A 52,508-nucleotide genomic window follows, 5' to 3' on the forward strand; every position below is an offset into this window, starting at 1 on the left:
AGAAACAACTAATGAACTTTATTAATTTTTTTTGCATTGCCATCGAGAATCAGCAGCTCCCTAAATTGTTTATACAAAAATAACAAAATATGAAAGCACATAAAATATATGTATTTTATATCTCTCCTTTAGATTGAGACATTAAGACATAACTTATAATACACAAAATTTTTTAATTTTGTTCTTTTTTTTTAATTTTCACTTTGTTCATTATCCCCTCTTTTTCAATTTTTGAAGGACTAATTTGATTGATAAAATATTTTAAAGACAAATTTAAAAAATAAGCCATTTTTTAAGGACTAATTTGACTATAATAGAAATTCTAAAAGTAAATGGTCAAACTTTAAGAGTAAATGGTCAAGTTTATTTTTGAGAGATTATTTATTTTTTAAATTGATCATCAAATGATTTTTTTTAATTAACTTCGTCCTTCAAATATTTTAAGTTGTTCATATTAGCCATTCTGTCACTTTCGTTGTTGATGGCATCAGAATTTGTTAATATGGCACGTTAAGTGATATCACAATACACACCTAATAATCTTAATTGGTTGCTAATATGATAAATTTATGAAATTAGATTAAATTAACCCCAAATTAAGGGATTTCAATGCCTCAAGGTCCCTCTCAATTTGGGATTGATTTGATCTAATTTCATAAACTTATCATATTAGCAGTCAATTACGACTGACAGTCAGATGTATGTTGTAGTTAGTGTGGTGTCCACTACAAGAAAAACACTAAATATTGTTAGATTTATTGGCGGAATAACGAAAATAATCTGTTGGTAAACATATTACTATTGGAAACAATCCGACGGTATAACTCTCGCTAGTAACCAATTACTGGCGGATTTCTCAATTAGACGGTAATTACCGGTGAATTCTGCGGCTAATTCTTTGACCAAAAACCATTTGGTTATCGGCAGAATTTGGCGCCACACTATTTTGTTTCGCGCCTAATCATTGTCGGATTTTTTTCCGATAAATTCGATGGTATAATTCATTTTTTTGTTTTTATAACACAATTAGTATTTAAATTTAATTTTTTTAATTCTTTTAATTTGTTTTTTACACTATTAGTAGTCAAATTCTAAATAATAGAAACGAAATAATGATTTTATTAAATATCAAGTGTAAAAACAGAATAAAAAGTCAAATAAATAAAATACAATCAAATAGTCTAAAACAAAACCCTAATCACTACGGATCCTAAAAGTCATCATCGTCGTCATCCTCCTAGTCCTACTAAGGCAGCGAACTAGGCAGTAATGATGGTGCCCCTCCAATAGCGCTACTATCACTACCATTATCGCTGCCACCAACACATATCTTCTTGTGGTACATCGTCATTTGTTGCTATATCCGCTGAATTCGCTCCAGCTCCTGCCTAAGCTCTAGTCTGAGAGAATTTGTGTTTAACACGCGTGGGAGGATCTCATTATACCTTTCTTTAGATTGATGGTGGTAGATGCGGATGAAGCCCTCAATATGGAGATGCAGAGGTTGTTGGTGAAGAATGATCCCAACCCGTAGACGCGATTCTTGTACGGCTCAAATGCTATGTCACGCCAAACCATATAAGGATTGACGACTGAATTAGCAGACTTGTTGCCGTCCTCTCCAGTATGCTGGGATTGCTGGGTTGCGGCCTCCAGTCTCTGCGTGTAGGACTCCTATGTAATATATATTATGATTAGGATGATAGTTAATTGAAAACTTTATATCACATGATGTTTACTCACATAATGATCCGCAGACCGTTAATCAATAAATCTCTCCTTGTTGTCCTTCAAGGTGTGAATATATTTGAAGGTCTCCACCATCGTCGCATCACGATCCAAATGACTTAAACTACACATATTGAAACAATATATTAAATCAAGTAATAATGACATTAAACGTCAAAGACAAAACGAACTTAATAATAAAACAAAACAAGTTACATACTAGTCTGGCTTTTATCTTCATGAAAGTTGCTAACCTGCCGGTATACTTCAACGAGCTGGCCGATTCCCTGTTAGCTATGCTTGTGAGACGGCGATACCTGAACCCCTCATCAGTCTCCCAATGGACGTACAATGTCTTCTTAATGTTTGTGTGGAGCCAAATAATGAGATGGTTGCGTCTCTCATGTACATCCTACATCATCCGCTGAAGTCGTCTAGCCATCCAATGGTCGAAGATCTTCCTGATCATGGCATCGTAAGTCTTGTCCCATATAAATTTCTCTTACAAAAAGAAATATTTAACACTAGTTAATTGAAATTAAATAATAATTAAAAAAAATAGAAAATATAAACTAGCTGAGATTTGAATATATTGAATTTTTACCGCCCACTTCTGGCACTGCGGTGTCTGCCGCTAGAGATGACGTCATCGTCGAAGTAGCGGGCTGTTGAGCAGATGGATATGGTGGAGGAGTCCACTCTGGTGAAGCAGCCGGACGACTTCCTAGTGGCGGGGTGGCATAGCAGAAGAAACTCCGTAGTTAGGATTAGCGATCATGATGAACGACTGATCCTGTGCACCCATTGCTTGTTACGTTACAAGGGTAGTTGGAGTAGAGGGCGATGACTGAAAAGTCCTAGGAATACCAGTAGAAACCCTCCCTTTTACCACAAGGATTTGGATCTTCTAAAGTTTGAATTTCACTTTAGAGAGTAAAGTGTGATCTCTCACCATTGATTTCATAGGTGGGACCAAGAATAAATATGAAAAAGAAAATATTCAAAGGTAGAATATCGCACTTTACTCTCTAAAGTAAAATTCAAATTTTAGAGGATCCAAATCCTTACCACAACCACAAGGCCGATTTGTGATACCTCTGCCTATCATCATGTCTGCAAAGAGCATCCCAATTAACAAAGTTAGTTGGAATTAGTTCAGATTCAAAAATCATTTAAGATGCAAGAAGCCAAGTAAGAAGAGCTACATTGTGGAGTATATCAAAATTAAATTCAAATTTGACTTCTTATTTTTATTAGTTTAAATCAAATGTGAACTTATCTATGAACTTTTATTATATTTAGATTTTTCAAAAATTTCGGTAAAGTTTCATCTATAATTAGAAGGCGTCTAAAACACTATCTATCAACATTTCACAAACAAACTAATATGACATTATATCACTACATACATACCAAAAACTCAATCATCACAAATATTAGCATCTCAAGCAGTCCACCATCACAACTTATACTCAATGAATTATGTCAATCAAACTCAAATATTCTAAATCACATGGTAGCTACAACATGCAATTTAAAATCCAAAATAGTCATAAAGACACATCATCGAACACTTGGTGTGCAAAGGCATAAAAAACAAGAGATAGTAAAAACAAGCATTATTTTTTCATCAATTCACACAAATCAGCATATACAAACAAAATCAGCAGCAATATCCATTAACAATCAGGAATTTTCAAACACTTTCAGTAGTTCAAACCTATTAACATAAATTGAACCTATTTTAACAACCTAAATATACAAAAACCAGAAAATTAAATCTTACTCAACTATAATCAACCTAATAACTAATACTAACCAAAACAGAATTTGAAAAAAAAAATAGTTTGATCAAAACCTGGAGTGCTAAACAAATATAGATGAAACAGAGAAGAGAAGAGGGAGTGTTGGGGCACTATGATGTTGCCGGAACTAGAGGTGGCGAAGGGTGGTTGTCAAAGTGTCGAGACCTCTGGAAATAAAGAAACAGAATAATTTTGGTGCTGTGTTTGAGGGAGAAAGAGAGAGAGAGAGAGAGAGAGAGAGAGAGAGAGAGAGAGAGAGAGAGAGGGGGAAGAAAAAGGAGAAGGTGAAAAGAGAAGGAAAAGACGGGACTGCAGCGCCACTGGGTGGCCGGAAAAAAGGTCAGAACAGAGAGATGAAGAGAGGCAGAGAAGGAGCGATGGCTTCGGTTAGAGGGAGAAGAATAATAAAAGGAGAAAAGAAGAGGGAGAAGAAAGGGAGGAAGGGTGGTGTCTCGAACGGCAACGGAGATGGCAGAGGATGGCGCTGCGGTGGTGGTTCGATTAGGTCGCAGAAAGACTGAAGGTGTTGGTTACGGCGCAGTGGAGCAAGGGATGTAGGAGAGAGTTTGCAGAAGTGAGGGGAAAGGGTTTCGCGTTTGAATTTTACCCCAAATTTATCGTCAAATTTACTAGCAGAAAAATCCGACGGTAAGGTGGTCGATGTTGCCTAAACGCTGCATTTCACTAAAATCCTGTTACCGTCGGAAAATTTTGACGAAAAATCCGACGCTAAATTTGGCGTTAATAAAATTAATTTTTGTGCCTCTATTTACCGTCAGATTTAGGTACGGAATTTTAAATCTGACAGTAACTTATTCGAGGGACGAATTTTTACTCGTAACCGTCGAAAAATCGACTGCTAAATCGCCGATAAATTTCCTTGCTAAATTCGACAGTAAATCTGATGATATTTAATATTTTTTTGTAGTGGTCACTTAATGTGTTACATTGACAAAATTTGATGCAATCGATAACGGAAATGATAAAAAGATTAATGTGACTAACTTAAAATGTTTGAAAGACAAAATTAATTAAAAAAATCTTTTAAGGACCAATTTACAAAACAAATTTTTCTTAGAGACAGAATTAATCATTTATTCGAAATCTCAGCATAACAACATTGACTAGTGTTAGTTTCTTTTACAATGTTAGAGAAATTAGTTTATAAAAGTTTTAAAAAGTGATCAATCTTTTACTTTTATAAAATATAGTATGATAGAAATATATATTGATTGAAATTTTAAAAGATAAGAATAAATAAATTATTTTATATTAAAATTTAATTTATTTAATATTATAAAAGTTATTAATATATTATTATTATTTAAATTACATTAAAATATTTAAATATAATATGAAAAGAAGAATAAAAGGTAAATATAATGTACAAGAAAAAAATAAAAAATTATATTTTTATACAACCACATTTTAAAAAGTACGAATATATTTTTAAATTATTGTATCCGCTGACATATTTTAAATATAACACTCGTCTTCGCTTAAGACTTAGGCCATTTGTGTCTTAGCAAAAAATTAAATTTTATCAGATAAAGATTTTTTTAGAAATAAATTATTTTGATTTATTTAAAAAAAATCAAACATAGATTATACCAGCTCAAGCATAGCAGTAGCAGAAGTTAGAAAGAGAGCTGGTTGAGAAAAAAAAAATCTCTCATTATTGAAGAAAAGAAAAAAAATTGGGAAATTAATGCTGTAAAGAAAATATTAACAATTTTTTTTTTGTGTGTCTATAAATAATAAATAAAGCTGAGGTTAAAATGCCACCAATTTAAAATTGTAGAATCCTGAATCCATATTCCCGTCCCGTCTATTTGTACACCAATATATATTATATATATTATTTTATTATATAAATATAAATATAAATATAAAGGAAAAACTCATCTACAGTTATTTTTATCTTGATAGTTGATTTCAAATCTCAACTTCCGGAAAGAACTTCACCTATAAATAAATGTTGGTGCAAAGCCAACGAATATTTTCACCAAACTAATAATAGCGTTGCAAGATTCGAGTCAGCAACTTTTGCTGTGGCAAAAAACGTGCTTTCACCGGAAAACACTACAACTGAGATGGCTAAAGAGGAGGAGTTCCTGAGAGAAAACGGAGGAAATGAGAACGGCGCCGTCAAAGGACGCCAAGTCTCCCGCAGCGACTTCCCTCCTGACTTTGTTTTCGGTGTTGCTACTTCCGCCTATCAGGTTCAATGCACCACGCTAACTAACCTGATCACGTTTTTGTTTCCATAATGTACATGTTTTTCTTGCCTTAGTTTCTTGCCCTTGTTTCTTTTACTGTTTCCTCACTTTGATTTTCCTTCAAATCTATATTGATCTGGGAACTTTTCTGATTTTTTTTTTACTGCGAATGATCGGAGTCTTGTACTAGTTGTCAAGTTATTATTATTGTTGTTTGTTTGTTTGTTTACTTTGTTTTTTTATTCAAGAAAAATTAATCGATCTACAAGGATGTGAAATTAGTACAAAAGTTCGAATGATGAGAAGAGATTGAATCCGGCACTTAAATGCTCCGTTTGCTCATAATTGTGAGAAGAACATCTCCTTGAATGCTCCATAGCCTCCATTTCTTACTTTAGACCCTCACTTTTCATTATTATTTTGCAAATATACCCCTTGTTTGAGAAGAAAATTGTGACGTTATATATACTTATTAACGCATTCATGAAGGGAGTATGAAGTTTTATTTCCAATCTGAATTATTTTTTATTGTTTATGATTTAGGGTCATATATTGTTTTGGAACTGTAGAGAATTAGAGATCCACTTACAAATTTTGTAGACTTTGTTTCCCTCAAAAGATTTATATGAATCAATTTAGTTACTGATTTGTGATATTAATTTAATCTCTAGAACGTAGTTACTTAACTCTATATATTGATAAAAAATAATACGTGTTGATTTCAATTTTGCTTGAACTAACTATGCTCATTGTCTGATATTGTATCTCTCTAGACATTTGAAATTGTTCATGTTCTTCTCTAAACTGTGGATCTTTATGAGTTCTTCCTTCTTTTTGTACTAAAGACCTACAAGGCTGAACTGGTAAACCATTAAAAAAGAGAAAACACTGTTAAATTTTAATCAAGAAATCTTGGACCAGGAATTCGTTCAAATATCCCATTATTTATTTAATTATATGATATGAACAGCCTGGACCAGAGTGTTTTGGCAAATTGTTATGATAAGTATAATCATATAAATAGTGTTGTATTTAAAGAAAGATGACATAATCTATTTATCTCTCAGTTATACATTTATTACTTGTTTTTAGATTGAAGGTGCTTGCAATGAGGGTGGTAGAGGGCCTAGTATATGGGATGCCTTTTCACACACTGAAGGTAGGGAAAATGGAAAAATCTTTAATTATAAGTTTTCTTAAATGGTGCTACTTGATGCTTTATTCGGGGTTTGTCTTTGTTGTTTTGCCAGGAAAAATTCTTGACAAGAGCAATGGTGATGTAGCAGTTGATCATTACCATCGGTATATGGTCAGTGATATAATTTGTATAGATTTGGATCTTCTAAATTTTGGATTTCACTTGAGAAGGTAAAGTGTGATCTCTCACTATTTATTTTATAGGTGAGACCAAAAGAAAATATGAGAGAGAAAACATTTAAGGGTGAAAGATCATACTTTATCCTCTCAAGTGAAAGTCCAAATTTTAGAGGATCCAAAATCAATTTGTATTCATTTTTGAAAAAAAAAAAAATCCTGAACTTTACTTACTGAAGAGTAAATTAATTTTTGTAAAATAAATAAATTAAAAAGGGACTACATGGGAACTTGTGACATTTTTAGGGACCAAAATCATAGTTAGCTGATTTCTCTTCATTTGTATGCTTCTGCTTTTCTTTCCACAACAATAATGTTTATTGAAGCAGTTTCCTCTTGAATTTAAGTACTTCCTTGTGGGATGTCATATTGAGTCATAATGGAACATGGGTTATAAAAAAATCTGTAATTTTGTTTGTGATTTGTTGTTAGTTGTCCTCCTCCTAATTTTCTTACAGATTTTCTAACATTTTGAATGTAATTATGATAATAGGAAGATATTGATCTTATAGCGAAGTTGGGATTTGGTGCTTATAGATTTTCAATTTCCTGGTCTCGTATTTTCCCTGGTATGTCTTTTTACTTAAGTTTTCCTTGCAAATAATCTTTAAATAAATAATTTTCCATTTCATTTACTACAAATGATAGGTGACATGGGGGGAGGATTACCAAAATGTTTTAAAGGCTGCCTAAATCATATGGCTGGTTGATTTAGGAACACACACCCTAATTCTTAGGATTTAACATCTAAAGCATGAAGTTTGAAAATAACACGTTTATAGGTGGTCCAATATAGTGCATGCCATAAACTGAGAGTGAAACCATTTTGAATTTGAAGGAAAATAAATGAGAGTGGTAGAATATTTTCTGACGTTAATCTTCATTCACTTTTCTCTCCTCTTTTTAGTGATACTGAACAATTCCTAATAGTCTGTGACCTCCATGCTTAAAGAGCTCAAAGCCTTCTTGAGTTATTCCACAAGGTGCTCATTCTTTACCTTTTTATTTTTTTCCCCCAAAAAAACATATCTCTTCTAATGAACCCACAGCCTCTCTTTTCTCCCATTGCTACATCAGCTTTTAGTTTTGCTTGCACATAATTCCCGTTCTATCATTACATCCATGGGCCTATCAGAATACTAGTGATATTAAGCTCATGAGGCATGCTATGAAATTTTCGGAGAAGGTGATAGAACAGAGCTTGAGCAAGAGAATTGGGTTTTGGTAAATCAATTTGGTTTTATGTGGATAGATCTACTATAGAGCTCTATACTTGTTAAGAAGACTACTTGAGAGGTACTAGAGCAAAAAGAGGGATTTAAATATGGTCTTCAAAGTTCATTGACTCGGAAAAGCCTAAGTAAGGTCTTATGGAAGTTCTCGGAGAAGAAAAGTGTAAGGAGTCAAATGGTTTAACAGAGGAATTTTATATTGTTGCAGAATTACATTAAGGGTCATTTCTCACAATAGTCTTAGAGATGCTTATGGAGTATATCTAAGAACCCCGTATGATACCTTCTTTTTCTTACCCAATAATGTAGTTCCTATGGTGAATTGAGGAAATATTTAAATGAGAAGTTAGATTTGTGGAAATGAGGTTTGGAGGTATGTGGACTTATACATAAATCAAAATAAGACGAGGATATTGAGTTTAAGTTCAACAAGCAATGAGAGAACCCAATCGAAGAAGTGAATGTTGGAATAAACATCACCACAAGTCGAGATATAAGTATCTAACTGGGTTGTAAACCATAAGATTCAAGCGGTTTGATCAAAGTGAAAGAGTAATTTGGGCTTCATATGTGATAAAAATGTTCCCTAAAAGCTTAAGGATAAATTTTATTCCACTGACATTAGACTAGTTATTGGGTGACAAAGGGTGGTCAAGAAAAGGATGTTTCGGTGAATGAATTGCTATACTCAAATGGACATAATAAGAAATGAGGTTATTAGAGAAAAAGTTGGAGTAGTATTTATTTTAAGCTTTTAATGGTAAAATTTTTGCCTAAGTAGTTTGGACAGACATGTTGGGAGAAGACGAGACCACCTAGTCAGGAGGGTAGATCAGATGGGTGATACCCTAATAATTTGGGGCAAAGACCTAAGAAGACTTTGAATGTGTTGATAAGAAGAGACCTCAGCTTAAATTGGCCAAGTTTTGACATGATTCACGACAAAGTGTAATGGTTCCATTTGATCCATGTAGCCAAAAGACAAGGTTTTGTTGATGTTGTTTTTGCATTTAAATTCAAGAGTAATAGGACAATTAAATCCCTGATAATTTTGTGATAGACTTATAAGTCGCTAAAGAAAAAGGTACCAAGTAAGTCTTTGAGGAAATTTAAGTGATGGACTTATAGTTCCTTGAGGGGAAAAAAGAACTAAGTTATGATAGAATTGCAATGTAGGATGCATTTCGTCCTTCTATCAATCTTCCATTTCATTTTGTCATGGACTTATAAGTAAAACACTGCAATTCTTCATGGACTTGGTTTTTTTTTTTATTTATTTTTTACCCTCATAGAATTATAAGTCTATCTTAAAGTTTTTTCGAGGACATATTTGGTACTTTTTCAGTTTTTCTCTTAGATACCTACAAGTCTATCCTAAAATTCTTTAGGGATTTACATGCCTTATTACTTCAAATATAATCTACTTCTACTTCTACTATAATGGTAATATGTAAGAAGTTTGGTACAGAACTTTCTTTTCAGAAAATACCCTTCATCATATATAATTCATAAAATATATATTTTGTTATCCTAAAACTTGAATCCCAAAGTTTATTTTTTAGAGTTTAACATACCTATCATCTTAACTAATTTCACATTTGTTATTATTACACACAATAAATAAAAAAGTTGGATTGATAGTCATGTTTCATGCCTATTAAGACACTAGCTATAGGTAAAGCCACTAAGAATGCATATTTTATTTTATTTTTTGTATTTTTTATGTTTATGATTAATGAAGAGTATCAAGGTAATATATCACTCATATTGAGTGTCATAAGTTGCAATCTGAGTGTCATATGGATGACTATGGGAATTGGTTTACATAAGTTGAAATCCATGTTTATATTGCATCACAGCAATACATCGTATGATTTAATTAAATGATCACATTTTACTTTTTGGCTGTAGATGGCTTAGGAACCAAAGTCAATGATGAAGGGATAACTTTTTATAACAACGTTATTAATGCTCTTCTTGAAAAAGGTATGGCGTATATAGAGCAACCTTAGCATTTTGAGTCTTACCTCAATAATATTATATTAAGTTACTCTTTCCAACAGGTATTAAGCCATTTGTAACTTTGTACCATTGGGATCTTCCACTGCATCTTGATGAGTCAATGGGAGGATGGTTAAATAAAAAAATAATGTAAGTATTATACGATGTTGATTTGTTTTCTCATTTTTACATTTTGTTTCTTTCCCAATAGCCTGAGGAAGCACTTATTGGACATGCTTGAGAGTAATAAAGGTTGAGGTAGTACCGTAAGCTATTGAATTAAAAATGTTGAGCTGAAGAGGTTAATTATGGTAATCATATTTGTTTGGTGGCTATTTGAGAAGTAAGAACATAAACAGTGGATGTCAGATGCCCATAATGAGCATATTGTGAGAGAATTATGTTTATGAAACATATCTGATCTTATTTGTGCCAGAACTGGAAATTTAGTTTGTCCATGATACTAATATATGCAAGAACAACCACACGAAGTCTTAGTTAAATGGATGCTGCAGACCCTTATTTGTTCTGCATGTTTCTAGAATTTCCATCGAGAAAGTATGATATTTTAAATATTTTGTTAAATTATCAAATATTAAACTAGATAGTATAGAAATACTTTGTGGTATACCTGAAGTCCTTTTTTGCAGACAGTGTTCTTGCTGTATAGAAACATTAAAATTACTATTGCCAAATAGCCATCAAATTTAGGCTCCTGGGCTGATGCAAAAGATAATACTCTGAGGAGACGTTAAACTAGATGTCATTGTCTAAACAGATTCTATTTATCCTCCATTTTAAAATTTTATATATCATGTGTTTATAAATGTAGTGTTTCGGGTTTTATATGTGTGAAAATGTACCTTTGAAATTTAAGAGTAAATTTTATCAGTGTCATTAAACTAGTTATGTTGTATGGGACAAAATGTTGGGCAACAAAAGGTGAATATGAACATAAGTTTAGGTGACTGAAATGAGGACGCTTAGATGGATAAATGGTCATATGCAGATAGATAAAATAAGGAATGACGATTGAAAAAATGGTATAATCTCATCTAAGGTGGTTTGGACATATCTGGAGAAAGCTGGTAAAACATCCAAAGAGAAGGGTGGATTAGATAGAAGATAAACCAGTGGTTAGAGGTAGAGAAAGACCTAAAGAGATTGTGCACAAAGTGATCAAACAAGGTCTCTGTGTGAATGATCTCACTACAGACATGATACGTATAGGGAGCAATGGTGTTGTTTGATCAATGTTGTTAGCTCTACCTAGTGGGATAAGGCTTTGGTAGTGGTATTGTTGTTATCTATTTTTCTAAATGCTTGCTTCAATTATGTCTCGAGATTTTTTGTAGCTTTATTTTGGTGGCCTTGGCTAGTGATAAAAATGCTGTCTATGTTACATGGTTGGTCCAAGTTCGGATAAAGGAGGAGGGACGTGTTAGGCTCACGACAGCCAACAAAAACTTTGTCGAATCTTTATGACATGAACCAAATACAATATTGCGCTAAAGTTAGGTTGTTGCTAGAAGTAACGCATTGTATGACTCGAGTATAATGTCAAATAAGCAGGGGCTATTGCACTGGTGCTCAGGTGTAGTGCAAAATGAGCCAAGTTTCCCACGTTTTCATGAACAAACAAGAGTAAATAAGCTAGATCACAAAGGTAAAGGTAAATGAGATAAGGTTAAAGATGCAACAAGTTGCGGTTTGGGATATGGAATATAGCACACTTACTTACAGGAAAATCTATGGAGTTGGTAGATACCATCATAAGGCACAAAGTGTTTGGTTTGTGTTGTCAGTTTTAATTTTCATTTTCAGTGTTTTCTATTTTCGTGAGTTTGTGAAGAGAAAGTTGGAAAGATGAAAACAATAAAATCTTATTTTTTTTGTTTTTAGTTCCAGTTTTTTTTTTTTTTTCCTTCACAATTTTGAAAACAGAAAACACTGAAAATAAAAACAAAAAATGAAAACGCATACAAAATGCTGCCTTACATTATGTCTCTATAAGAAACGAATTGGGTGGGGGTGAAGGCAAATTAGTTGGATACTTCCTCTGATTTAAGCTTTGGTATACAAATAAGGTGAAGGATGTGATAAATGTTAAAAGGGTGGGTGATAGATTCATCTCAATAAAACTTGGGATGGAAAGAGAGGCCTTTTATGTGATTGGCGTCTATGCACCCCAAGTAGGTATGGAAGAACATTATAAGACAATTTTGGGAGGATCTAGAAAGTTTAATCTAGGGCATACCATTAGGAGATAAGATTTTCTTGGGCAGAGATTTAAATTAAACAAACATGTCGGAAAGGAAGTGGATAGTTATGATGATTTGGGGTTAATAACCTAGAGGATAAACTATCTTAGACTTCTCTTCAACTTTCAATTTTCTTATAGCAAACATTTGCTTTAAGAAGCAAGATGAACATCTTAGTGAGGCAACAAGCTCTCAAATCGATTTCTTTTAAAGGAGAGTTGATCGGAAATTTTTCACTAATTGAAAAATTGTCCCTAGAGAGAGTGCTTGACCACACAACTAGGGTACTCCTTTGAGATTTTAAGGTCTAAGAAGATGCTAAACCAATGAGAAAGAACATCTTGGTCCCTATCTTTAAGAATAAGGGGACATGCAAAATTGTAAAAACTATAAAGGAATCAAGCTCACGAGTCATACCATAAAGTTATGGAACAGGGTAATAGAACAGAGATTGAGACAAAAAACACATGTTTCGGAGAACGTAAAGGTAAATCTTATCACATTGCCATTAGACCCGCTGTGTCATATGGAATGGAGTGATGGGTGGCAAAGGGTGAGTATGAGCACAAGTTTAGTGTGGTCAAGATGAGGATGTTTATATGAATGAGTGGTCATATATGTATGAACAAAATAAGGAAAGATGATATTAGAGAGTAAATTGGAGTAGCATTTATTGTTGAAAATATGGTGGAGTCGCGTCTTAGGTGGTTTGGACATGTGGGGAGAAGACTGACAAAGCATTTGGTTAAAAGGGTGGCTTAGATAGAATATAGACAGGTAGTGAGAGGTAGAGGAAGATCTAAAAGGATAATGAATAAGGTGGTCAAGAGAAAACTATGTTTGAAAGATCTCACTGCATATATGAATGATACATGGTAAAACGCAATAAACATCGTTAACCCATTCCACCTAGTGGGAAAAGACTTTGATGTTATTGTCATCATCGTCATCTATTGACACCAGCTTCTTTAGGAAGCACCGGCTGCCAATTTTTCGTGTTGGCTCACCTTTTTAAATCTCTTTATTTGGCCTTAGTACCAGTTTCACAAATTAGTCCTTGGTACCCTTATTGAGAAATATTTTAAACATCCTCTTGAGATTTCTTTATCAATATTCTATATTTTTAAATCTTATGTTTCCCTTTCTGGCATATGCCAGAGAATATTTTGCACTCTATGCAGATACTTGCTTTGCAAATTTTGGTGATAGAGTGAAGAACTGGATTACTATTAATGAGCCCCTTCAAACTTCGGTGAATGGGTATGATATGGGAATCTTTGCACCTGGGAGAAGTGAGAATTCACTAGTTGAGCCATATTTGGCAGCACATCATCAAATCTTGGCTCATGCGGCAGCAGTCTCCATATACCGAAGCAAGTACAAGGTGTAAAGCATAGTTACTTTTATGCCAAACTTTAATCTTTAAATTGGGTTGCTTTCATTTTGTTCATATGGTCTAAGCATATGCTCCCCCCACCCCTCCCCTAGTAGAAAAAAGAAAAGCAAGTTTTCAATATTATCATTAGATTTGCTATTTCCTTAAACTTGGTTTCTGGTGGAGATGGCATTAATTAATCCGTATTGCAAAATATCATTTTTAAATTTTAATCGTTCTTATTTTTTAATCATCTCTGAATTTTATTTAACAATTTACTAAAGGTGGTCAGTTGTCTTTCTAGGATATACAAGGTGGACAAATTGGCCTGGTTGTAGACTGTGAATGGGCAGAGGCTAATTCTGATAAGATTGAAGACAAATCTGCTGCTGCAAGGCGCCTGGATTTTCAGATTGGCTGGTGACTCCCCTTGCGTCCATTCCATATTATTATTTGGATAGGAGCTTAAAAGATTCTTTCTTTAGACTCACAATCTACACAAAGATATGGTTCTTTAATTCTCTAAGTAAATGACACCAAAGTCAATTTAGTAAATGTTATACTGTTGAATAACTTTTTGTTTGTGTAATTTTTTAAAAAACCAACCATCGGATTAGAAGCTTATATGATAGATAATCTCTACAAAATTTTATGTCAATCCAAAAATCATTATCTGTACTTGTTATATAGTTGAAAATTAACATATTTGTTCAACTATACATAAACAAAGGATTTTTCAATTTCATATTGATTGATATCTGATTTCAGTGAAACTTGGTATAGATGATCTTCATTATATGTTATTATGATTCATTGATTTGATCGATAAAAATATACATGTATAAAAAGTTATGAGCGGTGTAACTTTGCTTAAATTGACATTAGTGTCATTTGATCTTTAGAAATGACTTTTATGGGAACTTGAAAGTGAAATAAAATTTATAAATGAACTAACTTAGGCAAATTAGAGTTGGAGGTTTGTATAGGTTCTGCACGTCTAAGTTATGATCTTGATGTGTGCTGCATAATCATGCTAATATATATTTTCAACCCAGGTACCTGGATCCACTATATTATGGTGAGTATCCTAAAGCTATGCGTGAACGACTTGGAGACCAGCTTCCGAAATTCTCAGAAGAAGACAAGAAGTTGCTTCTGAATTCTATGGACTTTATTGGTTTAAATCACTATACAACAAGGTTTATCACTTATGCAACAGACTCCAATGAAGAAAGTCGTTACTACGGGGCACAGGAGATGGAGAGAATCGGTAGTAATTAGAAGTTCAGAACCTTGTATCATTTTTATCTATCATAATTAACCATCCTAGCTGATTGAGCTCTGTTTGTTGTCAACAGTGGAATGGGAAGGTGGCAAGGTCATTGGTGAGAAGGTGTGTATCATCTGTGTGTGTGTTGATTTGTGTGTATGGTTGCACATTTCTGTGTGTGCTTCATGAATATTTATACACATAACCGGATGGAGTTTTATGTTGTGTGTATACACAGGCAGCATCAGAGTGGCTTTATGTTGTTCCTTGGGGTCTTCGCAAGGTTCTCAATTATGTATCACAAAAATATGCTACACCAATTTATATAACGGAGAATGGTATGCAACTTCTTTTTTTTTTTCCTTCATAAAATTGGCTACAAAACGAATAGAAGAAACAACACTCAAGATAAAAATGAGGGGAAAAATTACGCGAAAGGCGTTAAGTTGTATACGCCATATATCCCTTTGTGGATTACTTGGCTGTATAATGGCACTTACAATGCCGGAAAAGCATTAACGGCCATAGGATATTGACAGTTTAGATTATCATGAGTTTAATCATATGGGATTATGGGTTCTAGTTTAACAAGTTTAGCTCAAAGGCTATGGAAAATGCTGTACTCAAAATATAACCAAATATAATTCTAGTTTCACTTTTAGGAATGAATGAAAAATTAATCAAAGGTAATTGGATAGTTGATACTTGATAGTCCGCTAGTTTGAATTAGCTTTATACAACATCACTGAAGGTAGTGGTCTATTGTGTATATAGGCCAGTTTCCACCTTCAGCTGCAATACTTTTCACTGTTTTCCGCATTTAAGCTGCAATAGATGTATTTGTATGTGTATATATATATAATGGTTCTTCATTTCTTAAGCTGGACTTCCATGGCAGGTATGGATGATGAAGATGATGATAAATTGCCACTGCATGAGATGCTAGATGACAAACTAAGAGTTCGCTATTTCAAAGAATACATTGCCGCAGTTGCTGCGGCTATAAAGTAAGTATGACCACCTTTCTATGTGCATATACCATCTGTATGAGTACATTGCCGCAGTTGCTGACGCTATAAAGCAAGTTCACTCACTATTTTTTTATGTGCATATACCATCTGTATGAGTTAATCCTGTTCTTTTCATCAATTACCAAGCTATCTGGTAGTTTGATGCTACCATTTATCTAGGAATTGATGAATACTTGCATGGCAAAGATCTCTTCTTGCGTGTGTTAATGAAACAGAGAGAAATGTACTAGTAGCCTTGCTAAGTGTTGAGAAACTTGACATCTAGGCATACTTTTTGTTTCCCACTTAATGAATGTGGTCACTCCTCTTGCTAACTCCATAGTAGGTTTACAAATATGCATTCTTTCCCAACCGTCACTCTATCTTGTTAGTTTCCCTTCATACTGCACTCTAATAATGTGGGTTCCTAACAAATCTCTTTAATATATATGATGGTTGATAGCATATGTTCTTATTTTACTTGATCTTGGAATGTCATTTCCTTTGATTTCTGATTTTGTTCTTCCTAACTTTTCTCTAGGGATATGATAGCATGTATGATTTGACATTAGTTTTGCATATTTATGCCTTTAGCCCCTAGTTGGTATCATTATTCCTTATTCGTGTGAAACATTCAAATTCTAGAAATAGTTGTTTCTGGTATCTGTAAAGTTTTGGATAACGCATCAATTCAATTCCTGAAATTGTAAATGTGCTTCATTTTAGTGACCGAAATCTCAAAATTTATTCCTTGAACTTATGTTCTGTAGATGAACAATTAGTCAGCCATTACTGTTTTGCCATGTGGTATGAATAGATGATGATAAACCATGCCACATGGCATGTTGTCGAGTCACTTAACATAACACATTAGCAAAACAATGACAGTTGACGATTGATTGGACAAAGATATGACCTATGAAATGTAACTTTAGGACTAAATAGTTGATTTTGATATTTGAGATATTAAAATGAAGCATGTTTGCAACTTTAGGAACCCAATTGTCTCGTATAGTGTTTGCTCTAATTCTAGAGTAAACCAGCAAATCAATCCTGTAACAATGTGATTGAGGCTGATAGACACTTTGATCCCATGATTAGTGACAATTGGCAGGTTAATGTGACTAGGGCAATAAACCTTATCTCACACAAAGTCATGGTGGACACTTTGGTCCTTGCCTAGGTTCCACCCTGTCCACACCCTTGAACCTCAGCACCACCCTACTCATCCCCTTTCTATGGAAGCAAATGATCAAAGACATGCAACCCTCTCTCTCTCAATTACCATTATAACCATAGTGATATTGTGAAAGGGGATAAGTAAACCCTCACAGTGGTCTCAACATGTCCCCTCCCTAATGGTCCTCTGCCTTGTGTCATGGCCTTGTTGAACTCATCAATCTTCCATTTGAGCTTCCTCTTCCTCCTCCTTGTGACTGATCTGAACCTCTTGAGCACCTCCCTCTGCAGTGTCGTCAAGTCCTTTGGGGCATTGTCACCTGTTGGCAAGACAGAGGATAAAGGAGGGTTTGTGGCAAACGTGCCGAAACCCGCCGTATCAGCCCGCGTAACCCGCCAAAAAAGGCGGGCTGGGCTGCAAATTTAAAATAACCAAACTTAAAATCCCGCCTAACTCACACCGCCTAATCTGTGGGCTTTGGCGGGACGGGGCGGACTTCCTCTGCGGGCCTAGGCATTTTTTGTGTTAAGGCCGTTTTTTTACAAATTTTTGTGATGGTATTAATTTACAAGAGGATGAAGATAATAATTGAAGATGTTCTAAGTTATAGGATTATGTTTTATGTTTGATTGATTATAAACTTGAAGATGTCTAATTATATGTTTTAGACAATGTTTGTTTTGCTTTGGACAATATTGGTTTTATTATTTTGTTTCAAAAAATTAAGTTTATGATTATGTTTATTAATATTTATAATTATAAAGACTTTAATATTTGTGGATTTAAAAATTATAATTTTTTTATGTTTTTATAAATTATAAATTTATTGAAATGATTGTGAAATTATATATATTGATTAATATTTAATAGTTTATATATATAAAAAAAAACTTTGCAAGGGAGGAATTCAGGACCATTTCACTAGGCGGAGCGGGGTGAGCCAGCCCGCCAGATGGCAGGCTTTTGGTGGGGAAGGCTTCCCCTGTTTGCCACCCCTAGGTGGTTTTGGTAGGCAGCAGAGCAGGAGAGAAAAAGCAGAGGGAACGAGGTTTTGGATTATGAGGAAAATAGGGGAAAAATATATAACTAGAAATAAAATTTTGACCAACTATTGATTGCCAAAGAATAAAATTGAAACATTTAGAAATTAAAACTAGAATATTTTCTTTTTTGAAAAAAATAGTGTAAAATTGAAATTAACTGTAAACTTTGGCAGCAAAATGCATACTTATCCCCTTATGAACTAAGGAAGAATCACTTGAAGAATGACTAGTTAAACTGACATTATTTTACTGCCTATCATCATTTGAATGCACAGGGATGGAGTAGATGTTAGAGGATACTTTGCATGGTCATTGCTAGACAACTTTGAATGGGCTCAAGGGTATACCAAACGCTTTGGATTGGTCTATGTCGATTATAAGAATGGCCTCACTAGGCATCCAAAGTCTTCTGCATATTGGTTTTCACGGTTTCTGAAAGCTGACAACGACAAAAAGGGAAAGGAAGAGTAGTTGATTTCCATCATGAACGAATGAATAATTATAAGAAAAGAAAGCTTCCATCTTATCCTTATGTGGAAGCTTTACAGTAACATTTCTCTACTAAGTTCCGGATGCATCAAATTATTTATGTACCGGAGTTGCCTAAAACAGAAAAACTGTTCGTTAAATACTTATCCTGGTTTGAAGTATAGTTGTTTGCATTTTTCTACCCTTCATGTTTTCGCGGCTTCCTTTACTGTGGGAGAAGTCTATTTCCGCTTTTGGTTTGTATCTTGGTCTAATTGTAGAAGTTAATGGCTGGTTTCAAATTTCCAGAGTGTAATTCTTGTCGCAATTTAAAGTTATTTTGTCAACCGTGTTGGAACAAAGAAGAAATACATCTAAGCTTATTGAAAAACTTCGCGGAGGAATAGTGCATACAAAAAATTTTATCAAATAAAAGAATTCACACATGATCGAAAATGAAGTCTCATTTCCTGAGTTAGTATCTATTTATATCATAAAAATTGACACTAACTTATTATAGAATTAGACTAAGACTTGCATATTATATGGAGAGCTAAATTAATTATACTATATAGTATACATTTAAAGGTGTTATATTATTTGAGAATTAATTAGATAATATATAAATTAATGATATTAAATTTGAAAGTTTGTTTGTAAAAAATATTTGCAATTTATACATAATTCAATATAATTATTCAAAAAAAAGGAAAATATACAATAACAAAATCTTGTGAACTTGGCATTTTTCTTTTTTGATTTGTGCATTTTTTTATATCTTTATATAATATAATTTTGTTGATATATTTTAACATATCAATTCTAGAAAAATAATTAAAGAAGAGTTAGGAAAGATTAGTTAAGATTAAAAATATAAAAAATATAGCATAAAATTATAAATAAATTTATTAGTCATGGTATATTAGAATGTATACTTAAAGCTGAATGTGCTTACTGCTTATTAGACAATTCATTTGAAAGATTATGAAATAGAATAATAATAGCAAGAGAGAGTCGTTAAAAATATTTTTTTAAGTAGACCAATTAATATATACTTTAAATATTTAATTGAAAATTATTATAGTCTTAATGTAGACATTAATTGCATTTAACTATTATTTTTTAATATAATTGAGCAATGATAGGTATTAAATTTAATTGATTAGGAAGATTAAAATATAGTATTATATAAAAATTTATTTATTTGTTATATTATAAAATTGTAAAATTATCATCTATGCAAAATTAATAACGTGGCATAATCACAAAACATAAGCTTATTTTATAATAGGTTTTATATAAACTTTTATATGCTGAAAGTAAATAAATAGATGAGCTATGCCATACTGCTTCTTGTAGGTGTACCATGTCAATAATTTTATATAGATGACAATTTCACAATTTTACGGTATAAAAAATGGATAAAAAATAATTAAAGTTGTACATAAAAATGATATGTCATTTATCATTAACAGTTATAAAATTTAAATTAATTTTGGTATGACACTAAATAGACCCAACAAAACTTTAATCCCTATAACCAATTAAATTTAATACATATTATTACTCAATTAAACTAAAAAATAACTGCTAAATGTAATTAACATATATTTTAAAACTGTAATAATAACGATTTTCAGTTACAAATATTCAAAAATATATACTATTTACTCTACTTAAATATGTTCGATAACATTTTTTCTATTATTTTTGTGTTTTCATTCTCAATCAGTCTTCCTCAACTTAAAAAACCCTCAAAATTACATCATACCGCACTCTTCTCTAAATAAATAAATAGTTTGTTTCTCTATTAGTGTGATTTGTTGATGAGAGATATTCATATTTGCTTAGAATTTGATTATATTACATGATAAAATATATAACAAAATTTTCTATCATATAAGAACACATAGAAAACACACGTAAATTAACATTTGAGAAAATTTCTAACTTCACAAAATTCTAAATATAATTATAATTAATCGTCAAATAAATATTTTATACAAACAAATTTTTAAATTTAATATTAATTTATACAAAAATACTATTTATACACTAAAATTAGCTACCAATTTATTTATATAAAAATATGTGTGGTTTAATTTATTTTTAATGTGTATTTGTATTTCAAGTATTTTATACTAATAGCTGATTTTAATAACTGATTTTTTTGTGACTGATTTTAATATACACGTAATATTAGTCGTAATTTATATATTATTTGATTAATCTCTAAATAATATAGAACTTTTAAATTTATATACTATATAATGGGCAAATCACTTAATTAAGCCAAGAAAAAAAAATTTACACAAATCAACCAAATCAAAAACTGGTTCATGAATAAACTTTTGTCATATTTAATTTCAATCTGGGCAACGGATTCGGTACACAGCTTATCATAGTGCACCGAAACATCAAAAATCTGTTTGGCGCACCGATCAGTCAGGAAAGGCCAAAATAAAAATATTCATTTTAGTGGAGTCTTTTTTGCAATTACTTAAAAAATAGAGGAATTATTTACTAATTTTTTAAATGAATATATTTAGTTTAATTGTTAAAATTAGTTGGACCATTAATTATTATTACCGCTGCTCCCTCATCCTCCTGGTTCTCTTCCTCTCCTTCCTCCGCCATGGCAAGCTGTCCCTTCTATTATCTCCACCGCCAACAACAACTCAAACCTTTCCTCTGCCTCTCTTATTCTTCAGTTTTCTGTTTCTAGAATCTTCTAAACTTCTTCTGTTTCCCAACTAACTGAGTAGCAAGCTATGGAAACGAGTCCCGGCCGTACGATTAAGCTCCTCTGCAACTACAGCAGCAAGATCCTCCCACGTGCTACCGAAGGCGAGCTCCATTACATCGGTGGCCACACCAGAGTCTTCACCGTGGACCATTCCATTTGCTTCTCAGATTCGTTTTTTAAGAGGGGGATGTTTTCATATATTTTTTTATCTTTTTTCTTTTTATTTTATTCACTTTAATCACGGTGTCCCTTCCATCATTAACTTAGAACCTCCTCGTCGGTCATCCATGTCTTTCGACTTCTTCCACTCTTACTTTTCATGTTGAACTTCCAAAAACTAATACCAAATCTCCCTCCCTCACCACCACTACCACAGTATTCTTCTCCCTCTTATCATTGTCACCGCCACTTCTCTCTTCTTCCTCGTTCTCTTCCTCGCCGTCGTAAGCACACCACCTCTTCTATTATCTTCACTGCCGACGACGACAACAAACCTCTCCACCACCTCTCCTACTCACTTTTTTGTCGCGCCACCAACTACTTCTCCTCTCCATTCGGCCATGGCGGCTTCGACACCGTCTTCTCTGGCGCCCTCCCATGGCTGTTTTGGCACCGTCTTCTCCGACACGCTCCCTCCTCCACATCTGGCAAGAACTCCTACTGCAGTGGCGCGTGTATACTCGCCAATAGCGTCGTTTTCCGGTCCCAGCTTTTCTCCGACAACCACGCTGGAGTCCTTAAGCTCATCTCCGACTAGATGGTTGATGCCGAGGTGCGAGGTTGTGGCAGAGATTAGGAGATGAGTGAGGCTGTTAAAGGTTTGTGAGAATAGTTCTTGCCGCGAATGAGATGTTGGAGAGTGTTAAGGAAGCATTAAGGAATAGACGGTTTGGCTTCGCTGTTGAAGGAGTTGAAGGTGGCACTTAATATAATAGAAAATGTTTAACTCTAATTAATTTAATCTTACATATTCTTAATTTTTTGATATAAACCCACTTATATTTCTGATATAACAACAATAACCATAAAAAAAATATTTTTAAAGTAACCCACTCACACAAAAGCTGCAAAAAGCCAAAAAGATATTAAATAATCAATTATATATCAAATTATATTTAATGGCTTCCTATTCAAAATGCGCACCAATAAGCCAAATAAGCTTTTGTCATTTTGGTGCTCAAAAGAGGCCGGCTTACCAAATCCGTGCCCTTCAATCTGGTACCCATTGATCTAAAATTGTTGTACCATTAGATGAAACTTAGTTGAAACTCCTTTATACGAGACCATTGCCTGATTCTGTGAGTAAGCGATTTTCCAAACAACAAGAACATACAATTCTAATACTTAGTCTCTTTGAACATGGAACAAAGTAACAGAGGCATTAACAGATAAAGAATAATGAACACTTGTCATATTATTGAAGTGAATTGAAGCCCTTACCTTTCTACTTTTCAGTAACCTTTTCTTCCTTTCCATTTGACATCTTATATTATAACATCTTCATTTATTCTTATGGTAGGTATGTGAGAAATCTTAGAGAAATGTGTCTTTCTCCTATTATTGTACCTTGCTTCTAGAAGGGGACAATCCTGAATCCTCAATAATAAAAGAGAGGAAGGTAACCTGTCTTCAGGCAAGGACTCAATCTTTGAACACCTTAGGATGTGAAGCTCTTGAAGAATGGTGAGATGCTGAAATGCATTTGAATTTTCTTCCAGGAATGATTGAACAAGATCATCACCTCCAATTCCAAGCTTCAAAAGAGAACTGAGCCACTGGAAACCATACTCAGCTATAGCCACAGGTGATAGACTTTTGCAAAAGCCTATGAACACGGATCGTAGCTTCGGCGGCAAACCACCTTGAGGAAATGACACAAGTTGTGGAACATTAGAGATATCTAAATCTTGAAGAGCATAGAGAATGTTCATCCGTTCCGGTAGTGAGTTTAGCTTTCCACAATTAATGACCTTGAATTCCATTAGGTTGGGAGTGGACAATCCACCTTGAGGAAATGATTCCAGATTAGGACAGTTGCTTATTCTCAATATTTGAAGATTTGACAAATTTTGTGCATAACTGTCAACACTTGACAAAGAAATTGATATGAGATTGGGGCAGCCCCAAATATGAAGATATTTGAGTACAGGGAGAGATCCAAATGGAAAGCAACTGAGAGAGTGACAACTATCCCAAATCATCAAATTCTCAAGTGAACTGTAATTCCTACAGGCTTCATCAGGTAGGAATTCCAAATTCTTGCATTCTGATAGCATTAGTGTTCGCAAAGACGGCATGCTTTCGATTGGGAAAGAGGTAAAAGATGAAACTTTGGTAAGATACAAGTCACTGAGACAATGGCTGCTAAGAACCATTCTGGGAAGAGATGTCAGCCTATCACTCCTTTCGATCTTCATGTAGGACAGCGAGCACTGCGAATCTGTCTCAAGGATTGGCAAAAGATGTTGACCCCCATCAATGATAGTCAAGCTTTTAGTTGATGCAATCCAATGTAGAGTAGATGCTTCCAATTGATCACAGTATGATATGTTAACATCAGTCAAACTAGAAGGAAGATGGCGCGGTAAATGACCCTTCAGCTTAGGACAATTGTACAAACGTAGATGCTTAAGAGATGGAAAAGGGAACTCTAAGCCTTCTATACTGAACACCTGCCATTCCTCCCAGTCTAGCATTTCCTCAAATGATAAGATCTCAAGGGATGGAAATGGTTGAAAAGGAGAGGAAGAACTAGAAGTACCATAAAACTCAGGACCAATAATCTTTATCGTTTTCATCCTTGTAACATAAAGTTCCTTGAGAGAAGGCAGTTGTCCAAGTGGTGGGAGAAATAAGCAATAGTTGCAGCCACTAATAGACAAGAACACAATATTCGAAAATGAAGAATTTGCAAACCAACTTGGGAATTTGGTTCCATTGTAGGATTCTATGATGAACTTCTTTATGTTTCTTGATGGCTGCAGATGCTCAAGGACCTCAGTTTCAGTTCCTAAACCTTGATCAGCTTGCTTGCTCCAATCTAACACCAACTCCTCTATGAACTCTTTGTTCTTCAAGTTTGCTTCAAGTGCATCTATTGTTTGATCCACATTGCACAGTTCCATGATTGATAGTTTTCCCTGCAGTTTCGGGAAGCATCGCATATCTTTAAGCTTTAGTCCATCACATTGTTTGTCAACAACAAAAGTACTCAGGGTTTGGAGGTGTTGTAAGGTTGTTATCTGTCTTGACATCTTCAACTTCGTGCCAGTGATGTCGAGATGACGCAACTTAACCAAGTTTCCTATGTCTGCAGGCAATTCACTGAGGTTCTGACAGTACAACAATCTCAATGTTTGAAGATTGTAAAGCTTAAATATTGCACTAGACAGCCTTTTGATTGGGGTAAAAGAGAGGTCCAAGAACCTCAAGTGTACCAAATTACCTATTGAATTAGGCAGTTCATTGATGTTATCATAGTTCGCCAACGATAGCACTCGCAGGCGTCTTTGTCTGAGCAGGAAATCATGTGTGATCCTTTTGGTCAGGTAATGCTTCCAGTACCACCATAAAGTTGGATCATCGGTCAATGGCATTGGGAGGAATGTCCTCAAGCATTTTGCTCTATAACAACTTTCAAACTTGGTCGAAGAGTCATACTTACCTCTGGAATAGGAAAAGTGCCGGACGCTTTCTGTTATTTCAGAGCCCTCAAACCTGTTACAACTCTTTCCTGACACAACTGTGGCCAAGTCATTGATTAGATCATGCTATATATATATTTACATAACACTCTCCCTCTTGTTGGATTATTGATCTTGACAATAGCTCATCAAAATATTGATTACCCATTTCTTCCATTGATTTCTCCTGGCCTTGTTGGAGCAAACCCTCTGCCATCCAAAGTAGTACTACGTGTTTCTTATTCAAAGGATACCCTTTTGGGAAAATTGAACAATAAGCAAAACATCTTTTTAAACAGGCCGGGAGATAGATATAGCTTAACCAAAGAGCAGGTAGAATATCATCGTTTAGTAGCTCCCAAATGTTACTATTTAAAATATTGGTCCATTCATTCTCATCCACTTTGGACCTCAAAATGCCTCCTAATGTCTTTGCAGCTATAGGTAAGCCACCACACTTGTCTGCAATTTTTCTGCCAATCACTTCCAACCTGGGTTGTCTTCTAGAATCAGTGTTTTCGAATGAATGCTTGGACAGCAGTGACCAACAATCTTCATGGGACAATGGTTCTAAATGGTAAATTGGGAATGTGTGTGTCATTTTAGCAACATCTCTTTGGCGAGTTGTGATGATGATCCTACTCCCTTGTTTTCCCTCACTAAAAGGCGCTCGCAAGTGATCCCACTCGACATATTTATTATTCCAAAGATCATCCAACACAAACAAGAACTTTTTCCCCTTAACCATTTGCCTCAATTCAATTTGAAGGAAATCTAGATTATCGCCTTCAAAATGCCTACAAGCCAGGGACTCCAGAAGGGCTTTTGTTACCACAGTAGCATCAAATACTTGAGAAACAGATGTCCATGCTTTCAGATCAAAATTCTCTTCAACTCTAGGATCATTGTACAAAAGCTGTGCAAGGGTGGTTTTGCCAACACCAGCCATGCCAAAAATTGTAATCACCCCTATTCTGTTATTGTTGCCGTTTGCATCATTTGTTAACAGAAAACTCATCAATTTTTCCTTATCACCATCTCTACCAACTACACCCAACTCATTTGCCACAGAACTTGTTGGTGCTCTAACCAACACCCTCATGCTAACAAGTTGCAAGCCAAGGCCATTTTTCTGTGCAGCAAATAGTCGAAGTCTTCGGCACAAGGCCTCTAAGTTTGAGTTCATATCCATGTGAAACCGAAAACCAGAACAAAGAAATCTCCTTACCTTGCCGGCAACAGATTGATGTGGATGCTGATCCTCCAAATTGTGCCTTAATGCCACAGTGTTGACTTCATCTAACAAGTCCTCTGCTTCATGCACTGCATCTTTTAGCCTCTGAAGCCATTCTTTGACTGAAGGGTTGGTAATCTGCTTCTGTTCTGCATCATTGAGGACAGCCTGAAGAGTCAGCAACGTAGTTTCCAACTCATCCAAGATTGATTCATTCAGATTCCATGTCTTCCTGAAGAAGTCTTGGAACTGCACTGAGGTTATTGTCTCCAATAAAGTCTGCACGGAAGCAGATAGAAATGATCCTGCTACTAAAGCTTCAGCCATATTCTTTCTAAAACTGAGAGAGGGAGAGAGAGATCGAAGGGTATGTTGCGATTGAGGAGAGATCCTCTGCAGTTCAGCTTCAGTAGCATACAAAGTCAACGTTTAACAGCTGACTCTCTACCATAGATAGAGTAGATACCCCGATAATGTTATCAATCCATTGCAAGGCAAATAATTAATTAACGAAATTTTTTTTTTCATAAAATACAAAATTCTTAATTTACACTTGATTAAAATTATTTATCAAAACTACTATATGTAATATGTATATAATATATTGTTTAACTCATTTTTAATGTGTATTTTATATTCTAACGTATATTTTATACTAATAATTAATTTTAATAGTTAATTTTAGTATACAGGTTAATTGCAAGGCAATTTACTTATTTAAAATTTTTGGAGAAAAACGTTACCAGATTATAATTTTTCAAAGCATCAGACACAAATGCAACTTTCTCAACTATATGTAAACCACAATACCCTATCGCGATTTACATTGAAATGGTGCAAGTGCATAAAAATTGTGGTTTATGGGTTAATTGGTTCTAAAGAAACCGTGGCACCCTGTAACGGTTTCTTCAAAGTTGGCGTAACAATAAAATTCGCTTGAGGTTGTAGCGGATTATTCATTTGAAGATTTTGAAAGTGAGATAGAGAGAGAAAATAGTGAGAAGGTAGAGAGAAAAAGTTGAGTTTAGTTTGAGTTTCTCGGAGCAATCTCTTCAAGTGGAATCATAATGGATAAAGGGCACTTGTACCGACTCAACGGCGTTACTCACGTTGTCGGTGACATCAATGAAAAGGTAAATTTTTTTCTTTCGTATGGATATTTATGTAGTTTTCAGGTACATTAATTAGGAAACATAACCTTAGTTTAGTTTAGAGTTTGAAAATTAAAATTAAAATTTAAAAATAAAGGTAGAGAATTTGAAATTAGGTATTAAAAAATTAAGATCGGGTAGGATTTATGGCTTGTTGTTAGTTTTTGAAATTATTATTTAAATTTTGAAATTTTAAACTTAAAATTTTGAAGGTTTAAAGTTTACAATTTGAAATTTAAGATTTAAACTTTAAGTAAATAATGTAAGGTTTATTAATCCGTAGTTGAAATTTAAGATGTAGATCTTAAACTTTAAATTTTAAAACCTTAGACTTATTGATGCTAAAATTGGACATTCGTTAGTTGTTATAATGTTCATATGTTTGTTGTATAGTTTCATATAAATGATGATACCTGTTTCACATTTTGAACAGAATTTATAGTAATAGTGATTATAACATCCTTGCCATGAAGCTAGTCTATGTTCGAGGCCGGCTCAGGCACGTGCTGAACGCCACCGAACTGTGACAACATCCTATCTACCTGGTGCCACTCAATGACAGCGAAGTAAATCAGGCTAGTACATGCGCGCCATAACCGAGTGTGCTCCTCGACTAGAATCTTTGGATGAACAACGGCAAGCACGTCAAGTGCAGCATACGGCTCCCAAACAATCTGCAAATGTTTACAGAATGCTCCATTAATACATTAAATACTAAACATGTAGGCAAACAAAAAGCGAAACTTGAAAAAAAAAACACAAACAACTTACATCTCGATCACCTAAGCGGTCTAATGCAAGGCGACACTGGATAACTTTTTCCTCCTTGTGGTCGGATGTCGGTAAATATGTGGCTCACCTGAACGAAGACAACGTTATATGAATATATAAACTAGAAAAAACTTAGTTAATAACTAGAACCGCAAAACTAAAACTGAAAGTCTAAGTGCCCATATATCGATAACTGGAAGCCAACGGAAAAGAAAAGTCGTCGAATCTCCACGGCCTGAGACTAGAGAACCGCCAGAAAATCCAAGACTGTAGTAGCTGGAAGGGGACTGCCAAGTTCGTCACATTTCCGTTGGCAACCCAACACATGCATCGATATAGCCATGCCAACGCTGTCGAACCCTAACTATAACTGCCCATTTCGTCAAGCCTTGCCACAAAGGGCAACCACCATATATGAACTCGATTTTCACTCTTGTCACCGAATAACTGAATAGATAGCAGCATCATAATGTAAACTCGTGCATATATGCGTACAGTGTCCTTAGTAGCATCCTCTGGCAGCACCCTGAATCTGTCATGGAATCAGGTGAAGTGAACTGTAAACTACTTTACCTTATTCGGCGAGGCAATCTCGTCAAATAGTTCCTGAAACCACTCCTAAGCAGGTCTGTTATCATCCATCAGCTTTTCGAAATCTGTAAGGCATCCGAGTACAGCCGTACCATTCACGGGCAACTTCAGCTGCTATGCAACATCCTGCAGCGTGATGGTGCACTCCCGGAATGGCATATAAAAGGTGTGCGTCTCAAGACGCCACCTCTCAATGAATGCACTGACTAGGGGCTCATCCAACTAGAACCACCTTGTGCTGAGCCTTGCCAGGTGGTACAAACTAACCCTCCCCAGATAGGGTATGATCCTGTCATGTAGAGACATGTTCTGTTGCCTTCAGACATTATAAATATACCTACTTGACTATAGTATGTGAGAGAAATAATCAAACCAAATAAAGTTCCATCACTAACAAGTTTAACCCATAGATTATAAATAGAAATAAACATTACAAGTGTCCTATCTATCCAATCTTAACTAACATTTTAGATATACTTCAGAATTACATATTTTTCAAACTAATTTTACTATGTTGGCAAAACAAAATTACTAAACTTCTACATATCAGTTTGAAACGCTTCTAAATGTATCACACAACAAGTGATAAATGTCAAACTTTTAAATCCATAAGTCCTACGATAATAAATTTAAAATAATAAAACTTAAATATAAGACTCAACTCTTTAATTTAAAATAATCAAATACTAAACTTATAATTTTAAAAACTAAACCTTAAATTTAAAAAACTAAACTACAAAACTTATAATTTTAAGGGTTAAATACTTTTTTCGTCCCTAAGGTCTGAGGCCAAAATCAAAATCGTTCCTAACCTTTTTTTGTTATTAAAATCATCCTCAATGTTACAAAACGTTATAAAATCAAGTTACCCTTAATAATTAATATAAATTATTGAGTTAAGAAATTAACTAAATTAATTAGTGATGACAAACATTATTTTTGGGCAAAATAAATAATTAGTGTTGATTATTGATAATTGCATATTACTAATTATTTATTAAATATTGCAGGCCAAAATTCAATTTAATAGCCCAAATAGAATGAAAATAAAATAGCAAGGATGGTGGGCTGATAACAAAAAATAGAAGCCCAAAGAAAAACAAAGAAAAGAAGTCAGATGAGGCAAACGGGTTGCATGAAACAAATCCGATCCAAGCCCGTTACCAAAAAATCCCTCCAATTTGATCTCACATCACAAGTAACGTTCACTTCTGTGTGTTGGTCAGAAACTCAGAAAAGTGAGAAAGAGAGAGAGAGCTTTTTCCCTAAGCTAATCACCAAAGAAGCAAGAAAGAGAGAGATTAAGCTTGAAAGGCAGATGTCAAATCAGCAAGTTTAAACCAAATCAAGCTTAAGAAAAGATTAAAAGTAAACCATTTTCTTATTCATGCATCACACTTTCTTCTCTTCTTCTTCAACACTCTGCCACTCTATTTTGCGTGATATAGAAAAGAGAATTTCTATTCTTTACTGCTGTGCATCAACGACTGAGAATATGTCTTGGGGACCAAGTTGTGTTTCAATGGTCAAGATCTGGGTTTACCATTGAAGAAATCACTCTCTGCTGATAATGTGACTTTCGGTCAAGATAGAGAAGTCAAAAGCAAAGTCCCTATTTTGATGATTAATAGGAATAAGTGAACGGTTGGGTTGGTGAAGTTCAAGACTCAAGAAGTTGACCTAGGAAGAGCAACCAAGCAACATGCAAGGAGATAAAAGAAGATTTTTCTTCATTCAGAACCAAGGAGAGAAAACCAGAGTTTGGTGAGTTGTATTCTGTAAAGAAGTTCCTCTACTTGGATAATGCTTTCTTTCAAAGAAGCATTCGACCAATATTGAAGAACTGAATCTGAGGTTTGCAAATCTGGTTTTGCATATAGCAAAGAGGCTGTTGATGAAGTCAATCTCCTTCATGTTTTACAGATTGTAATGTACTTTTCTATGTTTATCTTTTTGTAATCTCTTTTGAGTAAAGGCATAGTGAGAGAGCTCAAGTAAAAGCCATGAGTTGAAAAAGGTTGAGTGATACACTTGAGAGAAAAGCCTAGAATTATTTTCAGATTTCTTTAGGTATGTCTATGTCTTGTATCTTGTACCTGTAAGGTATCCCTTTCTTAGTTGGGTTAGCACTAAGAGTGAATAGTTAGGTATTAGCATAGCCAATGTCAAGTTAGGTTAGAACTTGAGTGTGAAAGGATTGGGTCAATCCTGTAGAATTGGTATATGTAATACTTTTAACTATAGTGAAAATTCTTCCATTGTTGTGGAGGAGACTGGACGTAGGTTACATAGCACAAGGCAACTGAACAAGGATATATGCTGGTGTTAACTTTTCTCTTCTCTGCTGTGTTTTATTTTCTGATATTCATGAGACAAAATAAATTGTCTCATAAATTTTTGCTGCGAGTACAAACAGAATCAGAACTAAAAGTTTGTTTAAAGGGTCATAACTGCAACTTAAACGGAAGGCATAGATTCAACCCCTCATTCTCTAAGCCTACCACAACCTTCATAAATAATAAAAATAATATTAAAAAATAAAACACCCCCTCCCCCTTCTCCCTCTCCACCTGCACCCCCACTCCCTTATCTCTTCCCTTTCTTCTCTCCCCATCCAAGCAAAAAATCTCACAACAAATTCGGATTATGCAATACAAACTCTTTTTATCTCCCCTTCTGCTGTCCTACTATCTCCATCCTTGCCTCCTTCTCCACCTTCTTCTTCCTCTCCATCACTAATCTCAACCCTTCCTCCATTGGTGTTGGCCTCACCTTTCTCAGCCACCCACCAATGACAACCATGTCGGCATCGACCTCAACGGCGTCGTTTCAGCTCTGGCCACTGATTTGGATTTCTTACTCCAGTGGTTTCAGCTCTGGCTGCCGCCATCACGTCGTTCTCCATCACCGTCGTTTCTTTCTTCAACCACAGCTGCGACAGCGCTAGTAGCAGTAGCTTTCCACACGTCGTTCCTCCTATTTTTCTCAACTGCGACGGCAACGGATGGCAGCAACACCACCCCTCTTTTGAGTTCTCTGTTTCTATCTTCGTTCTTCCATTCTTTTTATTTATTTTTATTTTTTAAGAACATAAAAATCCTCTCTTTTTTTAATTTTTTAATTTCTGTTGTTGCTGATTTTGGATCTAAAATTGTTATTGATGATTATTGAATTATTATTTAATCTGAATTTTTTGTTGATTTATTTTGTGGATGTTGCTGTTGATTTATTTTGGGACTGTTGTTGTTACTGAAAGAAAAGTGTCGGGAGTAATGAGCGGGTGATAATAATTTAGAATGATGAATGGGTAATAGCGATAAAGAAGGTGTGTTGGTTATGATGACAGTGGTCATGGTTATGGTGGCAGTGGTGATGGTGGTGACGAAAGGGAGAGGGAGGAGATGCGAAGCAATGATGATGATGTGAAGTTAATGATGAGGGTATGGAGATTTTTTTATTATTTTTGTTTAAGAGTAAAATTGTTCAAAAAATGTTGTTTATGGACAAAAGGACGATTTTATAACGTTTTGTAATGTTGATGATGATTTTAATAACAAAAAAAAGGTTGAAAACGATTTTGATTTTAGCCTCAGACCTTAAGGACGAAAAAAGTACTTAACCCTAATTTTAAAATTTAAGAATGTAAAATACAACCATTAGGTTCTATTTACAAAATTTAATCTTTAAATTTTAAACTCTAAACAACTAAAACTATAATATTAGAATTTAAACTTACATATTTAAAGGCTAAAATTTTAAATCTTAATTTTTAAATATGATACTAAAACAACAAGCCTATATGCCTTGAAATTTGAACCCTATATCTTAAATACAAGAGGATCATCATTCTACTTAAACATTTGATCATACGTTTAAATTTTACGTTTTAATTTTGAAATCCTAAACTGACCAATCCTAAATTATGTGTTCTAACTACTGCACCCGAAAACTACATTTTATGTTATATGAAATTCAATAACTAAAAAAAATAAACTTACTTCTTTGTTGATGCTGCCGACAACGTGCGCAACATCGTTGAGCGGATAAAGACTGCGTTCATCCGCTATGGTCCCGGCCCCAGCAAAATCAGAATGGCCAAATTCGCTAGACGTGAAGAACTTTGTCTTCCTCACCACACTTTCCTATCTTCCTCTCTCTAGAACATCTCTTTCTCTCTCTAAAAAGATGAAAATGGCTCAAATTGAATATTCCGTGACTCCTCTCTCATGTATTTATACTAATAAACTGTTGGACGAAACAGTTTATGTACATTTAAAATCTGTAGACCGTAGCGATTTATATAATTTAGTAAAAAATTGTATTTGATAAATTTAAAGCCTAAATATTTGCCCTTTTTAATATTTCTTATAATATTTTTTATATACTATAATTAATTTACCAAACATGATCTCATTCTAGTAAAAGTGTAAAACAATATTAGTAAAATAATACTACTCTATCAAGATTTATAACTACTGTTGTGGGCAACTCCTACAATAGGAGAAAACCCTTCAAAAATTGGCGTATGCCACTTAATGCAACATGTACACGGTATTCTTTAGTAAAAGGCGAAAGAATAGTTCGCTTTGTACATAATGCGTGGCTGCGTGGTTTGGTGTTGTTGTCCACGCTGCTATTTCTAATGACTCTCATGTGAGAAGCATAAGTGACTTCATCGATGTGGGACCTGCTAAAAGACAAGCACATACATTGGTTTTTGCTGCAAAGTGTCAAAACTGTTGCCTTACTACAATTCATTTATCAGGCTTATAATTCCATGTTCTTAGAAAGGTATAATGTGATTTTCAAAATTCAGTTAAAAAAGCTTTCAATGAAAAATTGTGCCTGCCGCGACAACCCAATAAAAAAGTTGACAAAATATTCAACAATTAGTATTTGAAAGACAATCCATTATGAACGAGGTCAATATGATGCACTTCCTTTTTCTTTATTTCTCACATCTTATTAAAATTTTTTTGGAAGATACTGTGTAAATTTTGCAATTTTGATATTCAAATTTAATTCCTTATTCTTACTACCTGCACCTTTGTCAAAATAGCTAGTGGTTCAAATTTTGTCTATGACAAAATTATTTTTAAAATTTAAAGATAAATTTTATCATAGTACTATTAAATCAGTTATGTTGTGTAGAACGGAGTATTAGACGTCAAAAATAACATAAACATAGACTTATATGACCAAAATGAGGATGTTTTGACAGATGAGTAACCATATATGTATAGCGAATAATGAAAGAAAATATGGGAGACTAGAATAACGTTTATTGTTAAAAAAATTAGTAAAGTCTCGCCTTAGATAGTTTAAACATATAAAAAAAATCGGTAAAAGATCTAGTTATACATAAGTGAGCAATTGAAAAAATTTTGGTCATACAAAAATACTAATATTTAATTATTTTTTTAAAAGTAATAGTTAATAGACGTGAAACTTATTAAAAACTAAATAAATAAAACAAAAAGCGAACAAAGACTCAATCAAAGGACCTATAATTAACCTCTCTTAGACCTATAGCTGAATGTCAAATCCTCTCCTACTCAACTAGACACCTAGTTGCATCCGACAAATGAAGAAAAGGATAAAAATGGGTGTCTAATATCAAATAGAAAAAAAGGAAAAAAATGTGAAAATGATGATTGAGCAAGCATCCAATTGTCGAGAGGACACAAGTTAAGATATTCATAACCAAAAACAAAAGGCAAGAGAAATATTAACGCAGAAAAGTATCTGCTTTGAAATACTTTAGGTGGTTAAATTAAACCACACACTCGCTTTCCCTTTCTACCATCCACAGCCCATGACATCCATGGATGTTTTAGCCAGGTCAAAATCCAGTGTGGAGCAAATATTGGCAATCTCCATAGAGAAGTTATTGATCAACAAGCAAACTACTACTAAAATTATAAGTTGGGAAATGGTCATATTTTTCAAGCGTAACAAAAAGGAACTCTTCACAAACACCAAGCTATCCTTTCTGAGTTACATACATCAGAAGTAAAAATACTGAATCTAACTATTAATCATCTTCATTTACTAACCTCGTTCACAAGAGTGGACTATGATAGAAACACTAAAAAAATAACCGTTAAACCGAAGAGAGAGAGAGAGAGAGAGAGAAGAGAAGAGAAGGAGGGGAAAAAAAGAGAAAGAAAGGCATATCAACAATGGACATAACTTCTTCAGAACCATCAATAGTTTCCAAATTATTTCCAAGTGATAAATCTGCAGATAAGCTGAAATGCAGCATGTCTATTCAAGCATCATAAAGTAAAAGTAGTAAAAGTTCATATTAAGACAAAATCGTCAACAAACACCAATAAATCTACAAGTACAGAAGACAATGACAACCCATTTCGACCATTCAAAACTGGCCACTGACCCAGTTTCTTCCATAACAACAACAACAAAATCCAAAGAAACAAAATGTAGGAAAATTGCTCTCACAATCAGGTGGCCTTTGCATTTCTGGTCTCTGTCTTCTCTGCCTTTGCTTCACTAGAACAACAGCCACCACCATGCTCATGATGATGATGATGGTGATGGTGGTGGTGGTGGTGGTGGTGATGATGATGACCCCCACTATGATGATGCTGATGCTGATGTGTCTGCTTCCCCTTGAGCTGCTTCCTCATGTCATAAGCATCCTCCCCATCTGCATAATACTTCGCTTCCACATCATGAATCTTGTAACCTAATGTCTCTGTGTACAAATTAAATGCAGCACGATTGCTCTTTCTGACATGTAGGGAGACATACTCAGCACCAAACACCTGTCACATTTGGTACCCACAATTCGCAATTCATATACTAAGCCCCTTCTATAAAGCACACATATACAACTTGATGATAACTACACTGACTAGTGATTACAAAAATTAGCATCTAATAAAAATGTTTGAACTTAAATGGCTTGCTAACTGAAGTCATAAAGAAAGGGAGAGAGAAAATTGGAAAAACATTTACTAAACCAACATTTACAAAGCAAATATTTTTTGTCTTTGACAGTATTCACAAAGACGGTATGAAACAATCAACTATGTGTTGTTGTAACTCCGAAGGCGTTTTTCATAGTTCAACCTTTGGTCATCACCCTAAAGACCAACTTGCTTACCACCACACCTAACCCTTATTGGTTAGATATATACACTTACAATATCTCTAATTTCATAATAACCAAACTTGTAAATACAGAGAAACCAAGCCCTGGCAAGCATTTTTTGAATTGCAAATGAAACCCAGAACTTGCTCACCGAAAACCAAACAGATTGACAGACAAGCTGAGGAAGAAAATAACTCCACTCGTGAGATTGCCAATAACATCGATAAACCCTTAAAAACATTTTTCTTTTTGTACGCAACCATTCAATTGCAAGAACTAACTCCTATAAGAAACCTGTAATTCAAATCTTCAACCTCCGAAAATCTTTTAACGGAAACAACAATTTGAGTAGCAAAATCGCTAATTAGATACCAAAGTGACATTCATTTCGTTTTCAACAATGAATAATTACAAAACTTCTTTTATGATTTTGCAAAGGAAAAACGACAAACCCCACATATAATGAAATCAAAGTAACAATTTGCAATTAAAATGGGGACACGGATAGTAGTAGAAATATAAAATGCTTCTCTTACAGAAACCATGGCATAACTCAATTCCAGCAACTTCAGAAAGAAAGTCAGAAACTACAATATTCAGTAGCAAAGTGATTAATCAGATACCAAAGTGTTAGTCACACAAAACCCCAAGAAGAATGAAATCAAGGTGACCATGAGTAACTCAATTCCAGCAATTTCAGAGCAGAAACAACATATCAAAGTGTCTCCAACATTAATTAGAGCATGTTTAGATTATTCCCCCAGTTTGATGCACCCGTAATCAATTATGGTGGATCAAAATCAATTATGTACATTTTCCCGTTAACTAAAATTTATAATTGATTATGAGTTAAACTCAATTATACCATAATAAGTGAAATTTTATCAATTCTCCGAACATATATGATATATAACTTTTCTCTCAACAAAGTAAAGTAGAGCTTGTTAGAAGATAAATAATAACACAAAATAACGACTCAACAAAAGACACTCGACAAAAGACGGACTCAACAAAATAAAGACCTAATAGCAGTAATCAATTCAAAATGAGATCAATCCTACAAAAGTATAGAGAATTTCTTTCCTGTGATTTTGCAAGGGAATCACCACAAAATCGCAAAGAGAAGGAAATCGAAGGGAACAAAATCATAAGCAGTTGATAATAAGAAACTGGCCTGTTCCATGGCGTTCTGAGCAGCCGTCATGAGCTTGGTGGCAAGACCAAGCTTGCGGTGGGTGCGGAGGACGGCGAGGGAGGTGATGTGGCCGTGGCACTCGGAAGTCTCCTCTTCCATCTTGGCGAGGACGTAGCCGACGATGCGGCCGTTGTAGTCCTCGGCGACGTAGAGAAGCTGGGGCCAGGAGAGGATGTGATAGAGGTAGTATTTCATCTGGTAGTTCTCTGGCAGGCAGAAGAGGTTGCATGCCTGCATAGCCAGCAGGTCATCCACCGTTGCCTTCCTTATGCATACCATCGAGCCTCAAGCAAGGGTTAGGGACTTGGGATTCAACTTCCGACAAAAGTACCACTTTTGAGAGTGAGAGCTCTATTTGGGGCCGAACCTGCCTTATTGACCTAATTCACAATCAATAAATGGTGGAATCATTTCTTCCAATTTCACATTTGAATTATATTCGTCTTTAAAATATTCTTTTAGTTAAGTACTTCATTTTCTTCTACCAACATATTAGTTTAGTTTAGTCACATTTTAAAATGTCACCCAAAAAAAAATAATCACATTTTAAAATCATCGCTTACGAGAAAAGGTGAGTCATTAAGTAAATCCATTAATCTCCGTGTCTTTTATGGCATGTATATTTTCACGCGTCTCTTTAACAATTTTTTTAATCAATCAACGTGTAAATATATAACTTTTCTTTTCAAAAGAATTTCGTTTTTTTTTTTGAATTCCTTCTGCGTTTTCTTGTCTTCTCTCTTCGATCTCTTTCGTGCATTTTTCTCTCCCTTCTCTTTCGCTATTTACGTAAGTTTCTCTCTGTTCTCTTTTTTCGTTTTTTTCGTTTTCCATTGTTTCTGAAATTAAGCTCTAAAATCATTTTAAAGATAATGAATGATTTAACTTCAGATTATCAGATAAATCAGAACGAAGTAGATTTTGAATTTGAATCCAATGAAGTTCCTGAGGTGTGGTTTAATTCCAGTTAATAATTGAATTTGAATTTGAATTTGAATTTGAATTTGAATCCAGTTAGTAGTTTATAATTGTGTAGTTGAATAATGCGTGAACCTTGTCTGTAAAATTTTCTGTTCATTATTCCTTGTTTGAATTGAATATAATATATTAGTTCTAATGAATTTTTTGCATTTTATATCAGACATTCGGGTATAAATCAGGAATATTTGGGTATATTTCAGGAAAGTTTGGGTGTATTTACATTTTATGACTTTTCATCTCACTGAGAGTGAATTGTCTTATTATTTTAGTTCAATTGTTTTAGTTTCTGTTTAACGATGATTCATGAATCTGATTTTTGTCAATTTTTATGATGATTTTATAGTTGTATTTACATTCTATAGTTTATGCTTATTTTAATATGGTATATTTTTTGTGTATTTTGCAACTCCTCTGTGGTGTTTGTGAGCAGTTTGTTCTCCACATACAAGTGTCTTTCTCATACAAGTTTTCTCCTCTTTTTATTGTTTTGAATCCAATCAAGTGGTTTAGGTGTGGTTCAATTCAGAAGAAAAAAGTGCAGCATTAGAAGAAATTTTTTTCTGTACAAAAATACTATTTGTACACTAAAATCATCTACCAATGTATTGGTGTATAAATACATGTGTGGTTTAATTTATTTTCAATGTATATTTGTATTCCAGTATGTATTTTATACCAGTGGCTGACTTTGGTGGCTAATTTTAGTGTACACATAGCATAAAACAAAAATATTTGGGTGTAACACGAAGATATTTGGGTGTATTTTAAGGAATTTTGGGTATAGTTTTATTCTGATAAGTTCTGCATAATTTAGAACTCTTTCTCTTCCTCCTCCTCATCTTCTACTGCTTCTTTTTTTTCATCATCATCACCATCTTCTTCTTTTTTTTCTTATTCATCTTTTCCTTTTTATTTTACCTTCTCAAATTTCTTCTTGTTTTACTCTCTTAATAAGAATAAAAACAAAAAACAAACAAAGAAGAAGAAGAAACACATAATACTCCAAAATTACTTGGAAAATGATGAACTTACATTCATTTAACTAAAAGAAAGAAAGAAATAAAGAAAAAAAGAAGAAAAAAATACAGCATTAGAGGAAATATTTTTCTGTACAAAAATGCTATTTGTACACTAAAATCAACTACTAAAATCAGCCACCAATGTATTTGTGTATAAATACATGTGTGGTTTAATTTATTTTCAATGTATACTTGTATTCCAGTATGTATTTTATACTGATGGCTAACTTTGGTGGCTGATTTTAGTGTACACGTAGCATAACTCATTTCTGTATTTGCAGCAAATTTGGGTGTAAAACGAAAATATTTGGGTGTAACATGAAGATATTTGGGTGTATTTTTATTCTGATAAGTTATGCGTAATTCAGAACCTTCTTCTTCCTCCTCCTCATCTTCTGCTGGTTCTTTTTTTTTTGCATCATTATCATCATCATCTTCTTCTTCTTTTTCTTATTCATCTTTTTTTTTGTTTTATCTTCTCAAGTTTTTTTTTGTTTTACTCTCTTAACAAGAATAAAAACAAAAAAATCAAACAAAGAAGAAGAAGAAACATATAATGCTGCAAAATTACTTGGAAGAGGATGAACTTACATTCATTTAACTAAAAGAAAGAAAGAAATAAGAAAAAGAAGAAGAAGAAAAAAATGCATCATTAGAGAAAATATTTTTCTGTACAAAGTACTATTTGTACACTAAAATCAACCACCAATGTATTTGTGTATAAAATATGCGTGCTTTAATTTATTTTCAATGTATTATTTGTATTCCAGTATGTATTTTATACTGGTGGCTGACTTTGGTAGTTGATTTTAGTGTACATATAACATAACTTATTTCTGTATTTGCAGCAAATTTGAGTGTAAAACGAAGATATTTGAGTGTAACACGAAAATATTTTAGTGTAAAACGAAGATATTTGGGTGTATTTTTATTCTGATAAGTTCTGTATAATTCAGAACTCTTCATCTTCCTCCTCCTCATCTTCTGCTGTTCTTCTTTATCTTCTTATTTCATATTCTCATAATTTTTTTTGGAGAAAAAATCAAACAAAAAAATACATAATGTTGCAAAATCAAAAGAAGAAGGAGGAAAAACACGATGATGAAGATGAAACACGCGAAAAAATGAGGAGAAATACAAAGAAAAGGAGAAGAAGAAGGAAGAAGAGGAGGAGGAAGAAGAGAAACACGAAGAAAAAATGACAGTTATGATTTTCATCGAGGAAAAAGAAGAAGAGTCGTTCTTAATAGTGAGGGAGCGCTTTGGAAATGTGATGCGCGTGTTAACACATTTTTGTGGGTGAGTGTAGCTTCTGTCGAGTTTGACCCAACTTATAAGACTTGTAAACCAAAAAGACTTGTATGTGTAGTATGACTATAAATAAATTAAAAGAATTAAGAGAAAAAAATATTTGAGTTATCTAAATTAATAGATAAAAAAATAATAATTTTAGCTAAAAATTGAATAGGAAGCCTTTTGTATAACAAACTACAATAATAAAAAAAAAAAGATTTCTTCCAGAAAAGTATTTTTAAAGCTTACTCATTATTTTCTTGTAAATTACATATATGATATTATGAACAACAATTTGAAAAGTCTTGAAATAACGGAAGATTTTGATTTCTATAAAATAAAAACGTTAATTAATAATGAAAAACCAACTATCTTAAATCTTATTTAGATGTAAATACAGATAAATTTTTTGCTAAACAAAATACTTTCAAAAAATTATTTAGTAAAAAAAGTATATTATGAAAAATTCCAATTAGAAGTATACCCATAAGAATAAAATCTACTAATGAAAAATTAGAAATAAAATTAATAAATGATGTAAAAAATCAATAAACAAAAAGAAAAAATAAAGATCATAAAAAAATTATCTAAAATAAATTGGATTCATATCAGTATCATATAAGTATTAATTAAACCTACCTAAATAACAAAAAATTATGAGAATAATAGAATAATGTATATAGTAGTAAAAGAAACTTAAAAAATAAATATAATCATATCTATAACAACTTGAAAAGAACTTTAATGGAGGTAAATAATCAAATTGACAATTATTAAATAATAGATTTATGTATATTAGCAAGATAAAAAATAAGAACTTTTTGAAAGGTGCAACCGTTCCTCATTCATTCTAAAAATAAAACTAAATTCAAAATATAAAAACCAGTTAGGAAATAGATTTAGAATTTTAAATTATGGATAGAAATTTAATAATCGTTCTTTTTTTTTAATTTAAAATTATTCCAACTATTCTACCACCGAAAGTATATAAATAGGAGTAGGTAGAAAATCACCCCTCTCAAATACTAATCCTTCTTCCTTCTCTCTACGAAAATATTCCGTACACAGACAAACTCATAGGCAATAAGGAGGCGTTAGTATATGCATGTTATCATGTTTTAGTGTTTTATGGCATTAATTATCTTTTTTTTCTTTATCCACATTGATCATGTTTACACATTATGTTATTCATGTCCTCTTAAGTCATTAGTACATACCTTCTTATAAGTTTTATTCAATTATTTAATATGTCATATTTTCATTATGCGCATTTATATGATCTTTTAGTTTATGTCATTATATTATTGATATTCCTTTAGGATCGAGAGTACATACATTTTTCTAAATTTTATTCAATTATTTAATATGTTCTATTTTCACTATTTACATTTATAGGATCTTTTAGTTTATGCCATTATATTATTAAGAAGAATATTAGAGGCCAGCAATTTTGATGTTTTGTAACCATCAATTGGCCATCAATAACGTTTGTAATGGTGTGAGATTATATCTAATGACATCTAATGGCGGGAGATCTATCACTTTTGTTTTGATGATTAAGTGCTGGCCAAAAAATACAAAAGGTGTTGGCCCCTAGACTTTTCCTATTATTAATATTCTTTTAGAGTCGAGAGTACATACCCTTTTATAAGTTTTATTCAATTATTTAATATGCCATATTTTATGTACTTTAATATGAACTTTTAATTTATGCCATTATGTTACTAATATCTCTTTAATTAGAGAGTACTACTGTGCCATATAACTAGGACTTATTATTTCACATGTCTCTTTTTTTTACCATATTTGTCCATCTTCTTGCATGATTTCTTCTTATATGATTTTTTTCTTATGTATGCCTAAACAACCCTATTTGTAAATTGAATCGAGCGAATGATCCTTCAATAAGAGAAGGTGACCCCAAGACAAGACGTTTAGAATAAAAACCTTCGGTAAGAAAAAGGGACTCACATTTTTATACCGATTTGAGTTTAATACCTTCCATAAAAGCTACAAGTTAAGAAAGGAGAAGTATAAAGAAAAGTTTGATTATAATTATATTTTTAAGCTTGTTTTCTTAAAGTTATGATTATGTTGATGTTTCATGAGTTATTATCCTTTCTATTTGACTTGCCTATATCAACATTACATGATTTTCTTTTATGCCTATATATTTTTCGTTTTTACAAGAAAGATTCATAATACATGCCATGCCATATGATTTTTAAATCCTATATATGGGTTAGGGATAGATATGGAGGTGTTACATAGCACTTCTACCGATACTTTTTAAGTTCTCATCCCTTCTTTTTTTCTATACTATCTTCAGAAGAACATGGTACGCAGATAGAGATGACGCATGAGGGTAACTTCTGAGTATAACCCTCGAAACTAAGGTCGAAATTTCGTAGAATGAGACCCCCAATTGCCTGTCGTAACCTTCCTAGATATGAATACTTCAGCGTTCAGGAAGTGCTGAAGTGTTCGTATCTAGGAAGGTTACGACAGACAGTCTCTTTCTACGAAATCTCGACCTAAGTAGATAGTTTTGAGCACGGTAGTAGTAGTTGTAACTGCTTCGAGGGGTTATACTCATAAGTTACTCTTGGGTACACTGCGTCGTCTCCATTCGCTGTGTCATGTTCCTCTAGAGATAGTATGAAAAAAAGAAGGGATGAGAACTTAAAAAGTCTTTGTAGGAGTGCTATGTAATACCTCCATATCTATCATGAGCTCATATGCGGGATTTAAAAATCATATGGCATGGCATGTATTATGAACCTTTCTTGTAAAAACGTAAAACATGATAGGCATAAAAGAAAAGCATGTAATCTTGATATAGGCAAGTCAAATAAAAATGATAATAACTTATAAAACATCAACATAATCATAACTTAATAAAATAATCTTAAAAATATAATTATAATCAAACTTTTTTTTATAGTTTTCCTTTCTTAACTTGTAACTTTTATGGAAGGGGTATTGAGCTCAAATCGGTATAAAAATGAGAGTCCCCTTCTCTTATCGAAGTTTTTATATCGAACATTTTGGCGATTACCTTCCCTAATCACCCTCCCTTACCGAGAAATCATATCGATATCTTGTCTTTGGGGTCACTTTCCCTTATCGAAGAATAATTCCCTCCGTTCAATTTATAAATAGGGTTGTTTAGGCATACAAAAGAAGAAATCATACAAGAAGATGGACAAATATAGTAAAAAAGGGACATGTGAAATAATGAGACCCAAGTTATATGGCAGAGTATATGCATGTACTCTCTAATTAAAGAGATATTAGTAACATAATGGTATAAATTGAAATATCATATTAAAGTACAAAAAATTAGAGCATATTAAATAATTGAATAAAACTTATAAAAGGATATGTACTCTCGACTCTAAAGAAATATTAATAATAGAATGGCATAAACTAAAAAATCATATATAAATACACATAATGAAAATAAGGCATATTAAATAATTGAATAAAACTTATAAAAGGGTATGTACTCTCGATCCGAAAGGAATTTCAATAATATAATGGCATAAATTAAAAAATCATATAAATGCACATAATGAAAATATGGCATATTAAATAATTAAATAAAACTTATAAGAAGGAATGTACTAATAACTTAAGAGGACATGAATAACATAATGGGTAAACATGATCAATATGGATAAAGGAGAGAAAAAAGATAATTAATGACATAAAACACCGAAACATGATAACAAGAATAGATGGTAAAAATAATAATAGAGCATAATACATACCAAACATAAAAGTAAAAAGCATAATTTCCTACTCTTTTTCTAACGCCTTCTTATTGCCTATGAGCTTACCTTTTGTATTTGTACACAAAATATTTTTGTAGAGAGAAAAGGTAGAGGATTAGTGTTTGAAAGGGGTGATCTTCTACCTATTGATGTACCCCTATTTATATACTTTTCGCGAAAGGATAGCTGATATAATTTTAAATTTAAAAGAAGGACCGTTATTATATTCCTATCCATAGTTCAAAATTCTAAACCCATCTCCTAACTGATTTTCAAATTTTAAATTTAATTTTGTTTCTAGAATGGAGAAGGGTGGTTATTACAAAAGGACAAACTACTTAAATTTCTTTACTATTATAAAAAATAAATAAAGAAGTTTTTAAAATATGAGTAAAACATCACCCCAATTCCTTTTAACAATTTTTATAAGTGACGACCCGCACCTTAACTTCAAGATTCCATCCTGACCCTCATCCACTTATTCCGTTAGACATTCTAGCCTCTCTATCAATTTTTTTATCAAATGGTAACGACAAAATTCTAACTATACCGTTAACTGCATATATGTCACTGTAAAATTTTGTTAGGACATATATTCCCTACTAAGTCATCAAAACGGTTGTGTTTTGCCCACTCCCAAATCAATACCAGTTTTGCCTACTCCAACGGCTACTTCAATAACATCGTCTTTTGCTTTCTCTTTCATTCAAAACCTCTGCTTTCGATCCACTCACGCTTCTTCTTCCTCAAAATCTCCAGCTTTATCGTTTTCATTTACCCCAATTTGAACACTACCCATTCTAGGATTTTTTCTTGATCCAAGTACAAGAACCATGTAATTTTGTAGAACCTCAAATTCTGTAATGGATTCTGCGAAAATCAAAACTTCTACTGTTATTCCAGATACATCTGTCCCTCATCTTCTTCCACCGCTGTTGATACCTTTTAACCACCGCCGACCTAAGGTCTGGGAGGTGAGCTCTAGGTTCATGTCTCCGGCAGTTTCTTCAACGGTGCAGCACCATCAGCAACTGAAAGTTGATTTCTCAAATTTCTCTTATGAGAATCACAGGCCTGTTGAGAATTCAGAAGCAGAAATTTCTCTGCAATGGAGATATGCCAATGGCAAAGTTGTTTGCCATAGAGACCAAAGCCAAACCAAAATGCAAGTTCCTAATTGATGGAAACATGCATTGGAAAAGCTTTTTGTGGGATCAGAACAGAGGATCATACACCGGTTTGGAAGATTTCAAAAATAGAGCACAAAGTGATGACTTACTTCAGTCAAGATGATGTCATTCTACCGTCAGTTATTCGCCGTCATTGCAACATCAAGTCGTCGTTGGTCCTTCGTCAAGTGCTCCTCCAAGTGTGTTCTTAGGGTTTCATGTAATTGTTGGTGCGAATGGAGATGGTTGGGAAATCCTCTTCATATGATGCTGGAAAAGTGAAACGCTTCGTTTTGGGAGTGACGCAATCATCTTAACCACTCAACAGGGGGCGTTATGTGTCCTAACAAAATTGTACAACGACACATATGCAGCTAACGGTACAGTTAGAATTTTGCCATTACCATTTGACAGAAAACTTAACAAAAGAGTTAGAATATCTTGATTTTGTTAGGGTGCAGGTCATCACTTATAAAAATTGTTAGGGGATGGAGTGAGGTTTACTCTTAAAATATTTAAAATATCATATAATAGTTTTCAAAAAGAAGTAATGGAATTTGAGAGACAAATAAATTTTAGGTAATGACAATAAATAAAAGGCTAAAGTAGATTTTTTATTCTTAAAATTTTTAAAAAGTTTAAAAATATTTTTAAGTTTTATTTTGTTTTAATTTTGTCTCAAAAGTTTTAATTTTGATTTGCATTAAATATACTCTTAAGAGCTAATTTTTTTAAAAAATTTAAGTTGAATTTAGCAATAATTTCACAAGAATAACTTTCAACACAAGCAAATAAGACACATATGTCATGCATTATTGCTGGATTGTTTCTAAATTTTCTAAAAATTTAACTCTCACCAGTAATAAAAAAGTTCAAGAACAAAATTGAAACAAATTAAAACTTAGTAAAATTTTTAAAATTTTTAACAAACTTTAAGGACAAAAAATATACTTTACCCAATAAACAATTACTTGAAGAAAATTTTCAAAACTTATGTTGAGAAATATCTATTATTTGTATTTGAAAACATAATTTAATAAAAAAAAGAAATGAAGAAAGAAACAAAAGCTCTTTTTCTAAATTAATAGAATAACTATATCAAATATTAGATCATGCACTTAAAATTATAAAGCAAAAATTTCTTCATATAGAAAAAATAAAAAAAATTGAAAATCTATCTATTTTTAGATAATTTTTAAAAATAAAATAATGATAAATAATATAAAAAATCTTAAAATAAAAATAGTTAAAATATTGTTATCAGGGCAAAAGTAATACTTAAAAAAAAAACAAAAATACTTTTTAATTAAAAAAAACGCAAATCCAATATAACATATAATCACCAAACAATCAAAATAAAACATCTTCTTATAAAAACAAATTTAATAACTTTGTGGTAAGAGTCACTTTTTTTATAAATCATATTAGTTTTTACAAATACTCTTATTCACTATCTTTACGGTTGTTAATGGAATATCAGCATGATATTAGATAAGATAAAAGATGAGTTTATTTGTTTTGGTGGAAAATAATAATAATTAATGAAACAATGCTATAGTATAATATGAAATTTTTGTGAAAAATAGAGATTGTTTCTTTTAGTAAAAAAGACACAAAAAAAATTATTCTTTATAAATTTAATTAAAATTTTTATTTTTTACCCAATTTTATCCTTCATCAATTTTTTTTTTTGAATTAATGTAAGATGAGAAAGATATATACTTATTTACACTTGATGATGAAAAGACAAATACAATCTTTTAAAAAAAAAAGCTCAACATAATAAAATTGAACTTATTACAAGGTGAATAATAACACAAAATAAAGGCTTAATTTAATAAAATAAAGATATACTCACTATTACACCTTTTCTAAACACCTAAACCTTCTCACAGTCTTTCGCACTTATAAAGGATTTGTGGATAACTTCTTGAACATCTATTTTTAGATTTCAAAAAATTCTTTTGTTCCTACTCATCATTAAGAGGAAGATTTATAAGTTTTGTCATTTGTCCAAATTTTGAAATACTCTGTAAATATTGGCAGCTAATTGTTCATTTTCTTTCATACTATCTCATTAAAATTTTTCACCAGTACATAAGAAACTGGGGAGCAGATTTTCCAGAAGGAAAAGTCTAGAGGACCAACAACTTTTGTATTTTGTAGCCAGTACTTAACCATCAAAAGAAAAGTGAGTGATCTCCCATTATTGCATGTAATATCACACCATTAAAAATACTATTGATAATGGTTACAAAACACAAAAATTACTGGCCCTAGCACTCCTCTTTGCAGAATTGTGATAATAATAAGAAAATCGCGACTCATTTAAAATCTCGTAGAGTTACTATTCTGCCTTTCTGCCTTATATCCTCGTCCCGATCTTCCACCGGCAATTCAGCCACCGGGTCTACCCCCTTCATCTCATTCCCCAGTATAAGTATCGCCTCATACCCACTCATTTCATGAACTCTGATATTAGGCCACCGATCCTGCACCATCCTTCGAAATTTTTAAAAGTCTATCGGCTCAAGCGAGCTGCCAATGAGACCTTTTGTAGTGTTGAGTAAACTTCCTTAGCAGTCGTCATTGACAACGCTCTTGCCGCATAGACCTTCCACCTAGCCTCTTTGAACATCATTATTGTTCTTCAGTTGCCTCCTCCCTTCCAAATCCTCACCTGCCCTCACTGGCTCACTCTCTCATTTCTTGACCCAACATCACTCACCACATTTGTCTTGTTATCCCCTATACCTAGCTTCATCAACAATCAGTCTTCTTTCCAATAAGCTCATGTGATTCATTTCTGCTATCCCTTTGTTGTGTAACTGATAAAGACAAATATATATAGTTTTTCCTCCTTTAACTTCCTAGATAAGTAGATATCATTGATCCTACCCTTCTATTTGAACAATTGAAACAACTTTTTTTGTGTGACACCTTCCGAGAGATTGTCCACAAAGATCGTGAGAGAAATCGTCTCCAACCGTCTGAATTCTTCCTTAGTCCATACCCTAGGGTCCTGTTGCCTCTATCGACACTCCCAATCTCATTCCCTCTCTACCAGTGCTGATAAATACGGAACAAAGAGTCTCCGTCTAAAAGAAAGGGTATTTGCGAAGGTTTGAGGAAAAAAGTGAGAGTAAATACAATGTTTTTTTCTTGCTACCAATATTTTAAAAATGAAGTATTTAAATACTATTGTTTTAAAATATATTAGAGTTATTTTTATGTTTTTGTCAAATTTTTAATCTACACCTCAATCAATTGTTAATGGTTTGGTTTATATAGCAAAACTTAGGGCAAATGGCAGTATTAAGCCAGCTTGCATGAGAATTTACGTGATTAAGCTAAACAAAAAAATGAGACATGGATCAACTAAAAGCATGTTTCTATATAATTCAAATCAAATCCTTTCGAACTAAAAATCTTAGTAATTCGAATCAACCATGTTCAAATTAGTGAGGGAGTTTGCAGTGTGAATAGTTTGAATCACACTGATTCAAACTATGTAAGGAGAAGTTCGAATTACCTCGATTCGAATTACTCATGGAGAGTTCGAATCTATCTTATTCGAATTAAGAAGCCTCAGACGTGTATAAATATGGTGTGAACGTGAATTGAGTTCATTTGAGTGAGACTAAATGGCTAGTGAGGAGAGTTTTGTAGTGTTGGTGCATTATAGAGGGTCGATTAAAAGAAAGACACGCTCCGGTGTGAAGTTTACTGATAAAAATTCTCTGAGTATTTTTATGAGACTAACGACGAGATTCGATGACTTCTTGAATTCTATAATACAGAAACTTGGGCTGCAAAGCGTGAAACGAGTTCAGAAGTTATTCTACCGCATTCTGATCTCAGTGCTTAGAGATGACGTGAAGTACGATTCTTTTGTTATAGGGAGTGACGAGGATTTGCAGGTCCTGTTCCATTGTCATTGCTAGTTTCGCGAGTTCAGGACACCTGAGCTGTTGACAAAGTTGGTTGATGTGGTATCTAGCTTGGGAGGTTCGAACCGGAATATCCAAACTCTAGGAACCGTAGCCGGTTCTAGCTCGAGACCCGTTGGTGCATGTTCGTCTGTGCCCGTGAATGCACCTAGGGAGGAGCCTATCGCGTCCCCGTCGTTCGTCGTTGATCTCAACTGCAGTGGTGGCGGAGAGGTTGGAATCGTGGAGAGGGTGCCGATTTCTTTGCAGTGTGGGACACCGGCTGAGATCGATGATGCATTACTGGATGATGATGGCGATGATGATGTGGAGCCTGACCTCATTGCTGATGATAGTGGCGATGACATTGTAGCGAGTAACCTAGCTAGGGCTGGTGGTGGTTCTAACTTTGGGACTCAGCAGTACCCTCCGCACTTTTCTTCTTTGGACTTGGATGCCATGAGACAGGAGGGGCTTCCTGCGGAACCCACTGAATTTGGTGCTAGAGATACCCAGGGGACTGGGGGTCTTACAGAGTTTCAAGTTGGTCAGCAGTTTCAGGATAAAGAGGAGGATGTGTTAAGTGTGAAGACGTATAGCATCCGAAGCCGGGTACAGTACAAAGTGGTGGAGTTTGATTATCACCGGTACGTAGGAAAGTGTTCTGAGTTTGGAAACGGGTGCACATGGTTGATTAGGCTAAGTCTCCGACAGCGCAAAGGTATTTAGGAGGTAAAACGGTACAACGGACCTCATACTTGTCTCGCAACGTCAATCTCGAGCGATCACAGGAATCTTGATTATCAGGTGATCTCGGCCTTCATCATACCGATGGTTAGAGCTGATGCATCCGTGTGCATCAAGGTACTGCTGAATGCGACGGAGGCACACTTTGGGTTCATGCCAACTTATAGGAGGGTCTGGTTGGCCAAGCAGAAGGCCCCGTCCATATTCTCCAGATTATCGACCTTATTCTTGTACTGCTGCCATGTAGGACATATCGTTAATTATACCTCACAGTGGGACTACATTGAAACTAAATAAAACTTTTTTAAATTCAAATAGGACATTTTAAACGTTAAAGACCAAAACAGAATTACATCTAAACATAGGAGACTAATTTAATACTCTACCCTTTCTTTTTTTTTAGTTTATTCTTATTTTAACTATACACCATTGGATGTATACCATCAATGTATTTTTTGGGAGATTCCCACTTTTTGCTATGCTGTTCTATTTTGGACATCCTTATATTTTATTTTCATTAATCAATGAAATATAACCTACTACCCTTGGAAAAAAAATTTGATCAGTTATAGGGGACTGACAATAATTGGAGCAAACCTCAACGGTAATTACTGGTTAGTATAAATCATCTAATAAATTACTGAAAAGGAATAGACAATTTAATCATATACAAAGGGCATTGATTTTTTTTTTCTTTTATGAACATTATAATTTTCATACACAATCATTTTCTATACCTACTATTTTTTTCTTATTAAAAGTTCTCCGTTTTTACACTATAACGACTCTAATACTAACGAACTTAATTTTATGGTGTACTGCACGTGAAGAGATGGTAAACTTCTCATCCTAGAAGACAAACCACAAACCAATAACATAAAATTTTGACTATGCAAAATATGAAGTACAGCTTTTCAGGTAAATTTCCACAATCTAATATCACTAGAATTGTGTGTGGTAACAACTTTCTTCATTCCGACAGCTAGGCATGTGATAGAAGGTCTAGCACTCGTAGGAATGATATCAATATTTAGGTAGTTATCTGGCAACCTTCTTCCTTTCCTTCTCTGAAAGGATCCTGAAGGACTTGATATCAATTTATCCTCCATGATACAACTTGAAACAATGGTACCATCATTTTGATTCACAAATCTTAAGATACCGTCTATTCCGCCAACAGCTAGTGTTGATCTGTCACCACGCATATGTTGCACAGAGTATATTACATTCGGACTCACTCGTTTGCCCCACAACTGTTTCCTTGTCCTGCGTGATGAGAACAAAAGAGGTTCAGGACATGATAAATAAAATGCAGCAAATAGTCTGTGGTTACTGGTTAAATTATAAAAACAGATCACAAAGGGTATATGCATGAAGTAAAATTATGTTAAGATGAAATAACAAGGCCCAAACCTTAACAATGTGTGGATATTTTAGTATCTCAGATAAAAATACAGTGTGTGCAGCCAGATACTTGCTTACTTGTGGAGAGGATAGAGATACAATTTCTACATGTATACGTGCGCATGTGTGCCTGTGTATGTGCATGTATGTATGTGCGTGTGCGTGTGTCTCTATTTCTATCTGTATGTATTTCTTTCTAAATGACAGAATCCAAACACAGCCTAAAAGGTCCTAAATTTTTCAGAATGATACAATTAGGCAAGAGGAATGTCCAAGCAACAACAACAACAACAACAAAGCCTTGTCCCACTAAGTGGGGTCGGCTACATGAATCAAACGACGCCATTGTGCTCTGTCATGTATCATGTCTACCGAGAGACCGTTTACATGTAGATCTCGCTTGACCACCTCATGGATGGTCTTCTTAGGTCTTCCTCTGCCTTTCGCCCTTTGTCCATCTTCCATCTCATCCACCCTCCTGACTGGATGTTCTATCGGTCTTCTTCTCATATGTCCAAACCACCTGAGACGCGATTCAACCATCTTTTCCACAATGGGTGCTACTCCAACTCTCTCCCTTATATCTTCATTTCTTATTTTATCCAATCGCGTATGACCACTCATCCATCTCAACATCTTCATCTCTGCCACACTCAGCTTATGTTCGTGCTCCCCTTTAGCCGCCCAACACTCCGTACCATAAAGCATAGCCGGTCTTATAGCGGTGCAATAGAAT

At 33.7% G+C, this 52,508-nt stretch overlaps 4 protein-coding genes, 1 non-coding gene and 1 pseudogene across 5 annotated transcripts in view; 2 read left to right on the forward strand and 4 right to left on the reverse strand.

Annotated features, from left to right (window-relative positions):
- Positions 1-5,473: 5,473 nt before the first annotated feature.
- LOC107462803 (beta-glucosidase 42) lies at positions 5,474-19,313 on the forward strand. Its single transcript, XM_016081469.3, has 13 exons — positions 5,474-5,755; positions 6,845-6,911; positions 7,003-7,061; positions 7,620-7,695; positions 10,270-10,344; positions 10,422-10,509; positions 13,779-14,004; positions 14,300-14,415; positions 15,051-15,265; positions 15,354-15,388; positions 15,504-15,603; positions 16,164-16,272; positions 18,774-19,313. The coding sequence occupies exons 1-13, from the start codon at positions 5,627-5,629 to the stop codon at positions 18,967-18,969; spliced, it is 1,491 nt and encodes a 496-aa protein (XP_015936955.1). The 5' UTR covers positions 5,474-5,626; the 3' UTR covers positions 18,970-19,313.
- Positions 19,314-22,892: 3,579 nt separating this feature from the next.
- LOC107462840 (putative disease resistance RPP13-like protein 1) lies at positions 22,893-27,051 on the reverse strand (annotated as a pseudogene).
- Positions 27,052-33,629: 6,578 nt separating this feature from the next.
- LOC127741370 (U5 spliceosomal RNA) lies at positions 33,630-33,747 on the reverse strand. Its single transcript, XR_008002322.1, has one exon. It is a non-coding gene; the product is annotated as a U5 spliceosomal RNA (small nuclear RNA).
- A 1,642-nt stretch (positions 33,748-35,389) lies between these two features.
- On the reverse strand, positions 35,390-37,861 carry LOC107462819 (N-terminal acetyltransferase A complex catalytic subunit NAA10). The gene is made up of 2 exons (XM_016081494.3): positions 37,434-37,861; positions 35,390-35,930 (listed from the first exon to the last, which is right to left on the reverse strand). Exons 1-2 carry the CDS (start codon positions 37,731-37,733, stop codon positions 35,607-35,609), a joined length of 624 nt encoding a protein of 207 aa, XP_015936980.1. The 5' UTR covers positions 37,734-37,861; the 3' UTR covers positions 35,390-35,606.
- Positions 37,862-49,336: 11,475 nt separating this feature from the next.
- Positions 49,337-50,350, forward strand: LOC107462697 (uncharacterized). Its single transcript, XM_016081329.1, has 2 exons — positions 49,337-49,572; positions 49,651-50,350. Exons 1-2 carry the CDS (start codon positions 49,337-49,339, stop codon positions 50,348-50,350), a joined length of 936 nt encoding a protein of 311 aa, XP_015936815.1.
- Positions 50,351-51,230: 880 nt separating this feature from the next.
- The window catches only part of LOC107462796 (F-box/WD-40 repeat-containing protein At3g52030), an 8,416-nt gene continuing 7,138 nt past the window's right edge, over positions 51,231-52,508 (reverse strand). The window contains exon 9 of the mRNA XM_052252725.1: positions 51,231-51,634. Coding sequence (XP_052108685.1) covers positions 51,283-51,634 — 352 coding nt within the window. The 3' untranslated portion in view covers positions 51,231-51,282. The remainder of the gene's footprint in view (positions 51,635-52,508) is intronic.

Source organism: Arachis duranensis, chromosome 8, assembly GCF_000817695.3.
Source record: "Arachis duranensis cultivar V14167 chromosome 8, aradu.V14167.gnm2.J7QH, whole genome shotgun sequence".
Classification (NCBI taxonomy): Eukaryota; Viridiplantae; Streptophyta; class Magnoliopsida; order Fabales; family Fabaceae; genus Arachis; species Arachis duranensis.

Excerpts from the sequence above, each read along its gene's own strand:
- LOC107462803 (XM_016081469.3), top strand. The coding sequence starts at position 5,627 with ATGGCTAAAGAGGAGGAGTTCCTGAGAGAAAACGGAGGAAATGAGAAC. Across the intron at positions 5,756-6,844 it reads TTGCTACTTCCGCCTATCAG|ATTGAAGGTGCTTGCAATGA; the intron begins GTTCAATGCACC and ends ACTTGTTTTTAG. Across the intron at positions 15,389-15,503 it reads GCAAGGTCATTGGTGAGAAG|GCAGCATCAGAGTGGCTTTA; the intron begins GTGTGTATCATC and ends GTGTATACACAG.
- LOC107462819 (XM_016081494.3), bottom strand. The coding sequence starts at position 37,733 with ATGGTATGCATAAGGAAGGCAACGGTGGATGACCTGCTGGCTATGCAG. Across the intron at positions 35,931-37,433 it reads CTCAGAACGCCATGGAACAG|GTGTTTGGTGCTGAGTATGT; the intron begins GCCAGTTTCTTA and ends CAAATGTGACAG.
- LOC107462697 (XM_016081329.1), top strand. The coding sequence starts at position 49,337 with ATGGCTAGTGAGGAGAGTTTTGTAGTGTTGGTGCATTATAGAGGGTCG. Across the intron at positions 49,573-49,650 it reads GTGCTTAGAGATGACGTGAA|GACACCTGAGCTGTTGACAA; the intron begins GTACGATTCTTT and ends TCGCGAGTTCAG.